General features: G+C 42.4%; 1 pseudogene; it reads right to left on the reverse strand.

Annotated features, from left to right (window-relative positions):
* Nucleotides 1-19886: 19886 nt before the first annotated feature.
* Nucleotides 19887-20004, reverse strand: LOC126424959 (5S ribosomal RNA; annotated as a pseudogene).
* Nucleotides 20005-72089: the final 52085 nt, after the last annotated feature.

Raw genomic sequence — 72089 nt, forward strand, 5'->3', positions numbered from 1 at the left:
CGATGGGATTCATGTCGAGCTATGTAGGTGGCCAAATCATTCGCTAGAATTGTTCAGAACGTTCTTCAAAACAAACTCGAACAATTGCATCCAGCTGTTACGGCGCATTGTCATCCACAAAAATGCCATTGTTGTTTTGGAAGTCGAAGTCGATGAATGGCTGAAAAAGGTTGAAAGGGTACAGTACCGCCCGACATTGAAAATAGGTACAACGTTCTTCGTTATTCTTGTCACAACAACATATTTTTTGTAATAATAACTCAATTTCACTTAATACCCCGAAGCCGGATACCAGTGTAGGAAAGAATGACAATTTATTCATTTAATTTATCACATGTGCACTCCCACAAAATAAACCCCTACACCCAATTTGGTGAGATCTGCGAAATGAATGAATGTATTGTCGTCTGCTAACCGCAGGTAGTGAATGTGCAATATATGATCATCTTTGAGACGGTCCTTTGGTCACCTTTGGTGGAGCCAAAGAGATGAAATTTAACTGAGCTTTGAGCGCCTGAAATGTGGCTGACCAATGGGTACCATGGTCTCCCCCCACCTTGACGGAGGTGCGAGATGACCTGAAGAATGGCCATTTCTCAGCACTCTGTGGCTGGATCTTGTGTTGGTAAGACCTGTCTCAGGTGTGCTCCGTAAAGACAAAAGAGTGGAGAGAATGGTATGCATGTAGAATACTTAAGAGTAGTTTAGAATAATAATTTCTCTATTTCAGGTACTTTTGTGGGGAGAATTAAATGTCAGGCAGGTAATATTAAGGGGATCGTGGTAATCTTCGGAAGTGACCAACGGTCACAATGAAACCACGTGTAGCAATAAGTTGAAATACACCCGAGTGCTAAAGTTAAGCTGAATTACTGGCGTGTGTACTATAAGTTGGAAATATTAGAGACGAGCACTTCCACATGGTGAGTACTGTGTGAGTCTCAATCTGTGTATGAGACAAAGGATAAAGAGAAGTACTCGTCCATGGTATCAGTTGAGGATTCGCGTGTGTGACGAATACGTTCTTAATATTACTCTGCGTGTTATGTTTCCGTGTGACGCTGGATTCAAACTCTAATACTCTGAGATTAGATTAGATTAATACTAGTTCCATGGATCATGAATACGATATTTCGTAATGATGTGGAACGAGTCGAATTTTCTAATACATGACATAATTAGGTTAATTTAACAACATACTTAAGTTAATATAACAACTTTATTTTTTGTGTTTTTTGTTTTTATTTATTTTTTATTTTTATTTTTTTTATTTTTTAAATATTTTTTTTCTTTTTTTTCTTAATTTATATCTAAAAATTCCTCTATGGAGTAGAAGGAGTTGTCATTCAGAAATTCTTTTAATTTCTTCTTAAATACTTGTTGGTTATCTGTCAGACTTTTGATACTATTTGGTAAGTGACCAAAGACTTTAGTGCCAGTATAATTCACCTCTTTCTGTGCCAAAGTCAGATTTAATCTTGAATAGTGAAGATCATCCTTTCTCCTAGTATTGTAGTTATGCACACTGCTATTACTTTTGAATTGGGTTTGGTTGTTAATAACAAATTTCATAAGAGAGTATATATACTGAGAAGCTACTGTGAATATCCCTAGATCCTTAAACAAATGTATGCAGGATGATCTTGGGTGGACTCCAGCTATTATTCTGATTACACGCTTTTGTGCAATAAATACTTTATTCCTCAGTGATGAATTCCCCCAAAATATGATGCCATATGAAAGCAATGAGTGAAAATAGGCGTAGTAAGCTAATTTACTAAGATGTTTATCACCAAAATTTGCAAGGACCCTTATTGCATAAGTAGCTGAACTCAAACGTTTCAGCAGATCATCAATGTGTTTCTTCCAATTTAATCTCTCATCAATGGACACACCTAAAAATTTGGAATATTCTACCTTAGCTATATGCTTCTGATTAAGGTCTATATTTATTAATGGCGTCATACCATTCCCTCTATGGAACTGTATGTACTGTGTCTTATCAAAATTCAGTGAGAGTCCGTTTACAAGGAACCACTTAGTAATTTTCTGAAAGACAGTATTGACAATTTCATCAGTTAATTCTTGTTTGTCAGGTGTGATTACTATACTTGTATCATCAGCAAAGAGAACTAACTTTGCCTCTTCATGAATATAGAATGGCAAGTCATTACTATATAATAAGAACAACAAAGGACCCAAGACTGACCCTTGTGGAACCCCATTCTTGATAGTTCCCCAGTTTGAAGAATGTGCTGATCTTTGCATGTTACGAGAACTACTTATTTCAACTTTCTGCACTCTTCCAGTTAGGTACGAATTAAACCATTTGTGCACTGTACCACTCATGCCACAATACTTGAGCTTGTCTAGCAGAATTTCATGATTTACACAATCAAAAGCCTTTGAGAGACCACAAAAAATCCCAATGGGTGGTGTTCGGTTATTCAGATCATTCAAAATTTGACTGGTGAAAGCATATATGGCATTTTCTGTTGAAAAACCTTTCTGGAAACCAAACTGACATTTTGTTAGTACTTCATTTTTACAGATATGTGAAGCTACTGTTGAACACATTACTTTCTTAAAAATTTTGGATAAAGCTGTTAGAAGGGAGATTGGACAGTAATTGTTGACATCAGAGCTATCCCCCTTTTTATGCAAAGGTATAACAATAGCATATTTCAGTCTATCAGGGAAAATGCCCTGCTTCAGAGAGCTATTACACAGGTGGCTGAGAATCTTACTTATCTGTTGAGAACAAGCTTTTAGTACTTTGCTGGAAATGCCATTTAATTCCATGTGAGTTTTTGCTTTTAAGCAAGTTTATTATTTTCCTAATTTCAGAGGGAGAAGTGGGTGAGATTTCAATTGTATCAAATTGCATAGGTATGGCCTCTTCCATTAACAGCCTAGCATCTTCTAATGAACACCTGGATCCTACTATATCCACAACATTTAGAAAATGATTATTAAAAATATTTTCAACTTCTGACTTTTTGTTCATAAAGTTTTCATTCAATTTGATGGTAATACTGTCTTCCTCTGCTCTTGGTTGACCTGTTTCTCTTTTAATAATATTCCAAATTGTTTTAATTTTATTATCAGAGTTGCTGATTTCAGACATGATACACATACTCCTGGATTTTTTAATAACGATTCTTGATATAACACAGTAATTTTTATAATTTTTGATAGTTTCTGGGTCACTACTCTTTCTTGCTGTCAGATACATTTCCCTTTTCCGGTTACAAGATATTTTTATACCCTTAGTAAGTCATGGTTTGTTACAAGGTTTCTTACGAGTATATTTAACTACTTTCTTGGGGAAGCAGTTTTCAAATGCATTTACAAACATGTCATGAAATAAATTATATTTTAAATTGGCATCAGGTTCACGGTACACCTCATTCCAGTCTAACTGCTGTAGGCTTTCCCTGAAATTTGCAATTGTTAAATCGTTGACTGAACGTACTACTTTGGAGGACTGTTTAGTATTGCTGAATGGAGCTATGTCATATATTGTAACTAGCTGTGCACCATGATCAGAAAGACCATTCTCAACAGGCTGAGCATTTATCTGGTTAAACTTATCTTGATCTATAAAGAAGTTATCTATCAATGAGCTGCTATCCTTTACCACCCAAGTAGGAAAATCAATAACGGGTGTCAAATTGAAAGAACCGAGTAATACTTCAAGGTCATTTTTCCTATTACCCTCTTTCAGAGAATCTACATTGAAGTCCCCACAAATAATAATTTGCTTCCCCCTGTCTGACAGATAGCACAACAAGGAGTCCAAATTTTTCAGAAATAGATGAAAATTTCCTGATGGGGACCTATATACAGTTACAATTATAAATTTGCCTTTATTTAATTTAAGCTCACAGGCACATGCTTCCATATGTTTCTCTACACAAAACTTTTTTGATTCTATACTTTTTGCACAATGATAACTTTTGACATATATGGCAACTCCTCCTTTCTCCATATTTTCTCTCATTACATGTGCAGAGAGCTTATATCCACTTACATTTACCTTATCCATATCAGTAACAATGTGATGCTCAGACAGGCATAGTATATCTATTTCATTCTCAGCTCCTAAATCTTCTAAACAAACCAGTAGTTCATCTATTTTATTCTTTAAACTCCCAATATTTTGATGAAATATACTTACATTATTTTTAATTATACTTTTATGAGAACCTTTCCTTATTCTAACATTTGCAGTACTCTCCTGTCTGAGTTTCTCATTGTGCTTAGGCCTAGTTCCTATACCAGTGCTCACATGGTGTTCAGAGAGGCAGATTATGTCAACTGGGTTGGGTGACTTTAATTCATCAATGCAATTACCTAGGACTGAGATACAACTTGGTGGAGATAAAATATCTGGTGATTGGTGAAAATTTGTAATTGATAGCTGTGATTGGTGATCAAATGTGCTAGAATTGTGCTGTTTAATTTCTTTCCTAAACTGAAGATTTGTTTCAATCCTGACCTCTCGTAGAACTTGACATCTTTCTGTCTTACCTATCCTAAAAAAGGTGCTGCTCCAACACCTGTAACCACTGGTATTTTACCATTCATGGCAGTGCCTCCCCCCCTTAAATTTCCTGCTATTACCCCAGCCAGTTTCCCCTTCCCTTTCCTGTTGAGATGTAGGCCGTGCCTGGTATAGTCCCACCTACTGAGATAATCAACAGGAACCACACCAATATGAGCCCCCGCACCCGACCCAAGCAGCTGTTCCAACTCCAAATTAACTCTCCCAACAGAAGAGTTCAAATGAGGCCGGTCATGGCGTCTCAGGACAGATACAAATTCAACATTGGTGTGTCTCGTTGCCGACGCAATCTTTACCAGGTCACACTCTATACTGTACCCAGGATCTCTGTCGATGCTGTTCCCTGGCCCTCCCACAATAACCACGGTGTCTTCCCTGGCAAATCCTTTACAGAGTGAACCTAAATCCTCTGTCACCTGATCCAGACTAGCACTTGGTTTGAAAAAAATTGTGACCTGGTATTCTGGTCCTAATTCCTCCTGCAGAAGTTGGCCTACACCTCTGGCATGAGAACTGCCTAACAACAAAACTTTCTTCCTTTTCGATGACTTTCCTACATTCTTTTTCAATTTCCTATTGAAAGTTTGTTGTGTCCTGTCTACACCTACCTATGCTTGAGACTCATCAGTTTCTAACTGAAGCAACAGGTCAAACTTATTTTTGACATTCACCACAAAACTGTCAGACATAGTTCTAGGCCTGTTCCTTCTGCTACCTGTTGCCACTTCCCACCTCTCTTTGCCCTTCTCCCTCCTTAACGTGTCCAGATCTTCCCTAGCCTGATCTAGTTCAGCCTGAAGGGCAGCAATTTTCCCCTCCTGTTCCACTATCTTCCTATCTCTGCTGCAAATCCTACATAACCACTGATGAGCCTGATCCACTTTCCCAACACCCACGCCACTGCAGTCCCCCCAGTGAAAAAAACTACTACATCCATCACACCAAACCCCGGAACTAACAATTCTACGGCAAGTCAGGCACTTCTCACTCATGGCAAAAATAATACTTTAGCTAGAATAAATCAATTAAATCACCGAAAATCAAAAAAGACGTTACAAGAATTTAGCCTATTCACAAATGTATATAAGCAAGTTTCTGATTTAAAATTCCGCTGTTTTTCTGAGATCTGTATTAAAACAATGAAGGTATACGCTATTTATTATATATTTCACTCGATGGAATGAAAAAAAGGACAATTAAACGAGATACTTTAACTTTCATTCTCCAAAAACGTTACGAGAATTAGGCCTATAAACAAATGTATATAGGCAAGTTTCTGATATAAAGTTACGCTGTTTTTCTGAAATCTGTATTACAACAATGAAGTTATACGCTATTTACTGTAGTTTACTCATTTGTTACCGAGAAACTAGTTAAATTACCGTGAAACAAGAAACAAACACGTTTACAAAATTTAAGCCTAAGTGCGACTTTGCGAAGTTACGATCTTTTCGTGTTTTCTGAAAAAATACGCAAAGAAAAGTCAAACCTTTAATGGCAAGACTAAACGATACACTAATGCACGTATTTAATTTGTTGTCGGCGTTAAACTAAATTATATTCCTGTCTAAATCACTTAACTTTCTGGAAATGGTTTCTGGCGTCACTTACTCGGCGGCCATCTTGAACAAGTGTGTGGACACTTTTGGTTAGTTTATTGGACGAATTGATGTCTGTAAACACTTAGTTGAATTTTTGCAAGTAACACTGAAATCGCCACCTAGTAACTTTATCCGAGTGAGTAATTTAATCAATCTTTCAATGCAGATGGGGAAGATATGTGCAGGTTCTTCCCTCAAGAGCATTATTGTAACTGTCGTCCAAATAAATTATTAGTTTCTAACTCCTATCCGAATAAATGAGTGCTGATTTAGCAAGTTCATCAGCAACTTGGTACTAACATATTCTCTGCCTTAACCTTTCTATATTTCCCAAAGACAGCGCAATCCAATATGTCTCATGTATTCGTAGTTAAGTGATGACAGAGCAAACCCACGACAAAGTAATTCGGGAAGACTTGAACGAACCCAGTTCCATGGAACCTCAGTCAGTCACGCTTAGCACTAAACTCATGTCTTTATAGATAAATTCAAAATAATGTAGCGAATGGCCATCGAATACTGTCATTGCAATGAGAGAGGTAGGGTCTAGAAGCTGTTTCTAAATAAAAGTACCATGAGCGGCCACGCAGCTGCTTGCGGCGTCAGGTTTCACCATGATGACTCCTATGACTCACCGTGAAAATGACTTCAGAAGATAGCGGTAGCGCTGAGGTGTCGTAACAAACCATGGTTTTCTCAGTAGTATGGCCGCAGATGCTGAGGTGACGCCCTGCTGGCATAAGTTCAAATAAACGCATTAGCACTGAGGTCGGCATCAAATAAATAGTGTGTCCAACAAACCACTCAAACACAATCATGGGGAGTAGAAGGAAATATTCTGTTGTTGAACAATAGATCTGTAGTAGGAAACTGTGTACGTGAGTAAATAATCAGATACTGTCTACCAACAGCACCTTCCTTAATCGTTGCTTCTGAGTGACAACAGAGATTTCATTGCAGACCATAGGAAACTACCAGAAAGGGCTGAATCACATCCTCCCGGCAAGAGAGAAGTACTGAGTCTCATGTTTTTGACGAACATGGACCTTACCATTAACAGCTACCAATACATAGCCCGAGTTTTTGCACCAATATACTTTTCTCGAAGCTTTCTTACTCCAATGGATTTAACGGTGATGTCATTCTCTGCACCTTCTGACTTTAAGATCGTCGTGGAGTACATATCATTCTGCTGATAAGGTTATAAATTACTCCTAGTAGAATGTTGCGGTCTATTGTTGAAATGGTCAATATTGGTTACACTTAGTAGCGCCTACCTGCTGTTTAACTGGAACTAACAGAGAAGTCAACTTCATCTAACGTTCTTCACCCTGGCAGGAAGATGAGGGAAGAGTGGCTGGCTTACAGGGAGAATGAGTAGAAAAGGGATTATTTTCTCAACATCAGAAGGGAGAATCCTGAGAAAAGAGAAGAGAGTATATCTATCCAGATTATCAGAACAAGCAGAGGCAGAGAGTCACAACAAGAATTCAAGACAACTGCTTCAGTGTATCAAAAATCGCAAACGTGAATTTCAGATCCCACTCTGTTTCATTAGAGATAAGAAATGCAAAGAAAAGAGTGGAAGAAAGATGGAGAGAATATTCTTAGAACCTCTGAATTGTCCAGACCCAGATGAATTGCACCTGTAGGCACTACGAAAGAAAGAAAAGATAAAGAAGAATGGAAAGTGACTTCAGACGTGAAGAGGAAGGAAATCAATTGGGCAGGATATGTAGCCCATATGCCAGAAGAAATACAGGGTAAGAAAGCATGTGAGAGGATAGCAAACATGAGGCTGCACATAGGACGACGAAGACAGCGCTGGATGGTTGACCTGGCGAAGGACCTAGCGTACCTGGAGATTGAAAACACCTGGAAGAACCGAGCACAAAACAGGAAGGAATGGAGAAAGTCTGGAAGCAGCGCGTGGTCTGCAGGTCCTGTGAGCGCTAGGTATGTATGCAATATCTGTGTTACTGTGTTAAACGTTTAACATAACATTATACCTCTTAATGAGTAGGTTGTGGCAGCATGTTAAAATTTTAAATTAGATGAATAATTACGCGAAATACCGAAAATAGACTTTTTGTTACATCCACGCTACTACTGATACCGGGTTATGGGATAGCATTTTAGTAATTTAGACTGGGAAAATGTAATCTGTCTACAAAGGAGATTGCTTTCGTACGATCCATTTTAGAATACAGCTCAAGCTTGTGCCAAATAGGACTAACAGGCGATATTGACCGTATGCAATGAAGGACGTGGAAAGATGTCACGAAGATGCTGAAAAACGTGACTGATTAATACGGGAATATATTACAACGCCCTACGTATCGTTCCAGTAGGAATCTCGGGGACAAAATTAGACTAACTACAGCGTGCACAGTGGCATTTAAATAGTTAATCTTCCATTTCCTCATACTCGAATGGAATGGGTAGAATGGAAACTACCCTCTGGTAAGAACTTCAGAGTGGTTTTCGGAATATCCTGGGAACGAACGTCACGGCGTGGTTCTGTCCTGAGCATCTGTGGAAAATTGTTGAAGGACGGTGAAACCAGCAGCTGGCGAGAAGGTCATGGACGTCCACGCCTCATCGCAGAACGTGGAGAACGGAAATCAGGCGGCAGTCAGTGGCAGATCTGAAGACAAAGTACAGTCAAGGTGCAGGCTCAAGTGTTTCGTAACAAAACGTTCAGCACGCGATGTTGAGCGTGAGGCTGCGCACTAAACGACAACCACGTGCTCCACGTTAAGCTAACGACATTGTCAATTACGATCTTAGTGGGCTCCGGATTATCGATATGGGACGGTGAAACAATGGAAACGCTCAGCCTGGTCGGATGAGTCAGGTTTGTTGTTATACCTGGTCATGGTTGTGTGCAAATACGCCGTTGCCCAGACGAACGACTGCTCGAAACTTGCACTGCGCACAGGACGGCTGCGGATGGGGTCACTATTTTGCTACGAGGACATTCACCTTGGCATTCATGGGATCTGTTGTAGTGACCGAAGACAACATGGCAGCACGGACTACGTGAGCACTACAGGGGGCCATATTTGTCCATTCATGCTTTATGTTTTCCGTGACGACGGTGGCAACTCCAGTAGAATAACTGTGTCACAAGACGAGAACTGTGCTGCAGTGGTTTTAGGAGTATGATAGTGAATTCATTTTGCTGCTTTGGCGGAGCCAACGAGATATATGGGTCCTAAAACGAATTTGTGACGTCATACTAGTCGGCTTGTCTGCCACACTTCGCGATCGCTCGGCTCCATGCAGGACTGACGGGAAATCGATGTGTGACTGAAAAGGTACCCACTAAAAGTCTTAATTTTCTCCTGTTCTGTCGAGAACTTGCACGCATTTAAACACGCAGTCAAGAGTTATCAAACTCGTCTGAAACAGTTACTCGCTCACCGCCGGAGCGGTTGCTGGCACTCGTAAGACACGCAATGTCACGTGCTGTGACGTACACACCACGGTCTGTCTTTCTCGTGGGCCTCACGCCTTGGCCACTCAGTTCGACTGATGTCAACTCGATGGGAGATATCTGTGCCGCTCTGGTTGCCAGCTCCCAGCACAAAAGTCACCAGTCCACAATTCACTGTAAGTGCATGACTATGCTTCGTCTATTTTTATTTTATGTAGTTCTCAGGCGACTCCGTGGTCAGTCATCTATATACATAATATCTGTAAACGAAATATATTAAAACACTAATGAACAGATATACAGGTAAAATACGTTAATACACTGAAGCGCTAAACAAACTGGTATAGGCATGCGTATTCAAATACAGAGATATGTAAACAGGCAGAATACGGCGCTGCGTTCGGCAACGCCTAATTTAGACAACAAGTGTCTGGCGCAGTTGTTAGATCGGTTGCTGCTGCTACAATGACCGGTTATCAAGATTTGTGTGTGTTTGGAAGTGGTATTATAGTCGGAACGTGAGCGATGGGACACGTCATCTCCGGGGTAGCAATGGACTGGGGATTTTCCCGTGCGACCATTTCAAGAGTGTACCGTGAATATCAGAAATCTGGTAAAACATCAAATATCCGACACCGCTGCTGCCGAAATAAAGATCCTGCAACAACAGGACCAACGACCACCGAAGAGAATCGTTCAACGTGACAGAAGTGCAACTCTTCCGCAAATTGCTGCAGATTTCAATGCTGGGCCTTCAACAAGTGTCAGCGTTCGAACCATTCAACTTAACATCATTGATATGGGCTTTCGGAGCCGAAGGCCCACTCGTGTACCTTTGATAACTGCACGACACAAAGCTTTACGCCTCGCCTGAGCTGGATCGAAATTGGACTGTTGATGACTGGAAACTTGTTGCCAGGTCGGACAAGTCTCGTTTCAAAATGTATCGACCGGATGGACGTACACGGACAACCTCATGAATCCATGTACCCTGTATGTCAGCAGGCGACTGTTCACACTGGTGGAGGCTCTGTAATGGCTTGGGGCGTGTGCAGCTGGAGTGATATGGGAGCCCTGATACGTCTAGATACGACTCTGACAGGTGACACGTATGTAAGCATGCTGTCTGATACCTTCATCCATTCATGTCCAGTGTGCATTCCGACGGACTTGGGCAATTAAAGCAGGACAATGCGACACCCTACACGCCTAGAATTCCTACAGAGTGGCTGTAGGAACACTCTCCTATGATTAAATACTTCCGCTGGCCACCAAACTCCCGAGACATGGACATTATTGAGCATATCTAGGATGCCTTGCAATGTGCTGTTCAGATGATATCTCCACCTCTTCGTACTCTTACGGATTTATGGACAGCCCTGCAGGATTCGTGGTGTCAGTTCCCTCCATCACTACTTCAGACATTAGTAGAGTCCATGCCACGTCTTGTTGCGGCACTTCTGCGTGCTTGCTGAGGCCCTACACGGTATAGGCAGGTGTACCAATTTCTTTGGCTCTTCAGTGCAATTAGTGTAAAATACAACATGTACGTCTACAAGGAGATTGCATGCATTGTAATCCACCAACGTCTCTTGTGTAGTTGGTTTCGGTTCTACTAAAAAGGTATCTGGGGTTACATATGCTGCAACGTGTGTAGGTGCTAATAGTATATCGTCTGTGTAGAAAACGGTTCTCAGAGGTCTACTTTGCGTAAATTTAACCGTGAATTTTGACTATTTAATCTCAAAAGAACCCGTTTTACTTCCAACATTACCAAAAATATCCACGTCAGAGTTTGTTAATAAACTCCGAAAGAATTTGAAACACGAAAATATACCGTAAATAATTTTGTAAATGATAGTGAAACAGAACAGGCGATAATACTATCTTACGTAGCATTGCTATGGCCAGAGACCTGTTAGACGTAATTGTTGTAATGTAGGCTCAATTTCGTACGTGTGCGACTATAACACCTCTTACACGTGCGATTCCATTATAAACGTCCTACACAGTTTTAAAACAGTATGATACTCACCTTGGTTCGCCGAACGCAGAGCTACAGTCCATGTACTTTTATGAATCACTATCGCAAATTCACAGTTCTGGAGAAAACCATACCACATATAACAAACAGTTTAAAAGGCTCCAGGTTGACAGGTAATGTTTTAAAGCGCGGAAACTCATTGTGTTGCACACAAGATAATAAATTCAAAGTACATTAGTTAGCACAACTCAGCTACACAAATGCATTGCAAAGAAGATGAAACATACATTGAAAATTTCTTTAGTTCGCTTATAAATTGCTTATATTATTTCAGGATGGTTCAAATGGTTCAAATGGCTCTGAGCACTATGGGACTTAACATCTGTGGTCATCAGTCCCCTAGAACTTAGAACTACTTAAACCTAACTAACCTAAGGACATCACACACATCCATGCCCGAGGCAGGATTCGAACCTGCGACCGTAGCGGTCACGCGGTTCCAGACTGAAGCGCCTAGAACCGCACGGCCACACCGACCGGCTATTTCAGGCAATCCACGGTATTTACACACTCTTAAACTTTGTCTCATAATGTCCACGTTTAAATTTATTTTGGATTGTGATCGAAAAAGAAGAACACGACCATAAATTTTCGTGTTTTTCTGTCTAGTACGACTACGCAACCCACGCGCGTCCGCCACCGCACTGCTCGCTATCACTGTTCGACTGGCACTATCGGTATTGCACTCGCATCATAGTTCACACAACAGTGCTGCGTATTACGTTTAGTTTTCCACAGAGAATTTCATATAAACATTACAAAGAAGATGAAACACACACTGAAACTTTTGTATACCCAGTTCAAAAGAGATTCGTGTAGTAATATAAATAAGGTAATCAAACAGTTACATTTCATACTAGTGGACAAGAAGCTACTTTAAGGCATCAATGATACACGTCAGAGTGAAAGACAGCAACGAAAAGAAATAGGAAAAAAACTGCCTATCGTAATTTGCAATATCTTCACGGTATAACATTTCTTAGTAACCCTGCTGACCTGTGCTTCCAGAACACACAGCCAAAGCAAATGTAAAGGAAGGAAGAAAGATTACGGGCTAACCTCCCGTCAACGTCGAGATCATTAGAGACCTAGCGCAGGCTCTGATTGTTTCAAGGATGGGGAAGGGAATGGGCCGTGCCTCTTCAAAGGGATCATCCCAGCATTTCCCTGGAGCGATTTCGGCAAAACACGGAAAACCTAACTCTGGATGGCCAGAGGCGGATTTAAATCACCGTCCTCTCGATTGCGAGTTCTGTTTACTAATCATTGCGCCACCTAGTCCGGACGAACTAAATGTGGTATATGTTTTCCCTTCAACCTTGTCAGCCAGAGTAGATCATTCTGGGGACGGACTGTGAAGACAAGATTCAGCATTGGTAGAACTTCTTATGAAGGGATTGTACGAATTATTGAAGTATGACAGAGGTATGGTGTTCCTATGATCTGCCAGTAGCGATTCTTCTCTTCTTATATCTGAGAGTGCTTGTCTCGACTGAGACCAATTAATGGACGACATGAATATCTGTTACAGAATAAAAAAATTTCCTGCTTAAGAAATAGGAGACTACTAACCCATAGTCTCATTCGCTTCATGCAGATACGAAGCAATGTCAGACATTCGCTAATATCACATATTGCGTTAGGATACAGCAACCGCTGCTGATTCTCATTTTTCCGTAGCTTTTTCACTGTTGCAAAAAATCCTATGTCTTCTGTTACAGTCAGTATATTTCATTTTAATGCACTATATTCTGACTGCTCTCGAAAAACCGGTAAATCAGACGTGTATGTCCGGAAGCGATTATTCTTTTAAGTGAATGCACGAGCCACCTGTAGTTTTAAGATTGCTGCAAGGGATGAAAGAGCAAAAAAGTTGGGACAAAGTAGCCATTTGCAGGTAGGGAACAGTTCAGCTGCATTCTAAACGTCCGTATTGGTTTCCCTTAGTGCCAAAAATATGCAGGACTCCATTAAGCGGTTATAGTTTGCCTAAGACTTTTGATTTCAGTGAATTGCTATTGAAATGTAGAGAGATTACAATAATTGCCTTTAATGAGGCCGAATTATTCCGGAAATGGACTACTGATTATTTGTAAGGACAGATGAACTGCATAATTTGAGAACTTAGAAAGGTTTATGTTGCAGTAACCGGTCCCAAAGAGAAAAATTGCGAAACGTAACCTATTTAAAGCAGATGCAAAAATAATTTAGCAGTATTTGAGGTCAGTGCTGCTGCAATAATTTCAACAAAAAAAAAAAAAAAAAAAACGAAAATGGCGATCTTTTTATTGCTCTCAGCAGCAGGCGAAGAAGCGTCATCATCTGTATTGAACAATGAGGAAACTATTGAATGATGAAGCAACTATTTAAGAACTACATTCGTATTATAAGACTCAGTAAGGATCCCATTGCAGAGGGACGGTTAGAAAATTTATTCTGCCCAACAACGAGTCAGAATTTTAAAACACCGGCCTCCTTAGCTATGTAATGAATGTGAAGTCATTATCCTCGAAGATTATGCCTACGGTCTGCTACAAAGTTTCCTGAAACCACAATGATCTTCGTATTGTAGGGAGACAGCTAGTATTCAAGGCTAACAGGGATATCGCTCTGTGTCTCAAGACCATGAAACAAACTTCTGCAGTCATCGTAGAGAAAGTTGCGATTATCTATGAAGGCGTGTACAGCGCGGTATACTCTTGCGAGGCTAGTTGAGAACGCCTTATTATTCATGGTGCTAGGCAATAACAGTAGTTAGTAGGAGCAAGACTGGGAAACCCGCTTTCTCACGGAACAGACTCATCGCACTCCGCGATGCTCAGCGTTCCTGTCTAGTTTGAAGTGGACTAAGAGTTGATTATATCTGAATCTATTCGTACTAACAAACCACTGCCAAGTGTATAGTGAAGGGTAGGCATACCGCTGTTATTTGCTGGCCTTGTTTAGCCATTCACGGAAAAAATCGACTTTCTGTCCGCCTATAATCTCTTTAATTTTATCTCAGTGAACTCCGCTTGGTGTGTACAAATAACGGAACAACAGCTTTTACGTATATTTTATGAAGACAGTTCTCGGATTTTGAGAAGTAGCCCCTCACTTGATGTAATTCGCTCTCTTTGGCAACTCTTTCAATAAATATTGTCGATTATTTACCGAAGGATATCGAGGTGGTAGGATAGGATTCTGTAATTTGCGTATCTCTGAGCTGCCACTGTTCAGTCTTTGCGAGGTGGCAATGGCAAGAAATAGACGTCTAATACTCATGCAAAGGTCACAAGTGTGTTTTCCGTACCAATAAATTCCGCACTCCCAGAGAATCACAATATGGCATCTATTTTACAACCCGTACCGCCTTGACGTTTTCTCAGTTCACTCGATTCAGGGAGACGAGGCCGCTGTATCATATCTTCGTATAAAGACAGACGCAGTGCCATGTCACTCATAGGTACATTTTTGTCGGAGGAACAACGAAGTCTGGTGGTTCTTTAACTGAATATGTCCATATTATGACTAAACGACAGCTGTACGATTACCGATTCAAATTCGCTATATTTCATCTCAGGATTAGATGACTGTGTGCGTGAAAGCTGTGTACTTATGTCAGACATAGTATGTAAATCATTAGGCTTCTTCCCCATAAGTAACCCAATTTTTTTTGGCGATGGGTAACCTAGAGCCTTTTTTATTTTAGTTCTGTTTTGAAAACCCGTCCAGAAACTCCTCATAAGGTCCGACGGTACCGACCGACCGCCGTGTCATCCTCACACGACAGGCGTCACTGGATGCGCATATGAAGAGGCGTGTGATCAGCATACCACTCTCCTAGCTGTTGTCAGTTTACGAGACCGGAGTCTCTTCTTCTCAATCAAGTAGCTCCTCAATTCCCTTCACAGGGGCTGAGTGCACCTCGCTTGCCACCAGTACTCGGCAGATCCGAACGGTCACCCGCCAAAGTGCCTGCCAAACCCAACAACCCTTGATTTCGGTTATCTCACGGAAACCGGTGTTACCACTGCACCAAGGTCCCTTTGACTATTAGTTTATTTGATTTAACTATACAGAAATAATTGAAAACAGTTAACCGATTTTAAATTTTGGGTACTTGACGGCAAATTACTATGTGAAGGTATGTGTGGAGTTGGGAGAAATCGAGTGAGATTTTATGCCACGTAGGGACTTCAGAAAGCAAGTTACATGTGTTGTCACATGCTAAGTTCATTGTGCAACAAGTGGCTCATTGTCAGAAGAGCGTACATGTTCACGGTTTCCTGCAACGATAGTTTTGCTTCGGTACGGACAACAGGTGCGTAACAGTGTGCAACTGAAATGGTACGGCAACTGGAAACACACTCCAAAGCTGAAGTACGCGGGACAGCATTACCCGTATTCTTGCAGGTAACACGTCTAAATTGCACAGAGATTCACTGTGAAATTCTGGCTATATCTGGACCAAATGCAATGCCGCATCCAGCCTGTTGAAATGATGTCAACAATATGACGAATGCCACACAGACATAGATGATGCTGATTGGGAAGTCCAGTTTACACTATGTGATTTTCATCTTTTCAGTAATCTGAAACTCCATGTAGGAAGAAAGAAATTTTCCAACGATGAAAACGTTCACACAGCGATTCTCGAACGGCTGTGCGATCAGGGAGCGGATTTCTACCGTCAAGGAATTAAACGAGTGGTAGAACGTTCCGATCATTGTTTACAGCGACCTAGGGACTACTTTGGAAAACAGTGCTACGTATCTGCATCATTTTGAAGTGTAGCGCAGCGTTCAACAGAAGTCAATTTGTCTACCAAATAAAGTGTAAGAAACAATGGGAAATCCAGGATGGAATGGCTTCAGCTGCCAGAGACCGTGGTCATGAGTGCCTGAGTTACGTTTGCGTGAGTGTGAGTGTATGTGTCTATTGTCTACTTTCGACAAAGGCCTTGTCAGCCAAAAGCTTATTTTGTGACAGTTTTTTCGTTGTGTCTACCTGCGACTCAGCATCTTCGCTATATGGTGAATAATACTGTATAACATTTTTTTTTTTTTGAGTTCCGTCGTATTAATGTTCGCATTTTAACTGATTTTGATGTTTAACCAGAGTGTCAATAATTTCACTTATCACAGTAGAATAGTGAAATTTTGTGAAATTTTTTGTTCCAGACGTTAGATATCAAATGTATCGTTCTTTAACATTTACTAGTCCCGGGAAAAAGCAAACAATTCTTCGCAACTTGAGTTAGGATGAAGAAACTCTCGTCTCTTTAGTAAACTGTTCTGTCGTACGTCATCGAAGAGCTTGTAGCTGATAAGAGTGCGAAACATGATGATTATCGTAAATGTGGAAGGCGCAAATGTAAACCGATCATTTTTTTTGGAAGAGCAAGACAAAAAATGATTAGATGAAGAGAAACAAACTGCAGTGTCCTATTTTCCGCTAACGCAGTGGTGCTAGAGATGAAGAGAGACCGAATTTCGTATTTTTGGTACTAATGGACAATGCAGCTCATTCGATAACACTGAGAAAGTTACTGTAATTTTTTAGGACACGATCAGAACAGCACGTACGTCACAGGTAATGAGGCTTCACCTCGCAAAATCATGATAATTTGCTTGTGTGCAATTACAGCCGTTCCTGTTTCCCAAACTTCGACCACATAGCTTCACATTCTCTGACAGCGAAGTCACGAAAAAGACAGGGACGATGTGAAGCATCTGCTGCCGTGACCGCAACATAGTGGATATATTTTCACAACACCTGCATCTCGTGCTCAGCGTAAATGCACTATACAACTATTTGCCTTGATTTTTTTTCTCATCACTCTGCATCGAACGAAGTGAGCAAAGGAAAAACGACTGATGGACGGAACGTCAGAACCGAGGTCTTTGGAAGCCAACACTAGCTCGTTTACGACAGGGTGTATGAGGGAGGTGACTGTGGCCTACTTTCTGGTAGCATAGGACCATTAGACACAAGTAATAACGGAAAGCAAAAGAAAACGTGCATGAAAATATGTGGAATTATATCATCCTTGTCACAACGACAGTGCTATTTCTCTCGATCTGTTATGTTTATTTGCTGTAAACTGCAAAAGATATATAGAATGTTTTTTACCCTTTTCTTTGCTCGTTCTCTATGTTGTGCGTCAAGCTAAAATCAGACGCATGTGCAATAACGAAACAAATTTCCGCAGTGACACTTTGAGGAAGGTCCTTGTCGAGACCGTTCGTCTTCTTTGACATATTATACTGAAAGAAGGAAAGAGAGAGAGGAGAAAGCACATGCGCCGACATGCACCCTATTTCTCTAGAAAATTGCCAGTGAAGCCGCCGTGAGCAATTTCTTCTTTCAGCATATGTATATACGTCATATGGCCTCACAGGATGATGATTTTAGACAAGCATCTATTCTCGTAGCCGACCAAATATGGATATTTTTTCCACCTCCACGACTGCCACTCACAGTCTCAACATCGAATGTTCCTCGGATAATGTGTAGACTTATCCTGTCGGTATAAGTAAGGAATTAATGTCATCTCAAGCCTGTGTTGCTATTAAACAAGGCTATGCACAAATTAAATACCTCTGTAGGCTCTCTATTTTAATGTGATTTGCTTATACACTATAAGTGCACCGATGTACTGCAGAAGAATAGTGAACCGTTGGCAAATATAAACCGTGACCCACAGAAATTTAAGCTACAGACGTATGAGAATAGTCGAAAAAGAAAATTAGAAATAAAAGAAGTAAAAAAAAAATAGCATTGCTAAATATTCCGCAGGATCTCAGTTTTTCCGAGGACACTAACTAACTGAAAAGCAGTAGTCTTAGCGTTCGCCGTCAATTCGAGGATTGATATACGTGTATATACAAGATGAACCACTTAATTTAGGCACTCCAAAAATATTTCCAACATGGTCCTGGCGAACGAAAGAAAATTTGCAACAGATATTAATAAATGGAGTGGAAGTAATTTGATGTGTTTGTAACAATTATATTTCTTTTATCTATTTGCACACTTAAGCAATTATACTTTTTTAAGTGGTTAACGGCATTCGAAACCTCATGGAACGAAAAATTTCAGTGATACAGTGGTAGTCAAGGCTTGCGCTAAATGGGTTCCAAAAATGTTAGATAACTTTTTAAATACATGATCCAAGGCAGAACTCCATAAAGTCCTTTTCTGTTACGCGTTTTGCAATGCCTTCGTAACTTGACATAAACCTTGTGTAGATTCTAGCTAACAACAGAGGACAGAGTTTCTGTCCTTTCTGAATTTCGCCCAGTCCTGAGTGTCACAAGTGCAGGGGTCTGACACCATTTCCACCATCGGACCGACCCCTGTTTATCGACGTTTACGCCTTCAACAGAGGAGAGATGATCTCTAGACGCCTGCCTTGGCACTTGTGTCTGGAAAATCACCCAGCTGTTTTCACTTGCATTTCACTGAAAACATTTACAAACGCTGCATCAGTGATTTACCCTCCACGTGATGTTCTGGATGCTCTCAAAAACCATAGTTACTTCAATACCTTGAATCATAAAAAAGATGCAGGTGCTACGTAAACAGCAAATTGCTCGCTCGAAATTTCGTTTCTACACCCAGAATCATTTGCATCCAAGTGAAGTGGGCACACTGAGCTCGCATTCTGTAGGGTTGCAGTTCAAATACTTATTATGCCATCAACATTTAGGTTTTTCTTGATTTACCTAAATTGCTTACGATATATGTTGAAATCGTTCCTTTGAAAGGAGACGGTCGATTGCTTTCCACCCCCGTTACTAATCTAAAAATGCTGCATCCTCAGTGACCTCATTTTTTAATTTCGGACTTTGATTTTGTGATCAACTAGCCATTCGTACTTTACACTACAGATGGGCGATCCACTCCTGAACTGATTCCTTTCATGGAGTGAGCAATCAATGACTCAGAAGAATGGAGCCTTACCTCTTCAGGTCCGAAAATCCTCTTCAGTTACGTCAGTGTGCAGAACGATGATTCCAGACCATACTGCTGCAGTAGCATCCCACCATAGATGATGAATTACTCATCTTGACATGGCTTATTCTGCAAAAAATATGCTACAGTACATACAGCGTGTAATGCGGATATGAGGGGCGTGGGGTCAGCACACCCTTCTCCCGGTTGTTATGGTGGTATTCTTGACCGAAGCCGCTACTGTTCCGTCGAGTAGCTCCTCATTTGGCATCACGAGGCTGAGTGCACCTCGAAAAATGGCAACAGCGCATGGTGGCCTGGATAGTCACCCATCCAAGTGCTAAACACGCCCGACAGCGCTTAACTGCGATGATCTCACGGGAACCGGTGTAGCCACTGCGGCAAGGCCGTTGCCTTATTAACGGATTTGGCATCATTAAAATATGGGATGACTGCAAATCATGCAGCTAAGGCAGAATTTGGGTACCAGCCTGATATTTACCTGGTGGGGTGTGGGAAACCACCTAGAAACCACTTCCAAGCTAGCTGGCATATCGACACTCGCCATTAATCCACTGACCAGATTCAATCTAGGGTTGGCACACCACCCCATCATGGTTGCAGTGCTTTAACACACACAGCTATACGGGCGAGTTTATATAAATGTGTTTATGCAGCTCATTGGCCTGAATAGCTTTAGCAGGCATGAAAAAATAGAAAGCTAAGACAGGTCAATCGCTTGGAACACTATGTTAACACAGAAAACACTTCCTCGCCTTTTATTTCTGCTTTTGATTTGAAGAGACAAATTGCAAGGAGGTGCCGCTTTGGCCCATTCAAAACTTCACTACGAGAGACAATGCTCTGCAAAGCGGAAGCGCCCTGCTCCCCTACCGCTCCCGAATCAGCATGGTGCAGATCACCGATGATTCATGAGTTATTGCGCCCTTGGCACAGTCACTAATTCGGCTCCCAGTAACCGCTCACCGATCCTGACTCCACATGGATCAGGCCGCAAGGGATGTCAGGAGACACCATGCTCTTTGCATTCTTGTCTCACTAACTAATTCAGCTCAGAGTGATCTTCAGTCGTTCACTGAGTCAGCTGACAATTCAACTTGAACCTTTGACACACTGCTCTCCATTCCATTCAAGTCAGCCTATGCTTTTGAACCTTCGATATGTCCCTTGGTTTGCAAATTCTGTAAACCAAATTGTGCAACATGCTATATAGAAGTCAGTAACGAAAACTGCTGATGATACCAAAAGAGCAGTTATATTTTAAAATAACAATCCTTTTTCCTTAAGAAAATCTGCTGCAATACGATGAAATTAAAAGAAAGAACACTCACCTATCAAATATCGTTATAAAAGGTGGGAGTTGTTCACTTTGGATGGTGTTCGACGATACTGTCAATCAGCTCCAAGGAACCCACAGACTGGGACGTGCAGCAATTGTCAAACTAGACAATATTGCTACATCATTTTGTAAATGACAATTGTTTTTAATTTCAGAAAGTAGAAAATAATGTCAATATGTTTCAGTTGTTATATTACGTATTGTTTCCAATAAAATTACAAAAAAGTAACAAGAATCAACTATTTTTATAATTTTCCAAACCCTTATTCAGAATTTTGTTGTGTTACTTCTATTTTTAGTGTGGAAGGAATGTAGGACTTTTGGGAAATCTTAAAGTTATGAGGTATGTGATGAGAAATTGTTAGTCTTCTTCGTATATTCTTTCAAAAAGAGGGAAGGTTCATTTCTTGCATTTATAACACTAAGTGAATGGCGTGTGGTGAGTCATGGAAACGAGTTAATTCATGCCAGTAAGTATGTGGCTCTGATCCAATCTCTGCAAAGAATAGCTCTGGTCATCTCTAATTTACATATGTAAACAACAGTGATTTCATTTTTGAGTACATATGCTGCCATGCAGCAGACCCAGGATCGATTCCCAGCCAGGTCGGAAAATTCCTTCACTCGGAGACTGGGTGTTGTGTTATCATCATTTCATCATCAAGTACATACATGTCACCCAATGCGGCGTCAACCGAAATGAATTGCAATTCAATGGCCGAACTTTCCTAGGTGTGTACTCCTGGCCACCAGTGACATATGACCATTTCATTTCAGTGACTTTTGGGTGTTATCTAGGAACAATGATATACATATAACAGCATTACTGACATTAAATATGAGAACAATTAAATTAATTTACATCGTAAAGTGTTAGTGGTTCATGGTGTGGGTTCCTGTAGTCATGTCCTAGTTCATGAACCACGGTCAACGTATGAGTGGTCAAGTAAGTGGTCCTGACAGTCGGGAAACCAGTTACTTTGGAATAAGGCTGGGCATCTCGGACATATTCTGAGTCGTGGTCACCTTTGTGCTCATACGGCAAAGACTACCAAATCCACCGGTTAGTCCCTCAACCGTTAGGGGTAAAACTCAATGGGACTCGGGGCAAGCAAGGCTAGCAACCTGCTTCCCTGTTACTTTAAATATGATGCTGGCAACAATCAGAGCAAAATGCCTCGGACCTTTGGAGGTGACGGAGTCCCACCTCTAACTGACAAACCAGGGACTACTAAGATACGACTTGGCAAACAAATGGTAATGAGATGGGGAGCTATTAATATCAATGGGGGCTACTCTGGGAAGAAGGTAGAGCTGGCAGAGGCTGCAAGTAAGATGGGGCTGGACGTTTTAGCTGTTAGTGACATTCGGGTAAGGGGTGAGACAGAAGAGGAAGTGGGAGAATACAAGGTCTACCTGTCAGGAGTCAAAGCAGGAATAGCACAATGGGGTGTAGGGATTTACATCACGAAAGAAATGGAACCCAGCGTAGTTGCAATAAGGTATGTAAACGAACGACTAATGTGGATAGATTTGACAGTGTCTAGCAAGAAAATTAGGATTGTGTCAGTATATTCGAATTGTGAAGGGACAGATCAAGATGAGATGGATAGTTTCTATGAGGCACTCAGTGATGTAGTTGTTAAAGGACAAGAACAGCTCATGGGTGATTTTAATACCGGGATTGGAAATCGAACAGAAGGGTATGAAAAGGTTATGGGTAAATTTGGAGAGGATATGGAGGCCAACAGGAACGGGAAACAACTCTTGGATTTCTGTGTCAGTATGGGCTTAGTAATCACAAGCTCATTTTTTAAACATAAGAACATTCACCGGTATACTTGGGAAGGCAGGGGAACCAGATCTGTCATTGACTATATAATAACAGATCAGGAATTCAGGAAGGCTGTGAGGGACACACGTATATTCAGGGGATTCTTTGATGACACTGATCATTATTTAATCTGCAGTGAAATTGGGATTGTGAGGCCGAAAGTGCAGGAGGTCAGGTCCATATGCAGGAGGATAAGAGTGGAGAAACATCAAGATAAGGGAATCAGGCACAAGTACATAACAGCGATCTCAGAAAGGTACCAGTTAGTTGAATGTAGTCAATTAAAGTCATTGGAAAAGGAATGGACAAGGTACAGGGACGCAGTACTAGATGTGGCTAAAGAATGTCTTGGTATAGTAGTGTGTAAAAGTAGGATGAAGCAAACAGCTTGGTGGAATGACACAGTCAAGGCAGCCTGTAAAAGGAAAAAGAAGGCGTATCAAAAACGACTACATACTAGAACTCAGGTAGACAGAGAAAGTTATGTTGAAGAAAGAAACAAAGCCAAACAGATAATTGCAGCATCCAAGAAGAAATCTTGGGAAGACTTTGGAAACAAGTTGGAGACTATGGGTCAAGCTGCTGGAAAACCATTCTGGAGTGTAATTAGCAGTCTTCGAAAGGAAGGTAAGAAGGAAATGACAAGTATTTTAGACAGGTCAGGAAAACTTCTGGTGAATCCTGTGGATTCCTTGGGCAGATGGAGGGAATATTTTGGAGAGTTGCTCAATGTAGGTGAAAATACGATCAGTAATGTTTCAGATTTCGAGGTAGAATGGGATAGGAATGATGATCGAAATAGGATCACAATTGAGGAAGTGGAGAAAATGGTCAATAGATTGCTGTGCAATAAAGCAGCTAGGGTGGATGAAATTAAGTCGGAACTCATCAAATACAGTGGAATGACAGGTCTTAAATGGCTACACAGGATAATTGAAATGGCGTGGGAGTCGGGACAGGTTTCATCAGATTGGACAAAAGCAGTAATCACACCAATCTTTAAACATGGAAACAGAAAAGATTGTAACAACTACAGAGGTATCTCTTTAATCAGCGCTGTGGGTAAAATCTTCTCAGGCATTGTTGAAAGGAAAGTGCGGCAAATAATGGAGAAGTGTTATGAGTGGAACAGGGAATTGTATCTGTGCTTTATAGCTCTAGAAAAGGCATATTTCCTAGGAGGAAGTTATTGTCTATTCTACGAGATTATGGAATAGGAGGCAAACTTTTGCAAGGAATTAAAGGTCTTTACATGGATAGTCAGACAGCAGTTAGAGTTGACGGTAAATTGAGTTCATGGTTCAGAGTATCAGGGGTAAGACAAGGCTGCAACCTGTCTCCACTGTTGTTCATATTATTTATGGATCATATGTTGAAAACAATAGACTGGCTGGGTGAGATTAAGATAAGTGAACACAAAATAAGCAGTCTTGCATATGCTGATGACTTAGTTGTGATGGCAGATTCGATTGAAAGTTTGCAAAGTAATATTTCAGAGCTAGATCAGAAATGTAAGGACTATGGTATGAAGATTAGCATCTCCAAAACGAAAGTAATGTCAGTGGGAAAGAAATATAAACGGATTGTGTGCCAAATAGGAGGAACAAAGTTAGAACAGGTGGACGGTTTCAAGTACTTAGGATGCATATTCTCACAGGCTGGCAACATAGTGAAAGAACTGGAAGCAAGGTGTAGCAAAGCTAATGCAGTGAGCGCTCAGCTACGATCTACTCTCTTCTGCAAGAAGGAAGTCAGTACCAAGACTAAGTTATCTGTGCACCGTTCAATCTTTCGACCAACTTTGTTGTATGGGAGCGAAAGCTGGGTGGATTCATGTTACCTTATGAACAAGGTTGAGGGTACGGATATGAAAGTAGCTAGGATGATTGCAGGTACTAGTAGATGGGAACAACGGCAGGAGGGTGTCCACAATGAGGAAATCAAAGAAAAACTGGGAATGAACTCTGTAGATGTAGCAGTCGGGGCGAACAGGCTTAAATGGTGGGGTCATGTTACACGCATGGGAGAAGCAAGGTTACCCAAGAGACTCACGGGTTCAGCAGTAGAGGGTAGGAGGAGCCGGGGCAGACTAAGGAGAAGGTACCTGGATTCGGTTAAGAATGAATTTGAAGTAATAAGTTTAACATCAGAAGAAGCACCAATGTTAGCACTGAACAGGGGATCATGGAGGAATTTTATAAGGGGGTTATGCTCCAGACTGAACGCTGAAAGGCGTAATCAGTCTTAAATGATGATGATGACGTAAAGGGTAAAATTTCATAAATTTGTAGTAAAATTCGATGTATGAACTCTAATATGTGTAGTATAGTATTTTATCCAGGCTCAGCAACTGTAGTCATAATCAACGAAATAATAAGTAACCAGTTGCGGAAAAGAAATTTAATTACCTTCTGATGAGGGGCACTAACACCCAAACCTCCAGATGTCAGACACTCAGATCGGTACCAAACATTGTACGTGGATAGAGAATCAACCAAACCTCCGATTTCATTCGTGCTTTGTGCTGTCGTCCAGCAGAACGGGGGTAAACGTTAATTAAAACTAACACCAGATTCACACAGCATACGAGGAGCGTAACTGGGAGTAACTGCTACGTATAGCTTTCGTGGGGAAAGCGTTGGATCGTCGTACAATGGGTCCTGGGTTGAATCTGCAATGACGATTTTTTTTTTTTACTGTATTACGCTAGAAAGTGTTATGTACGACATCATGTTTACGACACGTAATTGGACTGAAATGTTCAAATGGCTCTAAGCACTATGGGACTTAACATCTGAGGTCATCAGTCCCCTAGATTTAGAACTACTTAAAACTAACTAACCTAAAGACATCACAGAAAGCCATGCCCGAGGCAGGATTAGAACCTGCGACTGTAGCAGCAGTGCGGTTCCGGACTGAAGTGTCTAGAGCCGCTCGGCCACAGCGGCGAGCTGGTTGATTGGAGTTTACAGCAATTGTCTCTTGGCAGTCCGCTTTCGCTTCGTTTCTTTGAAAGTAGTAATCCTGTGGAGTACATTTGTAGTTTCACAGAATACACAATCAGAACAGAAAAATAAAGAAACAATTGCATCACACGTGCATGAGTAATAACAATAAGTAAAAATAATAATAGCACTAATAGTAGTAATAATAAACAAAATAATAAGATCAATAATAATTACGTAAAGTTCAACTAACGAAGCAAAAGCAGACTACCACAAGAAACTGCTACAAACTCCGGAATGTTCTTTTACCTGTCAGGAAAATGTTCTCTCATAAAACAGTTTCAGGAGTAAAGAGATAAAAAAAATTGTCTCCTGTGGGGATTAAACCAGGGACGTTTGATACAAGGTTCTCAATCCCTACTAACTCACCCAGAACAATTTACAGCAGAGCTACCAACTGTTTATCCGTGCTCCGTAGCTCTGGTGATAGGTTTAACTATCAAAAATGATTCAAATGGGTCTGAGCACTATGGGACCTAACTTCTAAGGTCATCAGTCCCCTAGAACTTAGAACTACTTAAACTTAACTAACCTAAGGACATCACACACATCCATGCCCGAGGCCGGATTCGAACCTGCGACCGTAGCGGTCGCGCGGTTCCAGACTAGTGCCTAGAACCGCTCGATCACTCCGGTCGGCGTTTAATTATCATTTACGCACGTTCTACTGGACGGCAGCACATAGCACGAATTAACTCTGTGTTTTGGTTGATTCTCTATCCACATACAAAGTTTGATGCCGATCTGAATATCTGACATCTGGTGATTTGGGTGTAAGTTCCCGAAAGTGGTAAATAAATTAAACTTCTTTTATGCAACTGGTTGCTTATTATTTCGTTATTTATATCTGAAATGAATGTCTGTTCGGCCTTCTGTCATTTTGGGGTAGTTAAATGTGTATCCGTATGTGATCTCGCAGTGCAGATTTCCAATTTTCGGGTGCTTTATTATATGGACAGACAATTTTTAAAATGTTTAGATGTCAAAGTAACGTCGTTCACCCTCTGTAGCACTCCAGTGAGAAACTAAGGAAATGAAAATAATAAAATTAAAAAAACACAGTGTAAATGCTGTAGAACGTCCTTCAAACAAATTCTCGCTTTTTTACTCCGATCCGCAACACATTTTCTTTCGACATCACGTCATCCACGTTCATTTATCATGTAGCCGTTGGTGTATTCAGATCGCTACGTCCTCCCCGCTCTACCCCTTTTTTATTAGATCTGAACGCCTCCTCGCCTCCTCCTTTCCTGCGCCCGTCCTTCACCTTTCCGTGCGAGGGAACGTCATCGTGACGCCGCCGTCATCTCACAAAAATGGAGCAGCAGCGCTCACCCGAAATGTTTGCGTGCCGGCCACTGGCGGCGGCGGCGTATTTTAAGTCGGTGCGCAGCCGCACATTCATTACAATAATACGGCCGGCCGTTACGGAGGAGAGAAATTTCCGCACGTCGTTGGATGAGGGAAGGATAATAATGCAACATCGTGCATAGGCATTAGCCTCCCCGCGCCGCCACGCCGCCCGTGGCCATCAGAACCGGAGTACCGCGCCGCTCGTCCTGACAGGTAATTACAGTAACGGAAACAGGATGTGCGCCGGCGAGTCCTTGGCGGGACCGTGGCGGCTAGGTGGGGGGCAGGGCGCTGCTGGCGTAGTCCTCTCCACCGTCCCGGCGCTCGCGTTACGCATCCAGCGGCGCGCGTAATAACCGTTAATCACGGAGCTACGCTCGCCAGACGGTACGCGCTGCCCCAGTTGGCGAGCCTGGCCCCTACCGAGAGTGAAACGCCTGGAATTTGCCTCTCCTCCCTCTTCCTCCTCCGCCTCACCTCACGCAATGTTTTTTTTCCCCCGTGCTGCTCCTCGTTTTACCGCCGGCCCGGCGCATCCCACGGCAGGCCGGTTGCGCAAGGGTCACGCACACACTGGTTGCCCGGCAACGCGCTGACCGGGATCCGCGTTCGCTCGCGATAATGGATGAGCCGGCAGGTGAACCTGCTCGTCGGAATGGCCTCTCTGCAGGCGCCGCCGCCTAAGTGGGTAGCTCATCCAAAGAAACTGCCCAGACATTACTAACTATGGCGGGCGGAGGCCGTAACGCGGTGGCGCAATTAGTTTAGACTCCAATGACAGGTGGACTGAAATGAAAGTGCAAGGTGAACGAGGATATTATTTCTACGACGACTGAATGACGGCACTACTTCTCTAATTAGCTGTGTAATAAAGCATACGTTTTGCGTTGATTTGGTCAAGCGTTCATCCAACCACGTGTGATCCTCTTGCTTTATGTTTTGAGTTTACGAAGGTAATGGAGATTTGACTATCAACAGTTGTATTTTAATATTGTCAATAATAGCAGCAATTCCTCTCAGTTGCTACTTATGTTTATCATGTAGAAAATAATAAATATCTCTAGCGGCGTTCAACAAGTAATGCAAAACATTTTTTTCTGAAGACAGGTTGATTTTATTCAGGATTCTATTACACAAGATTATTCTCAATTCATTTAGCTACTAAACCCTATTTTTGTAACGTAATCTCCATTCAATGTGACAGCCTTACACCACCTTACTGGGAGGGACTGCAATCCCGCAAAGTGTCACTGCACTGGTGCACTTCGGAGCCAACGTCTTGCCGTTTTGCTGCATCAGTAACCTCCCCATCATCACCGTACTGCATCCCACGGAGTGCGGCGGCCGGAGTGGCCGTGCGGTTCTAGGCGCTTCAGTCTGGAACCGCGTGACCGCTGCGGTGGCAGGTTCGAATCCTGCGTCGGGCACGGATGTGTATGATGTCCTTAAGTTGGTTAGGTTTAAGTAGTTCTAAGTTCTAGGGGACTGATGACCACAGATGTTAAGTCCCACAGTGCTCAGAGCCATTTGAACCATTTTGAACCCACGGAGTGCATCAAAAATGTTCAAATGTATGTGAAATCTTATGGGACTTAACTGCTAAGGTCATCAGTCACTAAGCGTACACACTACTTAACCTAAATTATCCTAAGGACAGGCGGCCGCGGTGGTATCGCGGTTCTAGGCGCTCAGTCCGGAACTGCGCGACTGCTACGGTCGCAGGTTCGAATCCTGCCTCGGGCATGGATGTGTGTGATGTCCTTAGGTTAGTTAGGTTTAAGTAGTTCTAAGTTCTAGGGGACCGATGACCACAGATGTTAAGTCCCATAGTGCTCAGAGCCATCTGAACCATCATCCTAAGGACAAACACACACACCCATGCCCGAGGGAGGACTCGAACCTCCGCCGGGACCAGCCGCACAGTCCATGACTGCAGCGCCTGAGACCGCTCTGGGTGGACCAGACGGATGGCTAAAAATGGCTCTGAGCACTATGGGACTTAACATCTGTGGTCATCAGTCCCCTAGAACTTAGAACTACTTAAACCTAACTAACCTAAGGACATCACACACATCCATGCCCCAGGCAGGATTCGAACCTGCGACCGTAGCAGTCGCGCGGTTCCGGACTGAGCGCCTTAACCGCGAGACCACCGCGGCCGGCCCAGACGGATGGAAGTCGGAATATGCGTGATCCGTATTGTGTAGGGTGCATGAGGAAGAAAAGCCCAATAAAGTTTTCTTAGCTCCTCTCGAGCGCACAGATTTGTGTGAGGCCTAGAATTGTCTTGAGAAGTTCGTTTTTTTTTTTTTTTTTTTTTGGCGATGAACACGCTGAGGTCGTTTCTTCAGTTTCCTGGGGACAGAAGAATACACTTCAGACTTGATCGTTACACCCTCAGGGAGAACATCAAACAGAATAATCACTATCGGGTTCCAGACGACCGCCGCCATGTTTTTACTGGCAGTGGGTGCGGCTTCGAACTTTTCCTTCAGTGGAGAGGTGGTGTGGCGTCACTCCACAGATTGCGGTTTTGTTTCCGGTTAGAAGTGATGAACCCATGTCTCATCGTCTGTGACGACGTTCGTTGTCACGATCAGCCTCCTAACAAGCAGGCAACCCCGCACAGACAGTCCTTCGTTCCTCTTTATGGTCTCCTGTTAGGCAGCGAGGAACCCAGTGGGAACACACTCCTTCCAGTAGCCCACCTGAGAGTGTCAGTACTACAAACAGAGACGTCCAGTTCTCCAGCGAGATGTCTGATTGTCATCTGTCGATCACCTCGAATAAGAGTCTCCTCATGTTCCAACACTGCAGCAGTCACAGATGTTTGGCGCCTGCCGGCACGCGGGAAATCGGACATGTTTGCACTATCTTGTTGCCATTATGACAGACGCCTCGCCAAAAGACGCAGCTTGCTTCTGTGCACTACCAAGTCTCCGTAGAATTCAGCAAATGCCTATGAATATCTGCGATGCTCTGGTTTTCTACCAAAAGAAACTCAATGACAGCTCTCTGCTCGGTACGCACCTCCGTTACAATCGCCATTTTTAAGGTTGCGTATAGGGCCACAATCGATCGGAACTTGATGAAACTACAAAGGCTGAAGCAAGAATATTCCTCGATGACCCATAGCAAAATCTGCATTTTTTCAATCGAAACCGACCAAGAATAAACATGTGAATTACTTATTGAACTCTGGCCGCGGTGGTCAAGCGGTTCTAGGCGCTTCAGTCCGGAACCGCGTGACTGCTACGGTCGCAGGTTCGAATCCTGCCTCAGGCATGAATGTGTGTGATGTCCTTACGTTAGTGAGGTTTAAGTAGTTGTAAGTGCTAGGGGACTGATGACCTCAGAAGTTAAGTCCCGTAGTGCTCAGAGCCAATTGAACCATTTGAACTTATTGTACGTCTCTCGTGTCTGTATTTTGGAAAGTAATTTTTGCTACTGATTTTATACAAACGTGTTTTACATACCCGCAGCTTGCCGTCTAGTGGTTAACACTGCTGCCTCTAGCCCCTCGGGTCTTTGCTTCGATTCCTGGTTAGGCTCGAGATTTTTCTCCGCTCAGGAAAGAGTGCTGTGTTGTCATTATTGTTTCATCATCTTTGACCGGAAGTCACCGAAGTAGTGCCAAATAGAAAGACTTGCACTAGGCGACCGAACTACTCCAACCAGGGTCTCCAGTCCGTTAATGCCCTACAATCTTTTCATTCCGTCTACTAGTAAATAAACAGAAGAATCTATTAGGAGGAGGACATTAGGAGTTTATCCAATTCGCATACATAAACTGTTTTTTAATAAAAACATACATCTATTCGAATCCAACACCGCGTAAATTTCAAATGAATCGGTGAAGAACTGTCGGAACACTGAACAAACGAAGGTTTATAAAAATAAAAATGTTAATGTTTTGTTCAAAATCTTCAATTTCCAAAGGGCCTTCACCGAATGCTTTCAGATTTCGACACAAAGTTGCATTTATATACGCGTGAGATATTATATAACTACTGGAGATTATATATAGAGGGAAATGTATATAAAAATTTAAATGTTCGTTTATTCAAAATCTAACATCTTCGAAAGTTCTTCACTGATTGCTGACATAATGTTGCATGCGAATACCTGAGTGTTTTTATATGAGTATTTTATAATATATGTAATATGTAAACAAGTACGTAATATATAAAGGGAATATATTATACCCAAAAAATTCGAAAAGTCCTTGAATGATATATTTCAAACTTTTACACATACTCTGATTAACATCAGATGGAAATAATGCTATGCATTTTCATCATATTAATATATAAATATATATGTAAAATGTAAAAGTAGAACATTATTACCAAAAGTCTCAAAAAATACTCGCACTGTTCAGGCGTCATGACACGCGCCGGCACGACGATGAAGAACGGAAGAGCAGAGAGGGCTGTGACGGCGTCAGCCAATAGTAGGCTGGCTAGGACGACACTAAGACTGGAGCGGCCTCTGCACGAAGAGAATACAAACGCCTAGCCGTGGCCGGAGTGGCAGGCGAGCCGTCAAACAAACGCTGCAGCAGTGACTTGCAAACTGTTTTGTTTTGTTTGCAATGAAATTGTATGTACTGGAGGACATTGAATATTTGCCTCTCTCCATTTGCTTGTGACACATCTTTGTGAATACGCAAAGTTAAGTATTTGTCAATTTAATTTTATGTAATAAACTCCACTAATATGATTTCCTTGAACTGCTCTCTAGCGATCCGAGAAAACAGCTTCCTAGGCACCATACATTAGACAAGTAGGCAGGTTATTACACGACCGATTGACTTCAAATATTTACACGTTACTGTGATAAACATTGGGACATATGAAAGTTGTATTCTTTTTGATATGTGAAGTATATAACTGTGAAACCTTGTTAGAAAAAGGAAAGTTGTACCTATTGCTTATTGGCTTACGGTTACAAAACTACTACAAAATCGGAATTTGTAATAACAATGGTAATGGACACAGAAAGCAGAAAGGAGGAGAAGCAAAGAGAGAGGGGAAAGGAGTAGGTGGAGCGTGGGGAGAAGAGAAGATGATCATAGAAAGGGGAAGGAGGTGATGGACAGAGAGAGGACTGAGGAGGAGGAGACGGACAAAGACAGGGGGGGAGGTTCAAAATGGTTGAAATGGCTCTGATCACTATGGGACTTAACTGCTGAGGTCATCAGTCCTCTAGAACTTGGAACTACTTAAACCTAACTAACCTAGGGACATCACACACATCCACGCCCGAGGCAGGATTCGAACCTGCGACCGTAGCGGTCGCGCGGTTCCAGACTGTAGCGCCTAGAACCGCTCGGCCACCTAGGCCGGGGGGGGGGGGGGGCAGGAGGAGATGGACAGAGAGAGGGCGGAAAGGAGGGAGATCAGGAGGTATGTTCAATGCTCATACATGTTAAAAACGTGTGCTTCCTCTTTTCTGTCTTTTTCCATTGAACCACACTGAGCCACAGCAAGGCGTGGCCGGGAACAGCCAGTAGAGCTATCAGATTGTGAGAGTGTTGATTGCTGCATCTTAGCCGCCGTTAAAAATAGCCCTAGACATTTTCAGTGTTATTAAGATCAGGGATTTAGCGATTCAGACAAGGTACGTTAGAATGCCCAATTTTTGATCAAATAAGAAACTCTGTGAACACAGCTGTTTGATTGTTGTAAGATGGCACCGTCCACAGCAAACTTATCATGAAGATGCAGAAGAAACAGTTACACATGGCAAAGATGAATACTGAAATAAACGTACTGGTTCATATGTATGGATGTGGATCGTAGCGTACGAGATAGTTAAATACGCATTCACATATCCTTTGTTAAGTAAGGAATTCAGTGATAATGGAAGTTTGAAACAGGAGTGAAGGCGTGCGTAGATAACGAACAGTTATACCGGCTGCTCGTCCTGTTCAAGGTCTCGTTTTCAAAGCATATTCTCGAAAATTTTATTTTCGCAGCTCTAGAGTGGAACCGATTCTTTAAGTGGTGTCATATTGCTAGATGAGGGAGCCTCCAGCCAGTTGTCTGGTTTGCTCACAACGACAGGAATACTAATGGTAGTAAGTTCCAGCACGAGACAACGTGATCGCGTCACGATCTACTGTTAACATTAAAGTCCGTTCGCTAACTCGAGAAACCGCGTTACTGTAGTGTCGTAGAAACAATTCGATGTTTGCATCAAATACCAAAACCAATGACTTCTTGTAGTCTCTGTACCAACAATTTACTTCCTACACTCCAGAAAGCTACACACTATCGTCCTACCGTACCCTCACCGCGATTGACATAAAATACTTAACAGGTTAGTCAGTATAACATAACTGAGATCTCCACCACGCTTTCCCGGAACACAGCCAAAAATCAGAACAAAATGTGAGATTCAAGTGAAGCGATTTAGGGAAACTACGAGCGACTACATGGGAGTTACAATCCATCTTCCTCTGACTGTCAACCCAGTGTCAACCACCAAACCGGCTCGCTTGGCTCGATATATAGAGGCACAGAAGGCACGATTCAATTCTATTTCTCGAGAATTACCAAATTGTTGACAAAGCTTGTATGACGCATTGTAGAGCAGCAGCCTTCAAAACTATGTATACATATCCTATAGGCATGCCATTCCAAAAGGGGCGTACAGCAAAAGATAACGTAACCCCAATAGAAGTGGTAGACAAGTCCTTCACCATAGATAAAGTTGTTTGATGGGTCTGGGTGAGCGGACCAAACAGCGAGGCCTTCGGTGCCATCTGTTTAGGGAAGCATGTGGAAGGAAGTCGACCGTACTCTTTCAGAGGAACCATCCCGGCATTTGCCTCAAGTGATTTAGGGAAATCACGGAAAGCCTAAATCGGGATGACAGGACGCGAATTTGAACAGTCGTCCTTCCGAATGCGAGTCAAGTGTCCTAAACACTGCACCACCTCCCTCGGCGATAGATAAAGGTGGCTTATATTCTGAGGTCAAGTCATTGGTGGAGTGTTTCAGTTTGTATGAAGTGCTGTTGACACAGACGAATGTCGCACATACTGCAGGTAATGTAGATATCTGGAAGAGCACATAACACTTGCTATCTATTACATAATTCTCGACATCAGATACAAAAGAGACGTGGTGTGTGTCACAGAAAGCCATTACTTTTTCTGTCTCGAATAATTAATTATGTATTGCCCATATAGTGTTAATTTTTCAGATCTTTTACAGATGCTGAGAAATTTCTGTTTCGGAATGATACTGGTTGTAGTTCCACAGAGCATATAAGTTTTAAGGTGACCAGAATGGAAATGCATCATTAATTTGGTGGATCAAGATGGTAATGTGATCAACGTCCGTACGCTCTGTCAGAGTTCAGAACTGCCAGATAAGTGGACAGCGTCAACATTACCCCGCCAAAAGCGGAGAGGGAGACGATCTGGACTTGTGCTCCGTGTTTGCTGTTGGCATTTCCCGTGTGTATATGGTTCATCGACACTGAATTTATTCACTCACTACAACTGATTTTTAGAGGTTTCAACAAATGTACTAGACATCATATTTCTTGATGACACCTTGATTAGCGCAGCTTTGTTTTGGTGGCTCAGTGACAGTTCTTAACTACAGATTTACTGGTCTTTTTGTTCAAAATGTGTATGATTTCCTAAGGGACCAAACTGCTGTGGTTATCGGTCCCTACTTACACACGACTTAAACTAACTTACGCTAAGGACAACAAACCCACCCATGCCCGAGGGAGGAGTCAAACCTCTGGCGGGAGGGACCGAACAATTCGTGACATGGCGCCTCTAACCGCGCGGCCACTCCCCGCGGCTGGTCTTTTTGTTAGTCCGCGGTTATTTCCAGGATTTGTATGCCACATATTGCTTCTTTAAACTCTGGAAATGAATGTTAATGAGACTAATACCTAATTCCACCGTGGTACAGAGTACATGTTAAGTAGTAGGTTCCATATGACTGGGTCGGAAGAAAGCAAGGGCACACCAATTACAATAGCCAGCTCCTTGCGTAGTAAAGTGCTGTGGAGTTCATACCAACTTCGAAGTTCATGAAAGGGTTTAAGTTTCTCAGCACTGCTTTTCGGATATATCACACATGCTTGGTGTTTATTCTTTTTATGGCGTCCGAGAAGAGTTGCTAACATAACCAGCGGACGCAACGCCCAATTTTCCGACTACAGCATCGCTGATGAGCCTACATTTTGTGTCTTCCTACTTAATAACTTGTCGGTCCGCCTTTGGTATGCAAATCATCAATCATTCATTGTGGCATAAAAGTGAGAAATCCTTGTTACATTTTCGAAGGTATGTGGCAACAGATGTCTACGGACACGTAATTTCCGACCGATGACTTGTAGGTGCAGACTAGGCGCCCAGCGTCTCATGTAAACATCGAGTTCAGATCAGGCGAATTTGGCGACCAAGACATCAACACGTGTGCCTGCCCAGCACTGTACTCTGTCTTTAGATCTGCCACAGATCGACTCCTATCTTGCGCTCTCCAAGATGTGTGATGTGTGGACGTCCATCACGTTGTCGTCTGCTCGTCGTTTTACCGTCCTTCAATCTCTTTCTATAGATGCTCTGGAGAGTAATATTCGAGACGCCTACCAGCCTGACTGTTTCCTTGATGTTCGTTCCCAGGCGTCGTGCCGTGACAATCTTCCCTTTTGTCAAAGTCACTTATGGTTAGTACATTTCCTCGTTTGCCGCCCGTTTCGTCACTATAATGATCAAATGATTCAAATGGCTCTGAGCAATATGGGACTCAACATCTGAGGTCATCAGTCCCCTAGAACTTAGAACTACTTAAACCTAACTAACCTAAGGACATCACACACATCCATGCCCGAGGCAGGATTCGAACCTGCGACCGTAGCAGTCACGCGATTCCGGACTGAAGTGCCTAGAACCGCACGATACTATAATTATCCTCCATTCGTCTATGTTACGCTTATACGCAGGGAGCCCGTAATTAAAGTCTCAGTTTCAGAACACTGTAGAAACAGAACCACTACTCAGAATGACATCAAACTGAACAACATATTATTGACGCAGAAAAATACAGAATAACACAGAAAAAAAGTTGACCCGTAGACGACGCTGTAAGCATCACAATCTGTACACCAACAGTTGAGCGGTACACGACTGTTCCTCAGTTTGCGCCCGAGACGCAAGACACTGATAAAGCTCTCTTTTACAAGAAAGTTGACTCTGCGCCAGCAGCCCTGCAGAAGTTCCGGCCTCTCAAGGGTATGACAAAAGGGCATTAGTCCCATGTCTGCTAAGGGTCTGAAGAAAATGATTACATAATTCGAAAAGACAGGTTCTTCTGAAGTGCAGTGTGGCAGAGGGAGGAAAGCAGTCAAGCCGACATCTGTCGAAGCCGTGGCCACAGCATTGCAGGAGGGGTCAAGCGGTGGTATACAAACATGTTGTATATGGGGAATTGCCCGAAAGTTGGATATGCCTGTGAACACGGTTCATAAAACGCCGAGCAGCATTCCTCACTGTCCATTCAAAATCACTCACGGTCGGGAGTTACTTCCTGCTGGCCTGCAAGCAAGACAAACGTTCGCTCTGGAACTTGTTGCTCGCATGGAAATAAATAATGAATGGCTACGGAACATTCTGTGGACAGACAAAACGGATTTACATCTCCAAGGACACATCAACGTGCAGAATTGCAGAATAAAACCTATGAGAGTCTTTTGCGCAACAATGTCATTCCAACCCTTCAACAGTGTAGGATCATTTTCATGCAAGATGGCGCTCCTCCGCACACTGCACAACCAATGAAGCGGCTGCTGCAGAGGCAATTCGGATATGCTAGAATTACTAGTAGTCATTTGCCTACAGCCTGGCCGTCCTGGTCACCTGACCTTAAGCCGTGTGACTTCTGGTTGTGGGGTTATTTGAAAATTGTGTTGTTCAAATGACGAACGGAGCTGAATTAAAGGTACACATTGCACAATACCTTCTGAATGTGACCCCCGACACACTCTAATCCGTTGTGGAACACACTGTTCTTCGATTTTCATTTGTAGCAGAATTTTTAGCAGAATCTGTGGGCAGAAATTAAAAAAGTCTTGCGCCAGTCTCACGACAACTAGAAATTGATGTCATTTTGCTTTTTATGCAGTTTTTCTCCAAGAAAAATTAAAAACTGATATCATTTTGTTTTTGTACGTTTTTTGGCTTCAGGACAATCCAAAAATGTTCAAATGTGTGTGAATTGCTAAGGAACCAAACTGCTGAGGTCATCGGTCCCTAGACTTACACACTACTTAAACTAACTAACGCTAAGGACAACACACACACCCATGCCCGAGGGAGGACTCGAACCTCCGGAGGGGGGGAGCCATCAGGACAATTAAATACCGATTTTTACCATCCGATGTGGTACGACTTTGCCGTGGAGGATGGACTTAACTAACTGACAGTGTCATATTATTGACTGCCGAACTTATGCAGTCATGCATATTGAACAGTACGGATGGTGTAACGTGCAACTCAAACCATAGCCCTCGTATTGCGAGTCATCTGTCATTCGTAGTCAACCTTAATTATGTTAAGACGTCACAGCGCTATTTATTGGTAAAAGTTTCTTTAATCTTTTTTATTCCAAGACGTTTCCCCCTGCGTCAAAATATTCCGTTCAATTTTGACTTCATTCTGAGCAGAGCTTCTCTTTCTACACGGTTGCGAAACTGGCACTTTAATTATGGACACCCCGTACTTTCGCTACCGTTCCCGCAAAGACACAAGGCGGCATTGAATCTTACACAGGGCAGTGGCCGTAATGTTCTTTTCCCATCAGCGTTTATGAAGTGGTTTCTGATCTCCTTTCTTCTCTTCAAGGAAGGTACAATAAGCTCACAATCACTGGGCAAATAGTCACACAGACTTCCTGCGAAATACATGACTCTTTGCGATCTACAGGTACAGCAGAACCACGCAAGCCGCCGTTCGGTGCGTGGTGTGAGGTACCTGAAACTTGTAAATGCAGAAGGAGGAGAGCTCTGTTCGCTTATAAGATTGGAACTTTGCCGAGAGCTGATAACGAACAGCTAAACAGAAATATTTTTCAAAGTGCAGATGCGTAGATAACTTTTTTTCTATTGGAAAAATGAGTCTGGAAGTAGTGAATACGGAGAACAACATTTAAACTGTGTAGACTACTGGTGCAGAGCCAGTTTCCAAGAGGAGAAGCAGCTGCAGTAATTTACGAGCTCCGTTTCATTCGCTTAAAGCGACCTTTTAACCTCTGAGCACGAAGATACGAAGTTGCGGAGGCTTCTGAGAGGCGGTAATCTGGCTCTCCTTGTGATTTATGCTGCAGGGTGGAGTTGTGAGAGCACGTGTTTTGTGCAAAGGAAGAGCAGTGTCCTTCATGTGGGCCGCACGCAGAACACATACGGCATTAATTTTTCCAGGTCACAGCATTACTTTCTCTTGCTTTTTACGGCCTATGTCAATATTAAATTATTTCTCTACTTTCAAAGGCCTCTCATACTCTTAATAAATATCTTATTTTGTTTCTCGTATGCTTCCAATCGACCTTTCTGTCAGATTAAGGATGAATATTGCGGAATTTCCGAGAGAAGCGAGAAACATGTTGGTTTCTGTATTAAAACAAAAAAAGACACTAATTCCAATTTATCTTTTTCTACTGACCTACTTTCACTCTTTTCTCACAAGTTTTTGAACTGGATGGCAACATTTACGGACATTTCGCGACCGGATAATGATAACAATAATATTCTAATTATGCAGTGGAGCTGTATTTTAATTACTGGCGTAAATCAGTTCGCAAATTTTAAGAACATTTGAAACACTGAGACATGTTTTTCCTCAGTACTATAGATTAAAACAAAATTAAACACTTTTTAAAGAATACCGAACAGGAAGTTGGTCCCAGATACCATTAAAAAAGGCACATTTACTGCTTTAAAAATTTGCTGTAATATCGTAAAACAACTGCAACGATTTAAATTCGAAGACTAGAAATTCAAGAAAAGCGAGTTATAAAAGACCTAAGGGAGCTAGAGGTAAAAATAGAAACGACGTATCAATTCATCCAAACGACCATCCCTAAGAATTTCGTTTACAGTATCACAGAATTAAGGTCAAACAGTGCCATCATTAAACGAAAATCTGATTCGTTGTAAACAGCAAAGAACGCGCATAAAACAGAACAAATCTAGAAGGAAAATCATTTGCCAGTGACACGGTGACCAAGAACAATAACCTAATCAGAGCGAGGTGTCGCACTTGCAAGCAAACTGCACTCGGATGAGGAAGGGGCAGAACTCAAATTCCAGTCCGGCTATCCTGATTTGAATTTCTGCGGTTTCCTTACACCACTTAAAGCAAGTGCTATTATGGTTCCTTAAACTAATCTACTCTGTCTTCAAACTCTAGTCATCCTTCATAAAAATGGAAAGTGACATGGTGTGAATCGATGATAAGAGCTAACAGCTGCAGAGCTGATGACACAAAGAAAAACCAAATTATTCCTGAATGTAACTTCGCTACAGACAATATTCAATTTCTAAAGACTTTTTATACAGTCTTTCAAGATGCAGCTAGCAACACCATAGCAGTGCAAACACCGCGGTGCTGTGCACTGTATTCTCTTCGAAAATTAGCAGCGAAATCGAGTTACGTTAATGTCTATCATTTTTATAGATACAAAGTTCTCTACAAATCGATAAATGTTACTGAGCACGACAGTATGCTATGGCAATTTTCTTGCTTTGGCAACGAAATAAATACACTCCATTCGACTATGGATTAGAGCTACACTGTTCTGGTATGAGGATAAAGTCTTCTGTCAATAATTATATGAAATGTTCAATGAATTTAATAATTCAGGAAGGTTAACCTTACAGTTTTTCATATCGATTCGCAAATATCCTAGTGTTAGGATTGTTCCTTTCAGTCGAATATTATGTTTGGAGTCCAAATTAACGCTAGAAGACAACTCTTTGCGTAATTTGTACTGCACATAGACTGGTGGTCGTAAATTATGCTGCAGTCAAACTGACTAGAAAAAATTTTCTCACGCCGTTTTGAATAATAACTGTTACAAAATATACCCTCAGTGTCAGCTTTAATTTTGTTGTGTACACACACAATTCGTGGGAGGCATGTCAAAAATGACATCAAAGAGAAGTGAAAGTTATCCTTAAGCTAAATTAAGTTTATGTCAGGTAAACGATTAGAAAGGTATATTACAAGAAGGATTTTTAATGACTAAGTCGATGCCAGATTGCATCGTATATTGGCTGAACGATAAACTGCAGTTGTTTCCACTTCGATTTATGACAATATGATGACAACAAAAACGTTACGTTATTTATTCGAGTCAGTTCTCAGCGAGTTTCATAGTGGTAATGTGGATTGAAAAGAAAGTGACAATGCCACATATCTGCTCTGCGTAATGTTCTAATGTAATCATCTGATCTGTGGTGCTAAATCATACGTGCTATCAGAGATGCAGTTCTAGCTGAGTTGGACAAGGATAGGAAAAGAAGTGCGCTATGGTCTCATTGGGGCACTATCTCGTAATATGAATTCGTTTAGGAATGTCGTTTTCCATTTTTGAGAAGAACGATTAGAGTTTGAAGACGGAGTAGATTAGTTTAAGGAACCATAACAGCATTTGCTTTAACTGGTGTACGGATAGTTGGAGTTTTAAACTCGCAGATGCCGCATACCAGTCTGTTGAACGAACAAGTACGTTACATTGCTTGCAATAATGAAAGAAACAGTAGAGTGGAAAAACTTTAAGCACAGACATAGATTAGATGAGTAAAAACGTGTAGGTCACCCCCTAGGAGACGTCATGCTAATGCCATGCATCACCACCTCACACACGGTAATAGACTTTGTTCGACGAGGAAAAGAGACGGCAATTTTCTTCAGGTGTGCAACGTCCAGCCAAACACACTCAGCAGACGATTATAAGACACAGAGCTACCAGTCAGCCGGGCTACTGATTGCTATGTTTCACTCACTGTTCGAAATATTCCCATAAATTTTTCGTAGGATTGAAATCGGACGATTCAGGAAGCCAGTTGTGGTGCACTAGTGTTCCTGAGGCCGTGAAACCAAGAATGTACGGGTGCGGCCCTGTCAACACGGCCATTGTCATGTTGGAAGATGGGGGCATCCATAGCATTCTCACATGAAGATGGAGAAGAAGGGGAAACACTTAACCACCGAGAATGTTAAAATGAACGTGTTGATTCACGTTCACAGTAGCCTCGGTTAGTGGATCCACACAAACGACTGACACGCACAGACCTGTTTGCTACTGCAACTCAGGTCAGCGGTGAAGTGGCGCATCACCTTCTGGCACCAGTTCTACCTCTATAACGCTACAGAGCAGAGCTCAGTATATGCCGAGATTCATGAGCCACCAGTCTCGACAAGGCAGCATTTCCTAATGCTGAGAGATGTTTTGAAGGTTTTGTCACCACCAAATTTGTTGGCAGACAACTAAATCACTAATCTACTACTTTTTCCTGGCTCCAAGCACGAGAACATCATTTGGATTAGAAGTGCCAGAACAAAAGAAATTAAAATTTTAACTGCATTTTCTTAAATGGACAGAGTGATGATATTATTTTATGTACCGGTGATCCAAGCAGGGAAAAACACTTGCCTACCTGCTATTCTTCCAGACAAGGTCATCAGTTTCCACGTCCCTTAGGAGGAATGAGAAATCAATCTAGCAGTAAATTTCTTATGTGCTCAGACACTGTGTGTCCTATAATCAGTAGCGGATATACACCGAACATGGAGAAAGATTCAGAACATTTAACACTTTCTCCTGAACATACAGAGCAAAGGAAAGTAAGTACCTTTCTCATGGGTAACTAAGATAAGGGTATTGGGAGAAAAACATAGTAGATACAAGAATTGTCTTAATTTTTATTTATTGGACAACTATTTTTGTGGTGAGTGAGATGAAGTGTAACTGCTTTGTTCAGGCTTTTCCATGTGGAGTTTGGTACGTGTGTTACAAAACTGTGAACTTTTGACAAACAAATATTTATTCCAATATACAGACTATATTGAGCCCAATACATAAGGTTCAGAGTGATTTAAATTTTTATTTTTATTTCCACAGAAAATAAAAAAGTTTCCAGCTGTATATAATACACGTTTACAGTACAGACACCTCTTAATTTAACGTGCATTACCTCGTCACAGGTCATTTGTGGATAACAGGACAAGACATATGTGGCAAACGTGGTAAGTAGGGTAAGTGAGAAACTGTTTCGGGGCATGACTCGTCACCATAGCCGCTCATGTGAATACAGAAAAACAACGCTATGAATTCTTTGTTGTTATTTTATTTCAGTTTTTTTTCAATATTTCAGTAAAACTAATTACCAGAGATGACAGAACAACATCTTATAGGTCTTCGTAATTTTATAGAAACGACGTTGACGCTTTCTAATCTGTAGCAACACATAAAGTTCAATCAAAACTGGGTCTTCCTTTATATCACTAGTACACCATGAGAAGTTATAATTTATTATTGTTTTGTTTGACTCAGAAAACATTCTGTACGTACTATGTGTAAAATTTTCTCACGCCTACCTTTTTGAAATCACAACGTATTTTCTAAATTTTCTAAGATATTGCTCATACTGAAATGAAAATGAGGTTTTGCAGAAAACTGGTTTCTTAAGCAGCCTGCTTTTTGACATATAACGCAATCATAAATGTAAAAGGCAAATACAACAATCAATTCTCTTCAGTTTCACGTTCCAGTAAAAAGTCACGTTTTCACATAACTAAATTCAGATTTGCTTTATACAAAGAATGTGCAATAGACAATGTACCAAAGTTTGAGAGCGCGTTCCTCACAATAAAGCAAGATAAAACGTTCACATAAAGTCTTGCTCAAAAATCCATCGTTTTTGATTTATTAAAATAATGAATAAAAACATGTCAGTTTACAATTTTGTAGCAGCTATTCAAATTTTCTCCGCTAGTTTCTATTCAAACACGTGTTTGTCGCTTCATAGACTGCCGATCCTTTCACACATCCCCAAACCGTATGAAATAATTTCACAGGTTTACGAGACACGTTAATAAACCCACATTCCATTATATATGTCTGTTGTTTAAACAGAACTTTTAGCCCACACAAAAAAATAATAATAATAATAATAATAATTGAAGTCATACGAACGTGGAGGTCATAAAACCAATCCGTATGTCATGGTAAATATAATCAAGTGCATTTAGAAAAGGTAGCTTCTGTGGTCGAGCCCTGTTATGCTTCCATTTTTGATAACTTTACTTAAATCTTGACCACACTTTTATTTTTCATCCGCCTTCGCGTTTCGATTTTCCGTCATTTTCGAAGTCTCGTGCTCGAGAATGTTGACGTGATGCAATGTATCTAATGTTTTTACATGACTGACACAACAATGCCGTTGAAAATGAGGTAAAATCCAAACGCGTAATCTTGATGAAAAATAAAAGTGTGCTCAAAAGCGCATCAATATGGCCACGTCATTTCATAGCATTTTCATGCAAATTGCACATATGCTTCAGCCTTTTGCAGGGCCACATCCCATAACAAGTATGGGAGGTCTTTTGGGGTCTTCTTGGGTAAGTCTTGCTAGACAACACTTTCATGACCAGTCACTTACAAGTTAGACCCATACGTATTCCTTTAATCGCTACTCTCTTGTAACCCAAATTTGTATTACGTAGTTTTCCATTTTCCACAAATGCTAGTCGTGAAAATTTTGCTGTTCCATTATCATCCAACTGTTGACTCATCCGTAAACAAGACTGAAGATTCAAATTACGGGTAGGCATTTTGTGTGATAAACCAGCGCAAAAATTCTCCCATCGTCGGTGATCAGACGGTGAAGTATACGATTAAATGTATTACACGGTGTTGTCTCAGCATCGCCACGATAAACAGTTAGATAGGTTTAGATGCGCTGCTTTCTCGGCTGTTCAGTTTCACGTGCGACATCAATGGAGTTCTGTACATAAATACCACATCTGGTTGCTCACAAATGGATATTCTGTCTTTCTTAAATTGAAATCTTAGCAAGTAGCATTCTACTACTATACACCTGAAACGTAAAAAACAGGCTCACCACATATGTCTACAAATTTCAAATTTAAAAATGTCCACAACGCACTGCGTAAGCATTAAGTGTCATTACAAATTAAGAACGGCCTTGGGGATTCGTATCATGATGACGTAAGTGTGTAGAACAGTAGTTGTGAACAGGAAATACGTTTAACTTGGTTGGAACATGCACAGGGCAGAAATGGAACCTATCTCCGGTTCATAACAGCGTTGATACAGCAACCAGCACGTATGATAAGAAGAAAAAAGCAGTATTGGTTGCAGTGTTAAAATTTTTTAATATATCCAATGTCCGTGGCATTTAGTTAAAAGTGACTGTTTTTAACATTTTTTTGACTATATATTATGTCTCATGTTTGTATTTGCAATTATCAGCATTCCACTGAACTGTATTTTACAACCCAGGTGCCGCACTTGCTTTTCATCCGACCATAGCATTGATCACGATCTCGTACATGGGGGGAGGGGGAGGGGGGCGGGACGTAGTTTCTAGTTTTAGGGAGATTCGGGTATGCACCATGTTATTTGTTACAGTGCTGCTTGGAACACTCAGAATTGGTATTCGAAGCTCCCCTATGTACTTTTACGCTTCCTCATTATAGCAAAATATTTTTTATGTACTTTAGTGTTTAATTTTTATTCACCCTGCTTTTTCTGGCAAAGTATTTTTATATGATTTACTTTTTAATTTACATCCACCCGTTTATTCTGGCTATAAATGTAAGTATTCCTATCAGAAATTTTTAGTTCACCCATTCATCTTTTTGAACAGTTCTCGGGTATCCGACCGGGTAGCGTCGTAGTTTCTCCACAATATTTCGGCAAACGTACACTCTGCCATCTTCAAGTGGTTCCTGACGAAAGCTGTCCTCTCGGCGCCCTATATATACTAGCCGTTACCCCCTCCACCGTTCCTCTCCTGGTGTCTTTGGTGACTTGTTGAGTTCCGTCTGTTAGGAAGTCTTGAATACAGTTGCAAATCTGATCTGATACTCGGTAAGTTCGTACTTTTTTTCACTAAACAGCAATGGGGGATGGCGGTAAATGCCTTCCTAAAGTCAAGGAAAACAGCATCACCTGATCATAGTCTATAGCTTCTATAGCTATCTGAATCTCATAAAGTAACTGAGCGAACTGAGTTACGAAAGAATCCATGTTGTTTTTACATAGAGGAAATCTTCGTTCATAGTAACATATGAGCATAATACATACATAATTCTACAACAGAGTGACGTCACGCCTGTAATTACATTCCTATGTCCTACAACCTTTCTTGAAAACGGGAATGACCTGCGCTTTTTTTCCGGTCACTAGGTATCCTTCGTTGCACCAGTGAACTGCAATACATTGCTAGTAGAAGGGGAGCAATTTCTTGTGCATAGTCTCGGTAGAGACTTACAGGTATCTCATCTGGTCCTGATGCCTTTCCACTACAAAGCGATTGTAGTTGTTTTTCTGTTCCGCTGTTAGTTATCTCAACATATGGCACTTCGAAATTCGTTGATTTGGTGATTTGGGCGAGAGGACCAAACAGCGAGTTCATCGGTCCCGTCGGCTTAGGTGGGAAGGGAAGTTGGCTGTGTCCTTTCAAGGGAACCATCTCAGCGTTTCCCTGAAACGATATGGGAAAATCACGGAAAACCTAAATTAGGTTGGCCGGACGCTAGTTTGAACCGTCGTTCTCCCGAATGCAAGTCCAGTGCGTTAACCACTGCACCATCTCGCTCGAACGAAATTCAGACGGTAAGGATCGGTTGGAAAAACTTCAGTTTTTAAGCTACTGATCACCTTACGCTCGTATTCGCTTCGATCAGCTTTTCTTTGTCAGCTAGGTTTTGACTTCTCTTGAATCAGTGATGAAGTTCTCTTGTTTACGTAGCAATTTTGTAACACGGCTATTACACCACGGTGAGTCTTTTCGATCCCTCAAGCCTGGGGTGTCCAGCCTCTTAGCTTGCCTGGGCCACATTGGAAGAAGACGAGAATTTTTAGGCCATACATAATATAGTTAACAGTAACAACAGGCTGAGAAAGAAAAGAAGGATGCCCACTATACGCCCTCGCTCAAAGTCCGTCAACTGCACATACGGTTCACGTCCACGCTGTCGCGGCATGCTACCAGTGTTAAAGACTACGATGGAGCTCCGTATGCCACGGCAAACTGGCTGACACTGACGGCGGCGGTGCACAAATGCTGCGCAGCTAGCGCCATTCGACGGCCAACACCGCGGTTCCTGGTGTGTCCGCTGTGCCGTGCGTGTGATCATTGCTTGTACAGCCCTCTCGCAGTGTCCGGAGCAAGTATGGTGGGTCTGACACACCGGTGTCAATGTGTTCTTTTTTCCATTTCCAGGAGTGTATATAAACGATTTGGGAGACAATGTGAGCAGCCGTCGTCGACTAATAAAGTCATCAGAAGATCAAAACAATCTGCAAAACGATTTAGAATAAATATCGGAATGGTGCGAAAAGTAGCAGTTGACATTACATAACGAGAAGTGTGAGGTCATCCACATAAGAGCTAAAAGGAACTCGTTAAACTTAGGTTACACGATAAATCAATCAAATCTAAAAGCCGTAAATTCAACTAAATACCTAGGTATTACAATTACGAACAACTTAAATTGGAAGGAACACATTGAAAATGTTGTGGGAAAGGCTAACCAAAGACTCCGTTTTATTGGCAGGACACTTAGAAAATGTAGCAGACCTACTAAGGAGACTGCCTACACTACGCTTGTCCTCTTTTAGAATACTGGTGCGCGGTGTGGGGTCCTTACCAGATAGAACTGAAGGATTACATCTAAGAAGGTCAAAGAAAGGCAGCACGTTTTGTATTATCGCGAAATTTGGGAGAGAATGTGAGAGAAATGATACAGGATTTGCTGTGGACATCATTAAAAGAAAGGCGCTTTTCATTGCGCCGGAATCTTCTCACAAAATTCCAATCACCAACTTTCTCCTCCGAATGCGAAAATATTTTGTTGACACCGACTTACATAGGAAGGAACGATCACCAAGATAAAATAAGGGAAATCAGAGCTCGTGCGGAAAGATATAGGTGTTCATTCTTTCCGCGCTATAAGATATTGGAATAAATAGAGAATTGTGAACGTGTTCGACGTACCTTCTGCGAGGCACATAAATGTGATCTGCAGAATATCCATGTAGATGTAGGTGTACCATCTCGTTTTTCCCCCACCCTGCTTCGAACAGTCTTAGGGCTAATTCACCACACTTTTTTGTAGATAATTCCTAAAAACAGTTGCCACGCTGAATTTACTCCTGTTAATCTTGCCGACTCTCTGATCTTTAGCAGTACGCCCTTTGGACTGTCCGGTTTACGCTACATGACGAATTAGGTGGCTTAGTGCACGATTACGAAAGAACCGACTCAAAGATTCATTGTTATTAACAAGTAGCGGTTCTCTTTTCTCTGTGTTGTCGTCTCGAGTGTGTCACAGGAGTGTATATTGTGTCCAGCAAAAAGTTCATTCCGAAAGAATTTATACCTGGTCAGGTAAGTCCGTAAATATGTGAACATTTTCATCTGATGAAACGCAGAACCTGCCCGTTACTGCAACTACTGCTAATTGTAGTAAAGTAAATCAGATTTCTGAGTGACTTCGAAAGGAAACGGTTCGCACTTCACTAGTTGTTGTTGTTGTGGTCTTCAGTCCTGAGACTGGTTTGATGCAGCTCTCCATGCTACCCTATCCTGTGCAAGCTTCTTCATCTCCCAGTACTTACTGCAACCCACATCCTTCTGAATCTGCTTAGTGTATTCATCTCTTGGTCTCCCTCTACGATTTTTACCCTCCACGCTGCCCTCCAATGCTAAATTTGTGATCCCTTGATGCCTCACAGCATGTCCTAACAACCGGTCCCTTCTTCTTGTCAAGTTATGCCACAAACTCCTCTTCTCCCCAATTCTGTTCAATACTTCATCATAAGTTATGTGATCTACCCATCTAATCTTCAGCATTCTTCTGTAGCACCACATTTCGAAAACTTCTATTCTCTTCTTGTCCAAACTATTTATTGTCCATGTTTCACTTCCATACATGGCTACACTCCATGCAAATACTTTCAGAAACGACTTCCTGACACTTAAATCTATACTCGATGTTAACAAATTTCTCTTCTTCAGAAACGCTTTCCTTGCCATTGCCAGTCTACATTTTATATCCTCTCTACTTCGACCATCATCAGTTATTTTGCTCCCCAAATGGCACTAGTAATTCCACATTATTAGTGAACCACTCACGCCGGCCACTGTGGCCGAGCGGTTCTAGGCGCTTCAGTCCGGAACCGCGCGCCTACTACGGCTTCAGGTTCGAATCCGGCCTCGGACGTGGATGTGTGTGATGTCCTTAGGTTAGTTAGGTTTAAGTATTTGTAAGTTCTAGGGGACTGATAACCTCAGTAGTTAAGTCCCATAGTGCTCAGAGCCATTTTTTGAACCTCAGATGTTAAGTCCTATAGCGCTTACAGCCATTTAATTTTCGACCCACTCACTGAACAGAGACGGAATTTCAGAATCCTACGCCTGTTACTTGTATTGGGGATGCCTCATATTAATTCAGATAATCGAACGCGATGACATCACCTATGACCATTTCCAGCTCTAAAGGAAATCATTGCGCTTTTTTTTCAGAACAATGTAAGAAAGCCGCCTTTGTTGGCTCTCTGAGAAACAGCGCTGCAGCTATAGTATTAGAGTTTATTACCGCGATCGATTCTAGTGAACGCGATCGGTGCCTATGAGTCACGGTGTTAATGACCACACCGGTCAGTGCGACCCTTAGCATACCCGGCAAGTACGGGGTCGGGGTGGATGTAATCTGCACTGGCCGTTTCCTTTTTCGCAGCGGCTGAAGGGCCGCATTAGAAAGTGACGGCCTCAGAGCAGGCTAGCGGTCAGACGCAGGATTTAACCACAGGAATAAACCCGGTTCCTGGCCGGCCCATTAACACTTGACATTACGAGAAATAAAGACGGGAATCAGAGTGCGGGCCGCGGAACTGGGGCGCTCGAAATGTTAACAGCCAGATCGCCGGCCCGGCCGGGGTCAGACTCCGCCGCCTTAATGTATGGGACCAGTTCCAGTTCTGGCGGAGCGGGGCAGTTGCCGACGCGGCTTTCCGGCGCGCTCGCTTTAATTCTCTGCGGGCGGCGGATCGGCAGCGTCTCTCGGCGGACGCGCGGCGCCCACGCGGTTGCCGGGGCGACCGGCAAAGTGCAACTGGTCCGTCCGCTCGCCGCCTTGTGCGCTGCACTCTTCCCAGGCCGAGTTTTATTTTTACTGCGTAGCATGACTGGCGATGGACCCGCTGACCCACACCAACCTCGTTAACTTCACGGCAAAAGGAGCGAGCGTGTATGTTTCGTAAGAGTGTGGACCTTGTTCCCTCGATATGGCAGCCATCATTGTGTGTGTGGTAGCTATAAAGAAATCTGTGCAGCATCCACAAGGTTTCTGAAACAAAAAGACAATGAAGTAACACGGATCTCGGCAACTGAGTACAAATAACGATTGAGGTTGGGCATTCTTAGCAGACTGTAGGTGCCTCTAAATGTAATTTCGAACATCATCTCATTTAGTATTTTCATCTCCCAGAAAAATATAATTTTCTGCACTTATTTAGACTTAATGCTGCTGCGCAAGTATGGTGCTGGCCTTCTAATTGGATCCATCAGTAATAGCGTCATGACCATAGATTACTGATGGAAGTAGGCACTACAAAAGTGGGACCACTTACGTTTCACAAAAAATTACTCACCCTAGGACACATTACTTTAATACTGTATAACGTCTTCAACCTTGATAAATGTGAGAGACTATGGGTGAGCATGCTAACAAGATTTGAACTCGTTGGTGTATACAGTGAACAGACCGCTCCCCGTAAGATCGTGTGAAATGTTATGACGAAGCCACGCAACGGAAAGTAGTGAACATCTGAATTTAAGCAGCGGCAGCCAACTTAAATATTAAGTATGGGTACCATAGCTTACATAGATGTAATTAAAAAGGATTTTATCCAACTATGCAATGAAACTAAACATCAGAATAGAATCCTTTTTATTACTGAAATGCGTTAACTTGATCCCAGGCACCGAAATAAGCCGTAATTATAAAGTGCGCAAAGGTTCTAATGAATCATTAAATATATACGATAGGTCCTCAGTACAGGTGGTTGGAACTGGAATTGAAATGATACAGTTAACTAGAACCCAGTAAACCCCCACTGATTACTGAATTACTTAATAGGTTAAAAAGAGACGAAAAGAAGTACATGAAAGCACCAGTTCCCTTGTCGAAGTGCATGTTATGTTGAATCAGCTCACTGTGTGAAGTAAATTAGAAAATCAAAGTTCACGCTGGAAACAAATGACTTTTGCAGTCCCCTCGCAATGACATATGCAAATGTGGTTCGTGCTTATCATTGTTCTAAAACTCAGGCGTAGAAGGCGCTGCAGCGATAGCTGAGAAATATATGTTATGCCCCACCATAGATGATGTCGGCGAAGTCCTCCCTCCTTCCAGTTCTAAGGCGAAGACGTTTCTGCGTCGGACGATCCAAGATGTAGTGTCTGTCTGCTCTCCTTCTCAAATACTTGCTGCTTCTGTCACCTCCGGATTCCCGTTAGTCTGAATTCCGACCAAGGAAAATTTATAACAATAGCACCGCATCTCTTCTCCTAAAGAATTTGCTTTCATTAACCAGTCGTACACATTTCTTTCTCAGAGTGGACCAGAAAGTACAAATTCTCTCCCACTATGAGAATGCTTTCACATTTTGATCAATGCCAGTGGCTGCACGTATGTATTCACGAGTCTTCATCCCTGCTACAAAAATAATTTTGGTGAACCAATCCAGGATTCCCTTGAGAAATTTAAACATCAGTTACTGCAGACCTCCCCCGGACACAACAGATTCTTCTAGCTCTGAGTGCAGTGGCTTTTCCCATCCCCTTGCACATCCCTGTCTTCCTAGAAAGTAATGCTTATGCTTTTTCTCACAACGGAAGTTTACAGTCTGCTGAATACCGCCTCCTGTGCTCTGTAAAGCTCTTATCGGAACTTGAAACACCATCTCTGACGACACCTGTCCGTTCAGTGTGTTCATGGTAGGGACTCTGCCTTTCAGCGAGGAACAGTTTACGGATTGCTTGCCGTTGTACCCGAGGGTCCTTCCGACACCAAAGTCTGGCAGAGGACACAGCCTACAGAAAAATATTACACATATCCTTTACTACACAGAACTGAAATGATGACGTACTTATTACATTCGCAATCATTGATGTTTGTTTCTGTTAATCCACACTTTCATGTGCTGCTGGTAATTTGAACTGATTGGGTAGCGTAATTTGAATAGTAGTTGATTAATCTAGTTACTGAGCAGTAACAACAACCTCAGTTTGGCGAGGGAGAGAGTCCACAAATTCCTTCAGGTATGAAGGAAGATTAGCGTTTAACGATTCGTCGACAACAAGGTCGGTAAGAGACATTGTCCTGATATTACACCTTCAGTTCAAATCACTCACTGACCGCTGTATCCCGCGGAGGTACAAGATTGTGGTGATATCTATTGCTACGTTTTACCAAACAGTTTACATGGAAATTTCGCGAACTACATGATGCTCGCCAAACCAGGAATGTGTGAGTGCAGCCCATAGAACACGGCTAATATCGTCGTGAAAGTTAGGAGTTTCCACAACGTCCTCATTTTGGATATGCAGAAGGAAGGACACCGAGAATATTGACATAAGCCTCCTGATTCATTTTCATGTTAATCGGAATGCGTGGGTTCAGATTATGGCTGAGAAATACTCCGAAAACCTAACAGAATCACCTCGGCCTGAAATGTACCATCCACATACTAGTGAATGCCTCATTTGGCTGTTGGTGCATTCGATGCCTTGCATCGTTTGAAAAGAGGTAAAATCGCGTCTCTTAAGACCACCCTACGTGTTTCCAGATAAGTACTCTCCAGGGTCCCTTTGAAGACGCACAGCTCTATTTACCGCTGTAATAGCCTTATGCCCATTTCTTGTAGTTCCCTTCATAACGTTCACTCAGAAAACAGTTTAGGTGGAACTACGTCAAATGACAACAGCAATTCCTGTTGGTTTTTAGACCAATCGTTGTCGGCAAGGCGTGACACTCGATTGCAGTCCCTGCCAGTTATGCCGTGTAAATTGGCCGCGAGTGGTACACCATTCTTTATACACATGTTGGACAGTCTGCGTTGATGCATTAACAAATAAAGAATGTGGTCACGGCAGCGTCCAAACATGACAGCTACTTTTGCCAGTCCACTGGGTGGATATAAATGAAGTGAAGCTGCTCACAGAGACCGGCGTGCGTTGTAATTGTAGTATTACAGTTAAACTTGACAGATATTTTAATGCGCTGATGCGGAACCGATTTACGCTGGAAAAAATGAGTTCCAATTTTGGCCTCCGGGTGCAAATCTAGGCCTGTGAATGCAAGAAAGATTTAAAACAATTTTCCATATGTAATGGTTTAGAAACGAGACGTGGGCAGGAAAGGTCAAACAAGTGAGAAAACAATAATGTTGATTTTATTATTCACTTTTCCTCATACAATTTGTTCAATATAAGCACGGGAGAAAAGATATACAATGCCAGATTTGCACTTGATGGCTACAACTGGAACACATTATTTTTTAGTCTAAATCGGTTCGACATTAGTACATTACCATATCTACCAAGTTTCGCTGCCATATGATAATTACAGCCCACACGCTGATCTGTTTTTTTTTCTTTTTCTTTTTTTTGGTCATCAGTCTTCTGACTGGTTTACTGCGGCCCGCCACGAATTACTCTCCTGTGGCAACCTCTTAATCTCAGAGTAGCACTTGCAACCTACTACCTCAAATATGTTGGATGTATTCCAATCTCTGCCTTCCTCTACAGTTTTTACCCTTTACATTTCCCTCTAGTATCATGGAAGTCATTCCCTGATGTCTTAACATATGTCCTATCATCCTCTTATTCTTGTCAGTGTTTTCCACATATTCCTTTCCTCTCTGATTCTGCGCAGAACCTCCTCATTCCTTACGTTATCAGTCCACCTGATTTTCAACATTCGTCTGTAGCACCACATCTAAACGCTTCGATTATCTTCTGTTCCGGTTTTCCTACAGTCCATGTTTCACTACTATACAATGCTGTGCTTCAAACGTACATTCTCAGAAATTTCTTCCTCAAATTAAGGGCTATGTTTGATACTAGTAGACTTTTCTTGGCCAGGAATGCTCTTTTTGCCAGTGCTAGACTGCTTTTTATGTCCTTCTTGCTCCGTCTGTCATTGGATATTTCGCTGTCTAGGTTGCACAATTCCTTAACTTCATCTACTTCGTGACCATTAATCCATGTTAAGTTTCCCGCTGTTCTTATTTCTGATATTTCTCATTACTTTCGTCTTCCTTCGATTTAATCTTAATCCATATTCTGTACTCATTAGATTGTTCATTCCATTCAGCAGATCATGTAATTCTTCTTTACTTTCATTCAGGATAGCAATGTCATCAGCGAATCGTATCACTGATATCCTTTCACCTTGAATTTTAATTCCACTCTTGAACCTTTCTTTTATTTCCATCTTTGCTTCTTCGATGTACAGATTGAACAATAGTGGCGAAAGTCTACATCCCTATCTTACACCCTCTCTAATCCGAGCACTTCGTTCTTGGTTGTCCACTCTTATTATTTCCTCTTGGCTCTTGTACATATGTACATTACCCGTCTCTCCCTATAGCTTATCCCTATTTTTCTAAGAATTTCGAAAATCTTGCGCCATTTTATACTGTTGTATGCTTTTTCCAGGCCGACAAATCCTATGAACGTGTCTTGATTTTTCTTCAGTCTTGCTTCCATTATCATCCGCAACGTCAGATTTGCCCTTCTAGTGACTTTACCTTTTTCGAAGCCAAACTAATCGTCATCTAGCACGTACTCAATTTTATTTTCCATTCTTCCATGTATTATCGTTGTCAGTAACTTGGCTGCATGAGCTATCAAGCTCATTGTGCGACAATTCTCGCACTTGACAGCTCTTGCAGTCTTTGGAATTGAGTGGATGATATTTTTCCGAAAGTCAGATGGTATATCGCCAGACTCATATATTCTACACACCAACGTGAATAGTCGTTTTGTTGCCACTTCCCCAAATGATTTTAGAAATTCTGATGGAATGTTATCTATCCCTTCTGCCTTATTTGACCGTAAGTCCTCCAAAGCTCTTTTAAATTCCGATTCTAATACTGGATCCCCTATCTCTTCTAAATCGACTCCTGTTTCTTCTTCTATCACATCAGACAAATCTTCCCCCTCATAGAGGCTTTCAATGTATTCTTTCCATCTATCTGCTCTCTCCTCTGCATTTAACAGTGGAATTCCCATCGCACTCTTAATGTTTCCATCTTTGCTTTATATGTCACCGAAGGTTGTTTTGACATTTCTGTATGCTATGTCTGTCCGTCCGACAACCATTTCTTTTTCGATTTCTTCACGTTTTTCATGCGGCCATTTCGTCTTAGCTTCCCTGTACTTCCTGTTTATTTCATTTCTCAGCGACTTGCATTTCTGTATTCTTGAGTTTCCAGGAACAATTTTGTACTTCTTCCTTTCATCGATCAACTGAATTATATCTTCAGTTACCCATGGTTTCTTCGCAGTACCTTCTTTGTACCTACGTTTTTCTTTCCAACTTCTGTGATGGCTCTTTTTAGAGATGTCTATTGCTCTTCGACTGTACTGCCTGTTGAGCTATTCCTTATTGCTGTAACTACAGCCTTAGAGGACTTCAAGAGTATCTCGTCATTCCTTAGTCCTTCCGTATCTCACTTCTTCGCGTATTGATTCTTCTGACTAATGTCTTCAACTTCAGCTTGCACCTCATCACTACTAAGTTGTGGTCAGAGTCTATATCTATATCAATCCAGTATCTGATTTCGGAATCTCTGTCTGACCATCATCTTATCTAGCTGAAATCTTCCTGTATCACTAGGCTTTTCCGAAGTATACCTCCTCTGCTTGTGGTTCTTGAACAGAGTATTCGCTATTACTAGCTGAAATTTATTACAGAACTCAATTAATCTTTCTCCTCTCTTATTCCTTGGCCGAAGCCCATGTTCTCCTGTAACCTTTCCTTTACTCCTTTCCCTACAACTGCAGTCCATTCCCTTATGACTATTAGATTTTCATCTCCCTTTACATACTGTATTACCCTTTCGATGCCCTCATATACCTTCTTTATCTCTTCATCTTCAGACTGCGACGTCGGCATGTATACCTGAACTATTGTTGTCGGTGTTGAATTGCCGTCGATTCTGATGAGGACAACCCTATCACTGAGCTGTTCACAGTAACACACTCTTTGCCCTATCTTCCCACTCATTACGAATCCTACTCCCGTTATACCATTTTCTGCTGCTGTTGGGTTTACCCTATATTCATCTGATCAGAAATCCTTCTCTTCTTTCCATTTCATTTCACTGACCCCTACTGTATCTTGCTTGAGCCTTTGCATTTTCTTATTCAGATTTTCTAGCTTCCCTAACACGTTCAAGCTTCTAACATTCCACTCCCCGACTCCTAGAACGTTAACCTTTCGTTGATTATTGAATCTTTTTCTCATGGTCACCTCCCGGTTTGCAGTCCCCTCCCAGACATCCGAATGGGGAACTATTTTGGAATTTTTTGCCAATGGAGAGATCATCATGACACGTTTCCAATTACAGGCCACATGTCCTATGGATACACGTTACGTGTCTTTAATACAGTGGTTTCCATTGCCTTCTGAATACTCTTGCCGTTGATCATTGGTGATTCTTCCGCCTTTAGGGGTAGTTTCCCACCCGCAGGACATGAGAGTGCCCTAACTTCTGTCCGCGCTTCCGCCTTCTTTGACAAGTCTGTTGGCAGAATGAGGGTGACATGCTGGATGTCTTCGGCAAACAATGCTGATTATTATTCAAAATTTAAACCATGGCGTGTCTCGATTCCATGAGAGAGGGCGTTTTGATTACTAATCAATGACGTTAATCCCTACACGACGGGTAGTTGTTTTACTGCACTACCATACAACGATCTGGCATACAGACTTAACTATTTCACTGCAGTGACGTACATCAGCGGTGGAAGATCACATGACCGCCTGGTGTCAGCTCTACACCATATATAGTGCTATAAAGTCGAGAAGTGTGCTCTCTTAAATGGGTGATTAATATACTGCCTGAAAAAAAAAGTGAAGCACCCAGGACATATGGTCGGATGTCAATGTAAATTCGTATTCGCACACACCATCGGCGTATACCTAAATGATTACAGTTGCAGTTCTCTGTGACACATAGAAAGGCCACCAGAGTGCATTAGGGTTGTTCATGTCTGGTGTTGTTGCAAGTACTTTTAGGGTTTTCAGTACAAATTCGCAACAAACAAGGTGCGGGCACCCATTGTGTTATCGACCCTGAGACGAATCAAAGGTACAATGACGATACTGTGGAAGACATCAGTGCATTACCTAGTGACAACTCTGTTCCTACGTGATACGACGTGTGCCACATGGTCAAATGGTAGCAAGTGTACATTTTTTTTTCCTTTATTGTAATTTTCATACCTATACAGATACATAGGTAGGCTGGCATCAGCATCGCACGCTGCTCTACAGCCTTCGATTTTCCAATGAGAAAAAGCATTAAGAAGATACATAATAGATAGAGTGACGGGTAAAAAACAGTAGACACACAAAAATACAAAACACGGAGCCGTTCACACTCGATGAAAATTACACTGAAACACGTTGGCACGGCGCACAAACACTGATGATTCCACAGCACAGGTGAACGTAGGAGTGTGACGGTGAACACTAACACGAACACGACGGCACACACACAAGAAACTGATGGCGATGATCTCCGGCGGGCGAATGTCCACGTAACGTGTGCGAGTCCGGGGACCTGCCAAGAGGGGAAGAGGGGTGAGGGGGAGGGAGAGGGGAGAGCAAAGATGCCAATGGCAAAGGAGATGAGAGGAGGAGTAGAGGGACAGCGGTAGGGGAGGCCCGGGGGAGGAGTCGGGAGAAAGGGAGGAGGGAGAGAAGGGGGAGAGAAGGGAGAGAGGGTGCCCAAAGGAAACAAACACAGGAAGAGGGAGGGAGGATCAAAGTTGGTAGGAGGGGTAGATGGAGGGGAGGAGGGCATCATCAGGGAGGGGGAGAGAAGGAGAGCAGGTGGGACATGGAAGTACAGGCGCGGCAGTGGATGGGGGTGGGAGAGGATGGGAGAGACCAGTGGGTGAGGAGGATCGAGTTTGCGGAAGGTGTAGAGGATCCGTATCCGTTCAAGGAAAAGGAGGAGGTGGGGGAAGGGAATTAGGTTGTACAGGATCTGCGTGGGGGAGGGGAGACGGATGTGATAGGTGAGGCGAAGAGCATGGCGTTCCAGGATCTGAAGGGATTTGTAAAAGGTAGGGGGAGCGGAGATCCAGGCAGTGTGGGCGTAGCAAAGGATAGGGCGAATGAGGGATTTATAGATATGGATGATGGTAGAGGGGTACAGACCCCAAGTGCGGCAGGAGAGGAGTTTGAGGAGATAAAGGCGGGAGTGGGCCTTGGCTTGGATCATCTGGAGGTGGGGGGTCCAGGAGAGGCGACGGTCAAGGGTGTGAATTGCTCAACACGTGGGGCGTGAGGTCTCCACAGTACATCGATGTTGTCGCCAGTGGTCGGCGGAAGGTGCACGTGCCCGTCGACCTGGGACCGGACCGCAGCGACGCACGGATGCACGCCAAGACCGTAGGATCCTACGCAGTGCCGTAGGGGACCGCACCGCCACTTCCCAGCAAATTAGGGACACTGTTGCTCCTGGGGTATCGGCGAGGACCATTCGCAACCGTCTCCATGAAGCTGGGCTACGGTCCCGCACACCGTTAGGCCGTCTTCCGCTCACGCCCCAACATCGTGCAGCCCGCCTCCAGTGGTGTCGCGACAGGCGTGAATGGAGGGACGAATGGAGACCTGTCGTCTTCAGCGATGAGAGTCGCTTCTGGCTTGGTGCCAATGATGGTCGTATGCGTGTTTGGCGCCGTGCAGGTGAGCGCCACAATCAGGACTGCATACGATCGAGGCACACAGGGCCAACACCCGGCATCATGGTGTGGGGAGCGATCTCCTACACTGGCCGTACACCACTGGTGATCGTCGAGGGGACACTGAATAGTGCACGGTACATCCAAACCGTCATCGAACCCATCGTTCTACCATTCCTAGACCGGCAAGGGAACTTGCTGTTCCAACAGGACAATGCACGTCCGCATGTATCCCGTGCCACCCAACGTGTTCTAGAAGGTGTAAGTCAACTACCCTGGCCAGCAAGATCTCCGGATCTGTCCCCCATTGAGCATGTTTGGGACTGGATGAAGCGTCGTCTCACGCGGTCTGCACGTCCAGCACGAACGCTGGTCCAACTGAGGCGCCAGGTGGAAATGGCATGGCAAGCCGTTCCACAGGACTACATCCAGCATCTCTACGATCGTCTCCATGGGAGAATAGCAGCCTGCATTGCTGCGAAAGGTGGATATACACTGTACTAGTGCCGACATTGTGCATGCTCTGTTGCCTGTGTCTATGTGCCTGTGGTTCTGTCAGTGTGATCATGTGATGTATCTGACCCCAGGAATGTGTCAATAAAGTTTCCCCTTCCTGGGACAATGAATTCACGGTGTTCTTATTTCAATTTCCAGGAGTGTAGATAAGGAACAGCAAAGGGCCTATAACACTACCTTGGGGAACGCATGAAATCAGTTTTGTTTTACTCGATGACTTTCCGTCAGTTACTACGAACTGTGACCTCTCTGATAGGAAAACACAAATCCAGTGACACAACTGAGACGATATTCCATAAGCACGCATTTTCACTACGAGCCGCTTGTGTGGTACAGCGTCAAAAGTCTTCCGGAAATCCAGAAATACGGAATCGATCTGAAATCCCTTGTCAATAGCACTCAGCAATTCATGTGAATAAAGAGCTAGTTGTGTTTCACAAGAACGATGTCTTCTAAACTCATGTTGACTGTGTGTCAATAGACCGTTTTCTTCGAGGTACTTCATAATGCTCGAACACATGATAAGTCAAAACTGCACTATAGGCCATTAAAACTGCAACGTCAGGGAGGAGATCAATGACGAAATTTTAGACTTATTGTGCGTATGTAGCAGGAAGAACACATGATCAAAGTAGTAGGTGATTTGGGTGTATAGAGAGTGCGGAGTATAGTACACAGAGCTGCCATATCTGGCAGCAACAACGACGCAGACTTGGGTGAGCATCGAAGCGGACTGAGATTAGATGACAGATACGTGAATGACATTCCCTGCCACGGTTAATGAACAGCATTTCTAGAGACTAATGGGGTACCAGTCTCTCAGCAATCCATGACCAGATGTTTTCAGTGGGTGAGAGATCTGGAGAACGTTCAAAAATGTTCAAATGTGTGTGAAATCTTATGGGTCTTTTAGCTGCTAAGGTCATCAACCTCTAAGCTTACACACTACTTAACCTAAATTATCCTAAGGACAGACACACACAACCATGCCCGAGGGAGGACTCGAACCTCCGCCGGGACCAGCCGCACAGTCCATGACTGCAGAGCCTGAGACCGTTCGGCTAATCCCGCGCGGCTCTGGAGAACGTGTTGGGCAGGGTAGCTGTTCAACATTTGCTCTGTTGAGGTAGATCAGGTCAGCAGTACCAACATGTGGTCTTGAGTTATGTTGTTGAGAGATAACGTCAGAGAGGCCACGACGGTAGGCCAGAGTCTTAAAATGTCACAAATGTGAATCCTGCTGTCCAAATCGTCGGTTGTGCGAACCAAATATGGTCGTGTTCTGTTCCCAGTGTCATAGTGGTTACCAACCTTCCTGTGACCTTTACCACAGAGTGCAAGCAGATATTAGCTAGTAACACCCTTCTCCAATCTTCCACAGAATTACCACCTAGTTAAATTTTGAAGTAAAAGAGAGTTCTCTATGGTTGGTTCAAATGGCTCTGAGCACTATGGGACTTAACTACAGTGGTCATCAGTCCCCTAGAACTTAGAACTACTTAAACCTAACTAACCTAAGGACATCACACACATCCATGCCCGAGGCACGATTCGAACCTGCGACCGTAGCAGTCGCGCGGTTCCGGACTGCGCGCCTAGAACCGCTAGACCACCGCGGCCGGCAGAGTTCTCTATGTCTGCTTTCTTTTTTAAAATGGCGAAAGATAAATGATGTAAGTTTCTTAAGTGGTTGTTAAACCACGAACTAATGAGTCAATCAGACAATCAGTTATGACGTATTTCTAACAACCATTTCTTATTGATAATGATAATGACAATGCTTACGGGTAGGCCGGGAACTCCACCTGTGGGGATCCCGGCCGCCCGATGCTTAGTTGACGCCATTTCGGCTACTTGTGCTTCGATGAGGATGAAATGATGATGAAGAGGACACGACATCCAGTCCCCGAGCGGTGAAAATCTCCGAGCCGATCGGGAATCGAACCTGAGCCCCTTGCACGGCATTCCGCCGGAATGGCCACTAAGCTGTGGAGGTGGACATTTTTTATAGAATGAAGAATTACTCAATGCGCTGTGTGTGTTACCAAAAATTCTCAGAAACGAAAGCTAACTGCAAACAATGAGGATACACATGTTACAAAAAATGCCTGCCATGCTTCACTTCTCTCCCTAGCGACACTTGCTTCATCCACAGCTGCGTCTCCATTTAAAGTCAACCAAGTTAAAATGTGTGCCCTATATTTAGTTTGTAAATCACTTGATTGCTGGCCCCTTGCTTCTGAACTGGCAGAAACTAGAAGACTTCAGGCTGCCAATGCTTCGTGTCTGACCACGACCAATAATAATAATAATAATATTAAGTATGGTGTAGGACCGACAGTAGCCCCATGGTAGCCATTACATAGCTACAGTTGTGCTGTATAATGCCTTTACTGTTGTGAAATGAGTAATAAAGGAAGTTCTAGTGCCCGCATCTCGTGGTCGTGCGGTAGCGTTCTCGCTTCCCACGCCCGGGTTCCCGGGTTCGATTCCCGGCGGGGTCAGGGATTTTCTCTGCGTCGTGATGGCTGGGTGTTGTGTGATGTCCTTAGGTTAGTTAGGTTTAAGTAGTTCTAAGTTCTAGGGGACTGATGACCTAAGATGTTAAGTCCCATAGTGCTCAGAGCCATTTGAACCATTTTTTGAAGTTCTAGTCTACTGAGAGAACTACCTACAACTCGGAGAAGGATGTTTTTAAATATGTGATGTGTATATTACAATTTTACTGTCATAAATCCATGATATAAAGTACAATGAATATATGCGGTGGCGGACTATGTGAGGAAAAATGTTCATACGCAAGCTGTAACCCCCCCCCCCCCCCCTACCTCTCCGCCCAACATTCACACAGTAACGCTAAAAGTTTTTGTAAAAAAGTGTAATTACTGGTAAGTTATATAATCAGTATTTGTCTTTCGAAATAGTGATAATAGTAATAAACTTTTCAAAAATTCAGTTTTGTCACAAAAACACTATTGAAACCTTTCGTTTTTATTCCTCAGAAAATTACAATCTATATCTCACGGGAGTCATTTCCACCAGGTTGGGAACCGCTGCCTTATCATTACAGCAGGGGTAGGGTCCGTACGTGGATAAGAAATGAAATATCGTAATGGTTATTTTCAAATGGTTCAAATGGCTCTGAGCACTATGGGACTTAACATCTTAGGTCATCAGTCCCCTAGATCGTAGAACTACTTAAACCTAACTAAACTACGGACATCACACAACACCCAGCCGTCACGAGGCAGAGAAAATCCCTGACCCCGCCGGGAATCGAACCCGGGAACGCGGGCGTGGGAAGCGAGAACGCTACCGCACGACCACGAGATGCGGGCTGGTTATTTTCCTCGAAAACTCCATTCACGAATTTGTCAACCATGGTGTAGTGCAGAGAACCGCGACTCGCCTGGAAAGACGACGTGGGTTACGACTCTTGGGGCCAGTGTTGGGTGCTCCACGGTCGGCGCGCTTTTCTCTGTGCTGCCGCATCATGGTTGACGTGCTGGCACTCTACAGACGTCGTCGTACCATCCGTGGAGACGGCCTGCGTTTAAATTATGGAAACAGTCTATCTGTCTACCAACAGCTTTCGCATTTGTCCCGCAGTTTTCGCAGGGTCGGCACGGTTACAATCGGATTTGGCGTGGTTAATGTTAAGGGGTGGCCGGATGCCATTCCTGCCTCCACCCCGTACCCCCCAGGACGGAATCAGTGTACCCCAGGTGTCTCCGTCTAGTGTGAATCATGAAAGAGTGCGAACGTGTTTCAAATGTCTGCGAGTCGTGTAACTGAGGCGGGACTTGGGGACCAGTCCGAAATTCATCTAGTGGGATGCGGAAAACCGCCTAAAAACCTCATTCAGGCTGGCCGACACACCGGCCCTCGTCGTTAATTCACTGGGCGGATTCGATACGGGGCCGACGCGCCCACCCGAGTCCAGGAAGCAGCGCATTAGCGCTCTCGACTAACCTGGCGGGCTAAGAAAACAGTCTATAATGTAATAAACAAGTGTCGAACCTGAGTTTCAACAAGGGTACAAAATATTCAAATAACTTAAGGGAATGTAGCCGCGAGACGTCTTCGACAGCCACCGATGTTTCGACAGGTACACACCCTGTCATTTTAAAAGTACAAGTGCAGCAAGGCAGCGCTGTTATAGCATATCTTGTTGCACACAGAGATACCAGTTTTCTGTTCACCAGAGTTCTTACTGTCTGTGAAGCTGTGATCTATTGCACCCAACGCGTATTGTGCTCGCTGCTGCTAGTCTCTTGTTCATTGTCTTTTCTCTTACAAGGAAAGGAAATGTTGACACACTGTATAGGTCATGCTACACGTTATATGTGTGTAAAATTGGGCTAAGAGTTTGTCTTCATTATTATGCAAAACTTATCTTCATTTCTGGATTATAATCGAAGATGTAAATAAATGTCTACACTGGCTTGTGGTGAGACTTACCCCTTATTACAGCGTCTGCGTCTTTGTTTCGGATGAGAAGATTAACTGTTTTTCATTTCAGGATAAAAACTTTGTGGCACTTTAGTAAGTTTGGAAATTTGTGGTAAAGTCTCTTGGGACCAAACTGCTGAGGACATCGGTCCCTAAGCTCACACACCACTTAATCTAATTTAAACTAACTTACACTAAGAATAACACATACACCCATGCCCTAGGGAGTACTCGAACCTCCGACGGGGGGAGACACAAGAACAGTGACAAGGCGCCCTAGACCGCTCGGCTACCCCGCGCGGCAGCACGTGTGTTATTGGCAACTAACTGTGTGTCAGTACTGAGAACCTGCAGTCGGAGACGAGTTTAATTGTGTTTTTAAGTCATTATCTATTTTGAAATTTATTCCACGCCAACCATTATCTTCGCGGCTGAGCAAGCATTGCGCCACGCTCTGCTATACTGGGTGCACAATAAAACCGACAAGCTGCAGGACAGATTCCTCAACGCAAATGGAGGAAAAAAGGTCCTATGAATACGTGTCCGGAAATGCATCGTTATCACGGTAAATGACGCTGACGAATGGAAAGCTCCTCTGACTACTTGTTGTGTGTTCCTTATGCGTTGCGACTGTGCGATTGACGCAGCGTACTGTAAGCAGCAGAAGTGTCTGGAATTCATGTCAGAAACAAGCCGGGATAGTGTTTGTGCACGACCAAGCAGATGGAAACGGACGAGAGGCATAACCCGGTCCTCCAAATCTGGTGTACTCACAGTCCATCAACTCCTTGCACGTTGGTCTGTCTGAGAGGACCCATGATCAATCGAACGACGAAAAAGGCGTTGGTGTCGGTGAGGGTACTTTTTTTGGTATATCCCTGCTGCCTCTTGACCGTTTCCATCTGCTTGGCCTTACACGAACACCGTCTCCACTTGTTTCCCACATCAATACCGGACCATTCTGCTGTTTACAGTACGCTGCAACAATCACATAGTCTGAAACACACAAGGAACACACGGCACGTGGTCAGGGGAACTGTCACTCATCAGCGCCACCTAACATTGCAGCAATGCATTTCCGTACACATGTTCATAGGACCTTTTTTGCTCCATTTCCAGTCAGGAGGAATACGTCCCTGCAGTTTGTCGGCTTTATTAATGTTCACTCTGTAAAGTTCACTGTTATTATAGTCCTTAAGATCCGGGTGGTAAGACGGTGTTCTGATGTAGCAGATTTTCTCGACTGTTGTAAGCGTGTGTGATGCTTATACGGTCCCGATGGTCTGACTAATGTGTGACATGCTACAGCTATAAGGAATATATTCGCGTTAAGCAAACCAAGATCATCCTTTACGGTTCCTAAAAGTGCCCTAATATCACATGGTAGTTGAGAAATACATATCACAAAATACGACCAGTCCGGCTGGAAATGATTTGTGCGTAATACTTAAAGCTCGTAGACTTTGGTGCCACCTCTGTATTATTATCACTCACCTGGTCAATAACACACGTCTGGTGCTTCTTTCACTACAAGCATTCTGACGAAAAATGAGCTCGAGATGGGCCAACTCAACTGACAAACTCTCACATCCCGAGATGACATGGTCCCTGTGAACCAAGGTACGAAGTACCCCTTCACACTGAGCTGGATATCGGTAGCTAAAGAAGGAAGGATCAGAACCTTTCCAAAATACAGCTATTTCCAAAAAGACAGATCAATATATGCATTTCGAAACATGAAATCAATCTAAATAAGCGCAGTTTGTTGCACTCTTTTTTACATTTTTGAGAGACTAACACATTCCGCATGTTTTACGTTCTATTCCTTGCTTAAGCACAAATATACCCATTTTTATCTGCGTTTTTAATAAATTAGGCAGAAATTTTTCTCTTCCTGAACAGGATTTTAAAATTCTGTTTAATCAAAAATCAACAATAGTTAATAAGTGTTCACCTGTAATTTATAGAAAGTACCACTAAATTATTCATACCCCCAGCAACAATGAGCAACTTCCGCAACAACAGTCATCCTTAGTAACAATGGCCAACCTGCAGCCGTGAATTCAAATAAAATTTAAACAAAGAGTAAGCAACAGTTGAAATCTAAATTCCGTTAGTGTTGGCATGAATTTAACGGTTCATGTCTATCAACTGCGTACTGTCTCGTTGGTCGTGTTAGTACGTATTTTACCACAACGGATTCCTCACAGCAAAATTTTGTCGAGCGTTAAGGAGAAGTTGTGTGCACTTTCAGAGGAATTCAGGAGTCACGTTGTTGAAACTGATGGCACCAGTCTGCGATGTGCCGTCTGTGGAGTAAATATTGCAATCGATGACAAGCATCAAAGAAACAGAACAAATCAGCACATCCGGAACAACAGACATTTGAAGGCCACTGAACTGCGCAAGTTGAAGCGCCTAGAAAACTACTCTTATACACACCTTCGCTTCACGATATGAAAAGCAGCGGCCATTGAATGAATTTAGTTCGCATTTTGCCAAGGCATTAATCCAGTCAGGAATTCCAATCCACAAGGTAAAAAATTCTGCATTCAACTCATTTCTTGAGAAATACCCATAAAGGACAATACTGGATGAGATCGCTTTGGGAAAAAATTACATAAATCCAATTTATGAGAACATTTAGAGAAAATATGAGACGGTTGGCAAACATGAAATAGGATTCGTTTTGGATGAAACTACTGATGGGTTGCAAAGATATATTTTGAATGTGTCCGTTTTTCCATTAACTGATGAATTGGTAAAACCCTTGCTTTTTAAAACGCAACAAATAAATATGAATGTTTTAGTTGGACCACTTTTTTCGCTTTGTGGTAGATAGCGCTGTAATAGTCACAAACATATGGCTCACAATTTTAGACGAACAGTTGGTAACAGGTAGGTTTTTTACATTAAGAAATAGAACGTAGGTAAGATTGAACATTTTATTTCGGTTGTTCCAATGACTGTACTTGCTTAACAATAATGAATTTTTTAATCTCGTATCTCAGTCCGCTACAGCCCACTCTCACTCGTCATGCTGAAATGGCAGATATGAACATATTTGTAAGCACCCGATCAGGAATCGCCCAGTTATCCCACCCAGCATGCTAATAGCTATACTGCGCTTATCACAATGGAGCTGCTTCTGTGCTTACAGTTCCTCTGTAAAGAAATCAGCACACCACTGATGCTACGTTAATACATCAATATTTCATTTCATATATCAATATTATATTTAATATATCAAAATTTCAATATATATATATATATATATATATATATATATATATATATATATATATATATATATATATATATATGGCTTTGACTTAAAATAACAGTCTATATCACGTATGCGTCTATAGTCATAGGTTACTTGGTGCTCCATACATTCTCTGTAAGAAGCATAGTTCTATGCATGTAACAACTTATAATTAATTCCGCTTAGCTCTCGTCTTAATAGTGTAAGTCTTGAGCAAATATATATGTATATTTGCTCAAATATATGTATACTGGCTCAAGACTTACACTATTAAGACGAGAGATACGCTTCTTACAGAGGACGTACGGAGCATCAAGTCACCTATGACTATAGACGCATACATGATATAGAATGTTATTTTAAGTCAAAGCCATGAATAAGTTCAATTTATGTTACCCGACGCCAGAATCAGAAAACAACTCAACAGGTGCAACTGGAAAAATATTATGTACTCACTTTCTCCTGTAGGACTTGACCTCCAGGAGCTATGCTGACCTTCTGTAACGACAGTTTTGACATTCGTTCACATTTATGTAGTAAAATAAAAAAAAAAATAGATCGAGTAATAGGACAGGGAAGTGGAACATAAACTACTTAAGAATTCGTCTTGATCGTCATACATCTCCATCACAATACATGTATTCGCTAATGAAATTTCTCATGAATGATCCACCACAATTTGAGAAGGATAGTGATGTCCACGCATACAACACTAGAGGAAAGAATGACCTTTATTACCTATTAAAGCTGTCACTGTCTGCAAGGAATTCAGTTTGCACCAACAAAAATATTTGATCATTTCCTTAGTATCATAAATTGTCTAACATTTAGCAAAGCAAGTTTTAAATTTAACTTGAGATCATTTCCCCTGGACAACTCCTTCTATTCCTTGGACGAATTTCTATTTATAAACTGGTAGCTATAAACAAGTAAAGTGCAGTTGGATGAGTAGGACTAAAAACAACATATTCATAAATGTTAACACTCATCATTTATATATACCCTGTAAACGGACTCGTTCCCCAACATTTAGATAAAAGAATCATCAAAATCACCTATAGAGCGTGTAACTAATTAACTGTTCCCTATTAGTACTTTGAACATAGCTGCGCTGCAGCAACTGTTCCACGTAATCAGATTAAGAGCAGCCGACCAGTTGCAAAGGATAAAGTAATCTTTACCTAGGTTTCAATAGATATAAATCTATCTTCTTCAGAAGACGGCAGTATTACATTATTATGAAGCGATATGTCCTTATCGTTTTTACAAACATCTGCCTAGTTCCCTATTAATACAAGTACTAATATTTCGTGGAGCACCATGAAACACAGTATCTTTGGTACACGCTAAAACCCAGTGAAAAAGGAGATGGACGTAGTCTTAGAAAAAAAAACATGACATGAACTCCACGAGGCACCTACATGTTCATGAAATTGCTGAGCCACTGCCCATTACTAACAGATGCTATTTACAGCTAGGTCTAAGGCACACATACCTCCCTCGATGGCATGGGAAGAGCGAAATTTCGTAAAGATACCTTCATGCCAATGGAACATTCGACGAACCATTCTGGCCCACGCTGCATGGTATGATGCCACTCGTCAGCCTGTAGCTTCCCCAGCTCTCGGCGTAGCGCCCAGGGCCATTCTGTTACTACTACTGAGTTACGTTTTGTGACTGTCTTCAGAGTCCTGTATTAATCCTGCTTTATTGTTTCCAGACTGTGAATGCGCTCTGAACTGAAGCTGTCCAGCAGATTACAAATGTGGACCGTACCTGTGCTCGAACGCGGAACGTTTGCCTTTGTGCTGACTGAGCTATCCAGGTGCGACTCATGACCCGCCCTCGCAGCTTTCCTTCCTCTAGTACCGGTCTCCTCCTTTCAAAACTCCACAGACGTTCTCCTGCATACCTTGTTATTCCGATAAAACATGTAGGAGACGTTGGCATCGCATTCAATGACTGTTCGAGCTCGCGTGCTTCACTGTAGTGTCAGTTTAGTCGTTTTGTTTTCCACCAGCTGCATGCATAATATAATAATAATAATCACCACCATCATTCTCACCATCATCTTGAATAGTTTCCAGCCCCAGATTGGGTCTGTTTGGAACATAATCCTCGCCAAATAGTCATGTTTACGCAGCATCTTTCTCTGGTCTCTTTGGTCCGGTCCTCGCATCTTTTTTCAGCACACTCCTCCACACCTTTCAGCCATCTATCTCTTTGTTTTCCCCTTGGTTGTTTCCTTGGCACCTTCATTTCATGTATATTCTTGAGAATTCTTTTAGTTTCTATTCCCTTTAAGTGCTCATACTATCGTAGCCTTGATGTTTCTGTCCTGCTGTGTAAGGGTTCCTCTTTCACTAATTCCCTTACCTTTTCATTCCTCATCCTATCTCTCCTTGTTACTACTATCGTATTTCTGGAAAACTTCGTTCCACATAGCACTAATCTGCTTACATCTTCTCTTTTCTTCATTCATTACACATGTCAGTATTGGTATACTTCTATGCTTTTTTGTGGGACGTCTTTATTCCAAACCAGGCCCCTTACACTTTGTAGAAATGCTTCTGCCTGTCTGCACGTCCATTGATGTCTTTCTCATTCCTTCCATTTTCTATTATCACTTATCCCAAATACTTCACAGTTTCGATCTTCTTCAATTGTTCACCACCAACCATTATTTTGCAAGTTGGTCTATCTTTCATTCTAGCTGGAACCCGGATCTCACATTTGTTCATATTATAATTCATTCCATACTTTCTCACAGTTTCATCCCAAGCCTACATCTGTTCCTGAATCTCCTTCTTCCTGTTTCCCCAGATCGTAAAGTCGTCTGCGAACAGCATTTCTTTCATGTTGTCTTCTCCAATTTTTATGGCCACCTTAGTCATTACCTCACTCAATACCACAATGAAGAGGAGAGGTGACAACACTCTGCCCTGTTTCACACCGCTTGCTTGCAGGAACCAATCTGTCCTTTAGTTTCTCACTTTCAAACAACTCAGATTTCCACAGTACATCTCTTACATTGTGATATCTCTTTTTTCTTCTCTTTTTTTTCTAGCGCTTTCCAGACTTTGTCTTTACAAAAACTATGTAATGTCGTTTCTATATCGAGTAAGAACTTCACATTTCGCATATACCTTCGCACAATGTTGTATCAGTGTGAGTTGTCTGTAGTTTCTACAATTCTACCTACTTCATTTCTTGAAAATAATGCCCTCCTCCAATCTTCTGGCATCTTCTTCTCATAACGACTTACCAAGTGCTGGAAGTACTATTCCACACTGTCTTCAGTGTCTCCTTGCTTTTAGCCTTTTCCCGTTTTTACCCATCATTGTTGCATCGTCTCTCCAGCTCTCCTCTTACTATTGACCATTCCATACAGTACTTTGCTACTTTCTTTGCTTTCTTCAAATGGCTCTGAGCACTATGGGACTTAACTGCTGAGGTCATCAGTCTTGCTTTTTTCCTCCACCATCTTTGTCCATTCTTCCAATAACTTTGGTTCGGTTCTTCTAATTATACTTCCTTGTATCCAGTACATTGACGGAGTTGAAACCACATAATTCTTCTATAATGGAGTTGATGGTATCACAATGTAAAATCTACGCAGGGATAGTAAGAATCATGTAGTACTTTACATCAAATAAACATTTAATCCTAGTAAGATTTAGAATGCTGCAGATAGACGCAACGTGCGCCGCAACACAGACAGCGGGATGGAGCGCAAACAGCTAACAGAGCCCATAGCGCAACGGACTTGAGAGTCGTCAGCTGGCGATCTAGAGCGTTAGCCCGTCGTCTTTCACTGGGCAGCCTGTCTTCGATTCGCCAGATCTGCGGGACAAGCCGGTTAACCCACAATCTGTGTGGGCCAGCATCTGTGACACGAGCTTTAAGTCTCAAACTCTTAGAGGGATACATAACCACAAGGAGTTGCGACATACTCGTACCTTGCTATAAGCTGCTACGACGAACAGACCTTTCTACACGCTTGAAGTGTTCTATCACTCTGTTCCTCTGGCATGTGATATGCAGCGAGCAGAGATACACGCGCGGGACGTTACCTCGGGTACGCTTAAGGGAGAACGTTCTTAATGATGGTATCGCTATTCTCTGATACCTGTTGTTCAGGCCGATTTTCCACTGCTACAGTTACCGGTTGTCCACGATGATCCCGGTAAGCACCACACTGTTGGCTACAGAAGTTGGCTACGGTGGCAGGGGTTTCACCGAATCGAAGTACTTAACGTACATCATTAGACATGGTGACATGTGAGAAGCCCAGTGTACACACGCGTGTGCCATGTGACAGGTACCCACGATAAAATCTGTAGAAGTGGAATTTCCTGTCCATCTTCCACTCGACTATCCCTCTGACAACTAATAATTAATCAGCTGTTATTCCAGACAAGTGACAAGCTGCATTAATCCACTCACGATGGCGATAAGCTATTGCTTTTTTTTTTCTCTTTCTCTCTTTCCCTCTCTCTCCCTCCAACTCATTGGCCATCTCTTACTGAATTATTCGTGATTTTATTACTCTCCTATCAGGAGTAAGGAGAATGGATACGTTATGCATTTAATTTTCTTACACCAAAGTTGCATTCAAAATTGAGCGTTGTAAATTCAAGCACATCGCATGAGAGGATCATGATGTGGTTTTCGTTTGCACGAGATGTTGCACCTTGTATCTCCATGATTACCGTACTGCAATCGCACAGGCATTTTCTAGTATCTGATACCCTCCGTGTTACCTCGTAAAGTGCAATACAAGTCCTAATCATTTTTCACTAACACCTTACCATAACGGTATTGTTGTGGTTCTCACGAGGAGAACCTGGCAAGTGGCATCACCGGATGCCCCTGGAACTTCGCCTGGTGGAAGAGGAGTCCATGATTAAGGAATGCATTGCTAGCGCACTCGAGCAGATGTAATTTCAATGGATTGCTCACGCGCTGCCTGCGATATGTAAGCTATAAGAGAATCTCAGACCAAAGAGCAGTGTTGTCAGCAGTAGGAACTGTGTAGCAGTAGGAGTAAGTAGTTGCTAGCAGTCTGGTGTATGGAGTTGGCTGGGCCGGTCGTGGGGAGCGATGGCGGAGCCTGAGCGTTACAGTATAAGGTAAAAGCAGCCTCGCGCATGTGTAGTATTGTTATATCATGTCCCATGTAAATGTTTTTTAAAATGTCTTAATAATAATATTTCTCATAAAAAGTAACTTTTGACGATCACTCATTTCAATTTAAAGAATTTACTAATTTCTCCAATCCTTTGTCATCTCGATTATTGAAAAGAAAAATCGTTTCTTTTTATACACGACAAATCCATCGGCCAGCATTGCACTCGGCTGTGCCAGAAAAATTTCTTATAGGAGCAGATATATATGCGTTATCCGGCGATCTTATTGAGCTAAGAATTTTCAATTTATTGAGAAT

This window comes from Schistocerca serialis, chromosome 1 (genome assembly GCF_023864345.2).
Source record: "Schistocerca serialis cubense isolate TAMUIC-IGC-003099 chromosome 1, iqSchSeri2.2, whole genome shotgun sequence".
NCBI classification, from domain to species: Eukaryota; Metazoa; Arthropoda; class Insecta; order Orthoptera; family Acrididae; genus Schistocerca; species Schistocerca serialis.